Source organism: Engystomops pustulosus, chromosome 1 (assembly GCF_040894005.1).
Source record: "Engystomops pustulosus chromosome 1, aEngPut4.maternal, whole genome shotgun sequence".
NCBI lineage: Eukaryota > Metazoa > Chordata > Amphibia > Anura > Leptodactylidae > Engystomops > Engystomops pustulosus.
The window spans coordinates 107,848,221-107,920,309 of record NC_092411.1 but is presented as its reverse complement, the minus strand read 5'-3'; the positions used below and the strand labels follow the sequence as shown (position 1 = coordinate 107,920,309).

Sequence of the window (72,089 nt, the reverse complement as noted above, 5' to 3'; positions counted from 1 at the left end):
TTTAGAGGAGGAGCATGTGGGACATGAGGAGAACCTTTTTGTTTTTGCTTAGGGGCTTGCTTTCTCGATTGTCCCATGAACACGGGGGTGGGGTCTTCGGTTGACTTCTCACCCAGTACATTCCCAGCTCCAGGTCCCATCCGTGAGGCCACAGGGGCTGGACCCTGATAGTACTGACCGGAGGAGGTAATGAGAGGGTATAGGGGTTGAACTATGGGTGTACCAAGATGGCCACTAGGTGGGGCTAAAGGCGGGGCTTGGGCCAAAGGAGGTTGAACCAACTTATTGGTGGGTCTGGGGGCACCACATTGACAGCATGATTCCGCCCACTCAGGATTTTGTAAACCACAAACTGTACACGTCCACCCTTCCGAACAGTGTTGGCCACCATTATAGGGCGGTGGCTGGGCACATGGTGCTGTCGCCATCTTGGTTCCGCATTTCACATCTCTCTCTAAAAGCTTCACATATCCATATAGCACTTCCGCTTTTGCTGAACCACCATCTCCCTTCACTTCTGACCATCCTTCATCTTGCAATGCTCTGGCCACTCTGTAGTGAGCCTGAGCGGCTTCCAATATGTCCTTATCTTCTACCACACCTCTACTTGTGGTTAGAATTTGCTTCCACACTGAAGGCTGCAGCCTTCCCTTTGAGGGCATCTCAACATACTTGTACAACCTCGCACAATTATTAACATACTTTTTTCCTTCCCGTTTTTCAACAAGCTTGACTGCAGTCTCTGCCCCCTCAGGGAGTGTATGCGCTTTCTTAAACACACCTAACATCATGTTCTAAACAAGGTACACGGCGGTATAGCTACTCACTCGACGCAGGGGCCCTGGCTCACCGTTGTGTGTCAGCAAAATAACAAAATCCCTACGCTAACAACCCTGATCACACACCCGTTAGGGCCACTTAAAGCCCAAAAACCGTGCTTCCCTCGGTACCTTAGCCAGCCGGTCTCCTAATGAGCCAATGCTATTTTCCCGGTCTCTAACCTAGACCACCTTGATTCCCTTTCCCTTCCCTCGCCCCGTATAAAATAATAAAAACAATCCCGGACACGTAATTTGTAACTAGTGCCCAGTGTCCTCAGAACAGAGGATGTCAATCTGTACTATTCTCAGTCTGCAAACTTCCTCCCCAGCTTCTACAGAAGGGGGGCAGAGACTCTATATGTCACAATGAAGCCTTTTACTTTCACTTTCCACCCAGAGGTCTGACTCAGTGCCTGAGAGAATGAGGTGTGGTGAATTCCAGTGACACACAGTAAGGAAGTGTCACTATACTAAAAATACATCAGTTCTGAACCATCCCAGCGATCACCGTAAAGAAAATGAGTCTCACCACTCAGACAATTAGCCCTTAGACCCGAAGAGTATCAGAGGTTAATAACTTATTCCACACCAATGATCACAGGGAAGTCTAACACATATATAATATGCATTAACTTACCGTGACTCAGTGAGGCCGCGGTCCTCTATTGGTGTGGACAAGCATTCGTCCTCCGTCCTCTGGTTCGGGTCCTTGGGTGTACGGTATCCGCGGGGATGGTCCCTGTTCGGGCGCCAATTTTCGGGGCAGCGTAAGACCGCCCTACCCTCTTCTCTCAGACACCCCAAATTATTTGAGCATGCGTGCACGTTTTGGTAAGAAAAGACAGAAGACTGAAATTCTGTTTTATCCTAAGTTCATGCTCTTAACTTGCCATACAGAAAAGAGAACTGAACTGCCTTTATTTCCTGATACATAGCTACCCATACAAAAAGGTGTGGTTACATACATTAAAATCATCATAATTTGGTTATAGCTTAAGCATATATGTCTGGCCTCTGGCTCTTGCTGATTGGTCCTCAAAATTAGATCATGGTTGCCATGCTAGAGTAATCTCCTGTAGCCTGGAGGTTAGGAAATTGACCTTTGGTCCAGAAGCCGGTGCTATCTTTTGAGTAACATCTGCTTTCCATCATCTGCTTTCCATCACAAGACTTGAGTTTCGCTGACAGTTGCATGTCTGGTTAGGGCTGATGTAAGGGAAAAGCTCTGTATTTCACAGCAGACAGAGTACAAAATATAGGGCAAAGGGCACATGTATACAATCATAAAGCATATAATCATTAGAGACATATATAATCATTATCTTGACCCTCACAAGGCGACCTGGTCACGGCTACTCTTGTGGCTTTTCTGGCGGAGTTCCGGGCCGTTTTTGAGGAACCAGCACGGGCTTCTTCTGCTGAGACTGCGTTGTTGAACCTGCGCCAAGGCAACTCATCTGTGGGAGAGTATGCTGTTCAGTTCCGCACCCTGGCCTCTGAACTTGCCTGGAACGATGCAGCTCTCATCGCCACCTTTAAGAAAGGACTCTCGCCGCAGGTCAAAGATGCGCTGGCGGCTCGGGATCTACCGTCAACTCTGGGTGGTCTCATCACACTGGCCACTCGGGTAGATGTCTGGTTTAAGGAATGCGCCGAGGAACTTCGCTCTGAGCATCCTCAAGCTCAGGTAAGACGTTTTCCTCGCCTCGCACCTGCCTTCCAAAGACCGTTCCAGCCTCCGCCTGTATCGTCTGCTGAGGAACCCATGCAGGTGGACAGAATTCGGCTCTCTCTACAAGAGCGTTCCAGAAGACGACAGGAGAACCTTTGTCTGTATTGTGCCAGTCCAGGGCACTTCATCGGGACTTGTCCTGTTCGTCCCCAACGTCTGGGAAACGCCAGCACCTAGGGCTCTTAGGAGAAGCGTCCCTAGGTGTGTGCCAAGCTTCTCCACGTCTGATTATTCCTGTGCTCCTCAGCGTAGACACCGGCACCCAGATTCAAGTTTCTGCTTTCCTGGATTCAGGCTCTACAGCGAACTTTATGGACGCAGCCCTGGTCTCCCGGCATCACTTCCCAGTGGTTCGTCTTGAGAAACCATTGTCCATTGCCTCAGTCAGTGGCCAGATTCTTTCCGTGCCCATCCGGTTTCGCACAGAACCCCTGCCTCTGCAAGTTGGAGCCTTGCATAAAGAACGACTTTCTTTTTTTGTACTACCCCAAAGCACTTCCACCCTCCTGTTGGGTCTCCCCTGGTTGCAGCAACATGCCCCTGTGCTGGACTGGTCCTCTGGGGAGATTCTCCGTTGGGGCCCGGCTTGTTCTTCTCATTGTATGGATGTCCCTCGTCCGCTCCCTGTCTGGACTTCCACCTTGTCTCCCAAGCCCCTGGAGGGGCTCCCCGCTCCATACTTGGATTTCGCAAATGTGTTCTCCAAAAAACAGGCAGAGACTCTTCCTCCACATCGTCCCTATGATTGCCCCATCGACTTGCTGCCCGGCTCTTCTCCTCCACGGGGTCGGGTGTACCCGCTCTCGGTACCCGAAACAGCCGCCATGTCTGAATATATTAAGGAAAATCTGCAAAGAGGTTTCATACGTAAATCCTCCTCTCCAGCTGGCGCAGGTTTCTGTTTTGTCACCAAGAAAGATGGCTCTCTTCGCCCCTGTATAGACTATCGTTGTCTTAACAAAGTCACCATTAAGAATCGCTACCCCTTGCCGCTGATCACGGAGTTGTTTGATCGTCTACGGGGCGCGAGAGTCTTTACCAAGTTGGATCTTCGTGGTGCCTACAATCTTATTCGCATCAGGAGGGGTGACGAGTGGAAGACTGCCTTTAACACCCGTGATGGGCATTTTGAATATTTAGTTATGCCCTTCGGACTTTGCAATGCACCAGCCGTTTTCCAGGAATTTGTTAATAATATCTTCAGGGACTTATTGTACAGCTGTGTTGTGGTTTACCTGGATGACATCCTCGTGTTTTCTGCTGATCTCGAGTCCCATCAGTCCCATGTACGGCAAGTGCTCAGTCGCCTCAGGACTAACCATCTCTATGCCAAACTGGAAAAATGCCACTTTCATCAAAGGAGCCTTCCATTCCTTGGCTACATTATTTCCGACAGAGGCCTGCAGATGGATCCCGCTAAACTGTCTGCATTTCTTCAGTGGCCACGCCCAGTGGGACTGCGTGCTATCCAAAGATTCCTGGGCTTTGCCAATTATTATAGGCAATTCATTCCACATTTTTCATCCCTGGTAGCTCCACTGGTGGCGCTAACAAAGAAAGGTGTCAATTCTCGTCTCTGGCCCCCTGCGGCTGAGGAGGCCTTCACGAGATTAAAGATGGCGTTTTCCTCTGCATCTGTTCTTACCAGACCTGATACCGAGAAGCCATTCTTTCTGGAAGTCGATGCCTCTTCCGTAGGAGCTGGAGCGGTTCTTACCCAGAAGGGGCCTAGGGGCCGAACTCTCTCCTGTGGCTTCTTCTCCAAAACATTTTCCTCCGCAGAGAGGAACTATTCTATAGGGGATCGTGAGCTTCTGGCTATCAAGCTTGCCTTGGAGGAATGGCGTCATCTGCTGGAGGGAGCTCGATTTCCACTCAGTATTTTCACGGACCACAAGAACCTCCAGTACCTGCAGACAGCTCAACGGTTGAACCCACGTAAAGCCAGGTGGTCCTTATTCTTTTCCCATTTTGACTTCGAGATCCATTTTCGCCCAGCCGAGAAAAACATCAAGGCTGACGCCCTGTCACGTGCTTCCGATGTTATGGGGGAGGACTATGCTCCGAGACACATCATTCCTCCAGAGAGGCTTGTGCTGGCAGCGCCGGTGAACCTTCGGCAATTACCTCCCGGCAAGACTTATGTACGACCTGGACTTCGAAAGAGGATCCTGACCTGGGGACATTCTTCTCGAGTGGCTGGGCACCCTGGGGTGCAGCGCTCTGTGGCCCTGATTTCCCGTTTCTATTGGTGGCCTGATTTGGTCAAGGCCGTTCGGGATTTTGTGCGGTCTTGTGCCTCTTGTGCTCGGAATAAGCCCTCATGACAAAAACCAGCTGGTCTTCTGTTGCCGTTACCCGTGCCTACCTGCCCGTGGTCTCACGTGGCTATGGACTTCATTACTGATCTGCCTCCATCATCTGGCAATACCGTTATCTGGGTGGTAACAGACCGCTTCTCTAAGATGTCCCATTTTGTCCCTCTACCAGGTTTGCCTTCAGCCCCACACCTTGCCAGTCTCTTCTTCCAGCACATCTTCCGGCTTCATGGCCTTCCCCGGCACATTGTTTCTGATTGAGGTGTTCAGTTCGTGTCCAAGTTCTGGAGATCTCTGTGCAATCAGCTGCAAGTGAAATTGGACTTTTCCTCTGCCTATCATCCTCAGTCCAACGGCCAAGTAGAGAGGGTGAATCAGACTTTGGGATGCTATCTCCGCCACTATGTGTCCGCTCGTCAGGATGACTGGGCTTCTCTTTTACCATGGGCGGAGTTTTCCTACAATTCCCTGGACTCCACTTCTGCTGGTTATGCTTCCTTCTTTATTAATTACGGACTGCACCCACGGCCTCCTCTTCCGTTACCTGTGTCTGCAGATGTTCCTACTGTGGAGGACTTGGTACAGGATCTAAAAGCCATCTGGGAACAAGTCCGTACCTCATTGCTCTAAACCTCTGCCAAGACCAAGCATCAAGCGGACAAGAAACGTTGGCCTTTTCCTGTCTTAGCTCCTGGTGACAGGGTCTGGTTATCCTCAAGGTACATCCGACTGAAGATCCCTGGCTACAAATTGGGACCCCGGTTCTTGGGTCCATTTGAAATCCTCAGTCGCATCAACCCGGTGGCCTACAAATTGCGGCTGCCTCCTAGCATGCGCATATCCAACTCCTTCCACGTTTCCCTCCTCAAGCCAGTCATCTTAAACCGCTTCACCCGACAAGTTCCTCTCCCTCCGGCCCCACAAGCGGACTCTACTGATGTCTTCGAGGTGAAGGAGATCCTGGATACTAAGACAGTGAGAGGTAGGCGGTTGTTTCTGGTAGACTGGAAGGGATTTGGTCCTGAGGAGAGATCTTGGGAGCCAGAGGATAACATCTTGGACAAGAGCCTGCTCCAACGTTTTCTCAGGCCCAAGAAGAGAGGGAGGCCGAAGGGGGGGGGGGACTGTCACGGGTGCTCCAGCGATCCCTGTCTCGGATCGCTGGCGCATCCGTGCCCCCCCGTGTGCCCCCGCTGCAGGTGGGTCTCTGCACTCACCTCTCCTGGCTCCTGCTCTTCCCTGGACTGCCGTGCGCGTCCCCGCCTCCTAGGGTGTGCGTGCGACTCCTGCCGAAAATTTAAAGGGCCAGCGCACCGCTAATTGGTGCACTGGCTGAACCTCACCTTTAAGAATCCTGCCTCTTCCTGTGTCCCCTGCTGGATCTTTGTGCCTCATAGCCTTAGAGAAAGCTTCCAAGTGAGTATTCCTGCATTCCTGTGTATTCCTGTGTTCCTGTGTATTCCTGTGTGTTCCCGCTCCTGAGTCCTGTGTTGCCGTGTTACCTGAGTTCCTCCGTGTTGCTGTGTTCCGTGTGCCTGTGTTCCCATTCCCACCTGCCTGGACCTCCTGTTGCTGATCCCGGACTTGGACCTGACGTTGCATCTCTGCCGCCTGCCCTGACCCTGTGCCTGGACCTGTCTACGAGATTGTCATCCGCTAAGGTACCTCGACCTCGGCTGCCACCCTTGGCTAGTCACACCTGGGAACGACCTAGTGGTATCCTGCCGCAACAAGTCCAACCCGCTTTGCGGCGGGCTCTGGTCAATACCAGGTGCCGCTAGGCTCCGATTCCGGGTGTTGGCTAGTTACATCTCCCTCCAGAGGATCCACTGATCCTAACATACTGGCACTTGGTACTATAATGCATCCTGCAGATATTAAGCTTAAAAACGTTCCTTTATTTGATATTGGCAAGTATGTAATGTTTATTTGCATCTGCATCTACCAGTTCCAGCTTAATTTAGTAACTGATGATTAGTGGCTTGAAGACTATAAAATCAGGGACAGAAAAGGTCAAGCTATTCTTAGCCCTGATTTTGTTTTCTTGACTGAAAATAGAAACTATTGTAACTACTGACACAGAAACTCATGAAACATAAAGTCTTTGTTGGTTATTATAACAACAGGTAAAAACATCAAACTATCAGTTTTATGCACAATTTGTTCCTCCTGTCATATTTTCATTGGAAGACAAAATTTTTTAACCAAAGCCATACAAAGGAAGGACATTGGTTGTCACAGGTGCCGACTGGCCCACAGGTAAATGGGTAGATCCGATAGATAGATAGATAGATAGATAGATAGATAGATAGATAGATAGATAGATAGCTTTTCAGCATACCTATAGATCCAAAACAGCAAAAGGAATTTATAGCCCCCCATACTCAATCTTTATTTAAGATATAGAAAACATTTTAAATGACACATAGTCCAAGAATAAAAACACAACAGCCACCCAGGAACGCATACTACTAAAATACTAGCATATAGTCCAGCAGTAGACATGAGCGAACATACTCGTCCGAGCTTGATGCTCGATCGAGCATTAGCGTACTCGTAACTGCTCGTTGCTCGGACGAGTATTTCGCCCGCTCGAGAAAATGGCAGCTCCCGCCGTTTTGCTTTTTGGCGGCCAGAAACAGAGCCAATCACAAGCCAGGAGACTCTGCACTCCACCCAGCATGACGTGGTACCCTTACACGTCGATAGCAGTGGTTGGCTGGCCAGATCAGGTGACCCTGGGATAGACTAGCCGCTGCCCGCGCTGCTCGGATCATTCTGTGTCTGGATGCCGCTAGGGAGAGAGCTGCTGGTCAGGGAAAGCGTTAGGGTGTTCTATTAGCTTACTGTTAGGCAGGAGTGATTCTACAACAACCCAACAGCCCTTCTTAGGGCTACAATAACGTTATACTTTTTTTTTTTATTTGCTTGTGGCTGGGCTTGCTGGCACTAGTATTGCAGCTAGTACCATATTGTGAGGAATTAGCAGGGGGACTTGCTACCGTTGTGTTTAGCTCTTAGTGACACACATATCCACCTCAAACACCAAAGTGGGAAAATTTATTAGGGGTTTGATTTCAATTAGGCACAGTCTGCCAGTTTCTTTTTATTTTACGTTTATTTTTTTAATAACTCAGTGTCATCTCATCTTGCATAGTAGTGTGCTTTAATACTTGGCTAGAAAATAGCCATAGGAGAATCCAAACGGCTTACTTACGCCTACAGTAGCGTTATATATATTTGATTTCTGGTTGATCTGCTGGTGGCTGTAGTTGCTGCAGTGCATCTACTAGCAAATTGTGAGCAATTTGGAGTGAGACTTGCGACCACTGTGTTTTGCGCTTAGTGACGCACATATCCATCGCAAAGGCCGAAGTGGGAAAATTTATTAGGGCCCGGGGTTGGATTTCAATTAGGCACAGTCTGCCATTTCCTTTTTTATTTTACGTTTATTTTTTTCATAACTCAGCGTCATCTCATCTGGCATAGTAGTGTGATTTAATACTTGGCTAGAAAATAGCCATAGGAGAATCCAAACGGCTTACTTACGCCTACAGTAGCGTTATATATATTTGATTTCTGGTTGATCTGCTGGTGGCTGTAGTTGCTGCAGTGCATCTACTAGCAAATTGTGAGCAATTTGGAGTGAGACTTGCGACCACTGTGTTTTGCGCTTAGTGACGCACATATCCATCGCAAAGACCGAAGTGGGAAAATTTATTAGGGCCCGGGGTTGGATTTCAATTAGGCACAGTCTGCCATTTCCTTTTTTATTTTACGTTTATTTTTTTCATAACTCAGCGTCATCTCATCTGGCATAGTAGTGTGCTTTAATACTTGGCTAGAAAATAGCCATAGGAGAATCCAAACGGCTTACTTACGCCTATAGTAGCGTTATATATATTTGATTTCTGGTTGATCTGCTGGTGGCTGTAGTTGCTGCAGTGCATCTACTAGCAAATTGGGAGCAATTTGGAGTGAGACTTGCGACCACTGTGTTTTGCGCTTTGTGACGCACATATCCATCGCAAAGACCGAAGTGGGAAAATTTATTAGGGCCCGGGGTTGGATTTCAATTAGGCACAGTCTGCCATTTCCTTTTTTATTTTACGTTTATTTTTTTCATAACTAAGCGTCATCTCATCTGGCATAGTAGTGTGCTTTAATACTTGGCTAGAAAATAGCCATAGGAGAATCCAAACGGCTTACTTACGCCTACAGTAGCGTTATATATATTTGATTTCTGGTTGATCTGCTGGTGGCTGTAGTTGCTGCAGTGCATCTACTAGCAAATTGGGAGCAATTTGGAGTGAGACTTGCGACCACTGTGTTTTGCGCTTTGTGACGCACATATCCATCGCAAAGACCGAAGTGGGAAAATTTATTAGGGCCCGGGGTTGGATTTCAATTAGGCACAGTCTGCCATTTCCTTTTTTATTTTACGTTTATTTTTTTCATAACTCAGCGTCATCTCATCTGGCATAGTAGTGTGCTTTAATACTTGGCTAGAAAATAGCCATAGGAGAATCCAAACGGCTTACTTACGCCTACAGTAGCGCTATATATATTTGATTTCTGGTTGATCTGCTGGTGGCTGTCCTTGCTGCAGTGCATCTACTAGCAAATTGGGAGCAATTTGGAGTGAGACTTGCGACCACTGTGTTTTGCGCTTAGTGACGCACATATCCATCGCAAAGACCGAAGTGGGAAAATTTATTAGGGCCCGGGGTTGGATTTCAATTAGGCACAGTCTGCCATTTCCTTTTTTATTTTACGTTTATTTTTTTCATAACTCAGCGTCATCTCATCTGGCATAGTAGTGTGCTTTAATACTTGGCTAGAAAATAGCCATAGGAGAATCCAAACGGCTTACTTACGCCTATAGTAGCGTTATATATATTTGATTTCTGGTTGATCTGCTGGTGGCTGTAGTTGCTGCAGTGCATCTACTAGCAAATTGGGAGCAATTTGGAGTGAGACTTGCGACCACTGTGTTTTGCGCTTTGTGACGCACATATCCATCGCAAAGACCGAAGTGGGAAAATTTATTAGGGCCCGGGGTTGGATTTCAATTAGGCACAGTCTGCCATTTCCTTTTTTATTTTACGTTTATTTTTTTCATAACTAAGCGTCATCTCATCTGGCATAGTAGTGTGCTTTAATACTTGGCTAGAAAATAGCCATAGGAGAATCCAAACGGCTTACTTACGCCTACAGTAGCGTTATATATATTTGATTTCTGGTTGATCTGCTGGTGGCTGTAGTTGCTGCAGTGCATCTACTAGCAAATTGGGAGCAATTTGGAGTGAGACTTGCGACCACTGTGTTTTGCGCTTTGTGACGCACATATCCATCGCAAAGACCGAAGTGGGAAAATTTATTAGGGCCCGGGGTTGGATTTCAATTAGGCACAGTCTGCCATTTCCTTTTTTATTTTACGTTTATTTTTTTCATAACTCAGCGTCATCTCATCTGGCATAGTAGTGTGCTTTAATACTTGGCTAGAAAATAGCCATAGGAGAATCCAAACGGCTTACTTACGCCTACAGTAGCGCTATATATATTTGATTTCTGGTTGATCTGCTGGTGGCTGTCCTTGCTGCAGTGCATCTACTAGCAAATTGGGAGCAATTTGGAGTGAGACTTGCGACCACTGTGTTTTGCGCTTAGTGACGCACATATCCATCGCAAAGACCGAAGTGGGAAAATTTATTAGGGCCCGGGGTTGGATTTCAATTAGGCACAGTCTGCCATTTCCTTTTTTATTTTACGTTTATTTTTTTCATAACTCAGCGTCATCTCATCTGGCATAGCAGTGTGCTTTCATACTTGGCTAGAAAATAGCCATAGCAATAGGATAGCATCGTTTGGTTTTAAAAACTAAAAAACACACAAAAAAAAAAAACCACAAAAAAAAGTTAAAAAAAAAATTAAAGTTATAACTCTCATTTTCAAAATGTTTAACCCAAGGGCTAGGGGTAGAGGACGAGGGCGGGGACGTGGGCGTCCAACTACTGCAGTGGTCAGAGGCCGTGGTCCTGGGCGGGGTGAGACACCACCTGCTTATGAGGGAGCAGGGGAACGCCGCAGAGCTACACTCCCTAGGTTCATGTCTGAAGTTACTGGGACTCGTGGTAGAGCACTGTTGAGGCCAGAACAGTGCGAACAGGTGATGTCGTGGATTGCCGACAATGCTTCGAGCAATTTGTCCACCAGTCAGTCTTCCACGCAGTCCACCCATGTCACCGAAATCGGCACTCCTCCAGCTCCTGCACCTCAGCCTCCTCCCCCCCAGTCTGCCCCCTCCCAGCAAAATTTGCCATTTGAACCGGCATACTCTGAGGAACTGTTTTCTGGACCCTTCCCACAGTCACAAACCACTTGTCCGGTTGCTGATGAGCAATTTTCCGATGCCCAGGTTTTCCACCAGTCGCAGTCTGTGGGTGATGATGACCTTGTTGACGTACTGGAAGAAGTGTGTAAAGAGGTGTCCGACGATGAGGAGACACGGTTGTCAGACAGTGGGGAAGTTGTTGTCAGGGCAGGAAGTCCGAGGGGGGAGCAGACTGAGGGATCGGAGGATGATGAGGTGACAGACCCAAGCTGTGTTGAGAGAACGGGTGAACACAGTGCTTCTGAGACGGAGGAGAGTCCTCGACCAGAACAGGTTGGAAGAGGCAGTGGTGGGGCCAGACGGAGAGGCAGGGCCAGAGCTGGTGCATCAGCGCCAACTAGTGAAGCTCCCGTGGCGAGGGCTCCTGCGGCGAGGGCTAGATTTTCAGAAGTCTGGAGGTTCTTTAAGGAAACACCGGATGACCGACGGACTGTGGTGTGCCACATTTGCCAAACCAGGATCAGCAGGGGTTCCACCACTAATAGCTTAACTACCACCAGTATGCGCAGGCATATGAATGCTAAACACCCCACTCAGTGGCAACAAGCGCGTTCACCTCCGGCCGTGCACACCACTGCTCCTTCCCCTGTGTCAGCTGATAGTCAGCCCCCTGCCCAGGACCCTGCCACAAAAACCCCATCGTCGCCTCCACGATCCTCCACAGCATCCACCAGCGTTCAGCTCTCCATACCCCAGACGCTGGAGCAGAAACGCAAATATAGTGCAACCCACCCGCACGCCCAAGCCCTTAATGTGCACATCTCCAGATTACTAAGCCTGGAGATGCTGCCCTATAGGCTAGTAGAGACCGAGGCCTTTCGCAGCCTCATTGCGGCGGCCGCCCCTCGGTATTCGTTCCCCAGCCGCCACTACTTTTCCCGATGTGCCGTCCCAGCCCTGCACCAGCACGTGTCAGACAACATAATCCGTGCCCTGACCAACGCCGTTTCTGACAAGGTCCACCTGACCACGGACACGTGGACGAGTGCTGCCGGGCAGGGCCACTATATATCGCTGACGGCACATTGGGTTAACTTGGTGGAGGCTGGGACCGAGTCTGACCCTGCGGCTGGTCATATACTGCCGACGCCAAGGATTGCGGGGCCTACCTCGGTCCAGGTGTTTCAGGCCTACTATGCCTCCTCCTCCTCCCACCCCTCCTCCACCTCCTCCTCCAAACGACCATCCGTGGGCATGGCGCCATCAGTCGGTAGCTCTAGGCACAGCAGCAGTGCCGTCGCTAAGCGACAGCAGGCGGTGCTCAAACTGCTGAGCCTAGGCGATAAAAGGCACACCGCCCAAGAACTATTACAGGGCATCACGGCGCAGACTGATCTGTGGCTGGCACCGCTGAACCTGAAGCCAGGCATGGTTGTGTGTGACAACGGCCGTAACCTGGTGGCGGCTCTGCAACTCGGCAGACTGACACATGTGCCATGCCTGGCCCATGTGTTAAATCTGATAGTTCAGCGTTTCCTCAAGACATACCCCAATCTGTCTGATTTGCTCACGAAGGTGCGCCGCATCTGTGCGCATTTCAGGAAGTCCAGCACAGATGCTGCCACTCTCAGGGCAGCGCAGCGCCGCCTCCAACTGCCCGCTCACCGACTGTTGTGCGACGTGCCCACGAGGTGGAATTCAACACTGACCATGTTATCCAGAGTTTACCAGCAGCACCGAGCGATTGTAGACTGCCAGATGTCAACTTCCACCAGAACTGGTAGTCAGGTCAGTCAGCTTCCTCAAGTCTACAATGAGGAGTGGACGTGGATGTCTGATATCTGTCAGGTGCTGAGTAACTTTGAGGAGTCAACACAGATGGTCAGTGGCTATGCCGCCATCATCAGCCTCACCATCCCGCTGCTTGGCCTGTTGAAAAACTCTCTGGTCAGCATGAGGTCGGAAGCTTTGCGCTCCTCACAAGAGACGGGGGAAGAAGATTCCCTTGTTGATAGCCAAAGCACCCTTAGGTCTGTTTCTCAGCGCATATCGGAGAAGGTGGAGGTGGAGGAGGATGAGGAGGAAGAGGAGGAGAATGTTGGCGAGACACAAGAGGGGACCATTGTTGAGTCCTTCACTGTTGAGCGTGTATGGGCAGAAGAAGAGGAGAGGAGGAGGAGTTGGAGGAGGAGGAAATGGACAGTCAGGCCAGTGAGGGGAGTGAATTCTTACGCGTTGGTACTCTGGCGCATATGGCAGATTTCATGCTAGGCTGCCTATCCCGTGACCCTCGCGTTCAAAGAATTTATTCCAGCACCGATTACTGGGTGTTCACTCTCCTGGACCCACGGTACAAGCAAAATCTTTCCACTCTCATCCCTGGAGAGGAAAGGAGTGTGAGAATGCATGAATACCAGCAGGCCCTGGTGCACAAGCTGAAACAGTATTTCCCTTCTGACAGCGCTAGCGGCAGAGTGCGTAGTTCTGCGGGACAAGTAGCGAGGGAGAGTAGGCGAGCAGGCAGCTTGTCCAGCACTGGCAAGGGTACGCTTTACAAGGCTTTTGCCAGCTTTATGTCACCCCAGCAAGACACTGTCACCTGTCCCCAGTCTCGGCAGAGTAGGGCTGATCTTTACAGAAAGATGGTGAGGGAGTACGTAGCTGACCATACCATCGTCCTAAATGATCACACAGCTCCCTACAACTACTGGGTTTCAAAGCTGGACATGTGGCACGAACTGGCGCTGTACGCCTTGGAGGTTCTTGCCTGCCCTGCCGCTAGCGTCTTGTCCGAGCGGGTTTTCAGTGCAGCTGGTGGCATCATCACCGATAAGCGTACACGCCTGTCGACTGACAGCGCTGACAGGCTGACGCTTATCAAGATGAATAAAGCCTGGATTTCTCCTAATTTCCAATCTCCTCCAGGTGAAGGAAGCTCAACCTGAATAATTTATCCACTCCTCCTCCTCCTCATTTTCCTCCTTCTCCTCCTCTTTGTACAGTAAAGCAGAGGAAACTGGCTATTTTTTGACAGGGCCCACTGGCTCTAGCTATAGTACTTTATGCATTTAATTTTTATGGAGGGCCACCGACCCAGTCCTCTGTTTTAAACAATTTTTGGGAGTGCCACATACAGGCACTCAATCTATTCAATTTTTCTGGAGGGCCACCTACCTGCTCCTCTGGTTTGAAAACTTTTTGGGACTGCCACATACAGGCACTCAATCTATTCCATTTTTCTGGAGGGCCACCTACCTGCTCCTCTGGTTTGAAAACTTTTTTGGACTGCCACATACAGGCACTCAATCTATTCAATTTTTCTGGAGGGCCACCTACCTGCTCCTCTGGTTTGAAAACTTTTTTGGACTGCCACATACAGGCACTCAATCTATTCCATTTTTCTGGAGGGCCACCGACCCGGTCCTCTGTTTTAAACAATTTTTGGGAGTGCCACATACAGGCACTCAATCTATTCCATTTTTCTGGAGGGCCACCTACCTGCTCCTCTGGTTTGAAAACTTTTTTGGACTGCCACATACAGGCACTCAATCTATTCCATTTTTCTGGAGGGCCACCTACCTGCTCCTCTGGTTTGAAAACTTTTTTGGACTGCCACATACAGGCACTCAATCTATTCAATTTTTCTGGAGGGCCACCTACCTGCTCCTCTGGTTTGAAAACTTTTTTGGACTGCCACATACAGGCACTCAATCTATTCAATTTTTCTGGAGGGCCACCTACCTGCTCCTCTGGTTTGAAAACTTTTTTGGACTGCCACATACAGGCACTCAATCTATTCCATTTTTCTGGAGGGCCACCTACCTGCTCCTCTGGTTTGAAAACTTTTTTGGACTGCCACATACAGGCACTATCCAAATTGAATTGTCTCCATAGCAGCCTCCACACGTTGTCTCCATTGCTACCTCCAAAAGTCGTCCATATAGCTGCCTCCATACATCGTCCCTTTATCAAACGAGGTGTGTCAGGCTAAAATTTGGGTTGTTTTCATGGATTCCACATCAAAGTTTTTAACTTTGTCGCCACCCTGCTGTGTTATCCACAAAATACACTGGCAAACTTTTACCATTTACGGATATTATTTCAGCGCTTCTTGCGCATCTGTTTACATTCCCCTCACCCGCCATATCCTAAACTTATAAGAACGCTACTACACTTGATCTTATACAAAAGGTTCTTAGAAGTGCTGTTTGGGGAGTAGCCTAGAGACAGGGGCTTGGATTGGCGAAAGCTCGTCTGGCAGCGGAGCGCCAGTTCCATGCCAAGAACCAACTAACATAGTTTTAACTGCAGCACCTTTAATCTACTACTAGTTCACTGCCTCCATACATGGCCGCCTTATCAAACGTGCTGTGTCAGGCAGAATTTTGGGTTGTTTTCATGGCTTCCACAACAAACTTGTTAACTTTGTCGCCACCCTGCTGTGTAATCCTCAAAATATACTGGCAAACTTTTACCATTTACGGATATTATTTCAGCGCTTCTTGAGCATCTGTTTACATTCCCCTCACCCGCCATATTCCAAACTTATAAGAACGCTACTACACTTAACTTGGTGCAGGCTGGGACCGAGTCTGACCCTGGGGCTGGTCATATACTGCCGACGCAGAGGATTGCGGGGCCTACCTCGGTCCAGGTGTTTCAGGCCTACTATGCCTCCTCCTCCTCCCACCCCTCCTCCACCTCCTCCTCCTCCGAATTACCATCCGTGGGCATGGCGCCATCAGTCGGTAGCTCTAGGCACAGCAGCAGTGCCGTCGCTAAGCGACAGCAGGCGGTGCTCAAACTGCTGAGCCAAGGTGATAAAAGGCACACCGCCCAAGAGCTATTACAGGGCATTCCACATCAAACTTGTTAACTTTGTCGCCACCGTGCTGTGTAAGCCACAAAATATACTGGAAAACTTTTTTCATTTACGGATATTATTTCAGCGCTTCTTGCGCAGATGTTTACATTCACCTCACCCGCCATATCCCAAACTTATAAGAACGCTACTACACTTGATCTTATACAAAAGGTTCTTAGAAGTGCTGTTTGGGGAGTAGCCTAGAGACAGGGGCTTGGATTGGCGAAAGCTCGCCTGGCAGCGGAGCGCCAGCTCCATGCCAAGATTCAACTAACATAGTTTTAACTGCAGCACCTTTAATCTACTACTAGTTCACTGCCTCCATACATGGTCCCCTTATCAAACGAGCTGTGTCAGGCAGAATTTTGGATTGTTTTCATGGCTTCCATGTTAACTTTGTCGCCACCCTGCTGTGTAATCCACAAAATATACTGGCAAACTTTTATCATGTACCGATATTATTTGAGCGCTTCTTGCTCACCTCCTTTGGTTCCTCTCTGCCACCCATTGGTTTGAAGCCTGAGTCCATTTAGGGTATGTCGCCATGCCACTCTCTAGCCTGCCGCTGCTGCCGCTGCCTCTGCATGCCGTCCCCTATAGTGTCAGGGTCAATTATTGGATGTTTTAGATGCTATCTAGCTTCATTCTGTCACTCTGTCATGGCCATGCTGTTGCCCATAATTTTGGCATAATGGTGCGATTAAGCAGCCTCAGAGGCATCCATGCATGCTGCCCCTGCTGTTTCCTGTCCATTTCCGTGGTGTTTCCATCCTTTTCTGAGGTTCCCAGGTGTTTGGCCAAGCTTCCCTGTGCAGAGCCTTGGTCCCCTTGAAAAATGCTCGAGTCTCCCATTGACTTCAATGGGGCTCGTTACTCGAAACGAGCACTCGAGCATCGGGAAAAGTTTGTCTCGAATAACGAGTACCCGAGCATTTTAGTGCTCGCTCATCTCTATCCAGCAGTCATCAGGGGTAGACTGTGTGGTGCAACCATAACCACAACACACAGATACATATCTGAGAAAGCCTAGAGGAATATATACAATAAGCAGGGAGTATGGACTACAGCAATCACAGTGGTAGACACCTACAGGCCAGTTACAAACCATGTAGTGCAGCCCCTGAACTGCTGGACTAAATGCTACTGTTTAGTGGTAAGTATTTTTATCCTTGGACTTAGCGCCATTCAAAAATGTTATGATTTGATGCTTTCTATATATAGGCAGTCCCCGGGTTACATACAAGATAGGGTCTGTAGGTTTGTTCTTAAGTTGAATTTGTATATAAGTCGGAACTGAATGTTTTATCATTGTAATCCCAGACAGAACTTTTTTGGTCTCTGTGACAATTGGATTTTAAAAATGTTGGGTTGTCATAAGAATCAGGATTAACACTAAAGCTTCATTACAGACACATTTGATGTAACAGCTGATTATTGTAGCCTAGGACTAAAGTACAATAAATTACCAACATCCAGAGGTCTGTTTGTAACTAGGGGTCGTATGTAAGTTGAGTGTTCTTAAGTAGGGGACAGCCTGTATTGAATAAAGATGATCTGATATTTTTGTACATGTGGACTGATGAGTATTGACTGAATCTGTGTGGACTTTAAATTGTGACTTTTTGTGAATCTTTGTATACAGGCAGTCCCCAACTTACAAACACAAGATCTACAGACCACTGAGTTACAATCGGATCTCTCTGCACACTGTGAGCTCTCTGGATGGTGGTAATTTATGAACTTGAGCCCCAGGCTGCAGAGTCAACATTAGAGTTCTGAAAATCATCTGCAATGAAGATTTATTGTATCCTTGTTCAAATGACAGCCCTAAATTATGAAAATCCAAATTTCACAGAGGCAAAAAAAAAATACTTTGTCTGTAATTACACTTACAAAATATAAGTTCCAATATCCAAAAATGAACTTAAGAACAAACCTACATTACCTATCCTTTACGTGCCCTGAGGCTGCCTGTGTTGTAGAGGCAGTGGATGACTAAGATGAGTATGATTCCTCCACCCTCTTGTTCATGCTTCTGGCTCTGTCACTTTGCTGCATCTTGATGTTGATGAGTGGGTGTGCATTTTTTAATCACAAAGGGCCTAAGTTAAAGAGGACCTTATTCTACTGTCACCAACCCCAACTTTTTGAATCTTCAATAGGCACTGTTCTGTTCTACAGGAAAATTCCAACTGAGTTGGATTTCTCTTTAGTTCATTGCCTTTATATTTTGTTTATAAAAACAAACTATTAACAGGTCTATTTAAAGGGAACCTGTCAGCATAAATTGACCTAATAAACCACTACCAGTGTGTTGCCAAGCAGCTGAACACGTTTCTTTCATGAACCAGTGTGGATGCAGCATCCAGAAAATCAACTTTGAAGTGAAATGTAAATTGGATGTATAAAGTCAAGGAGGCAGAGATTTTAACATTGAAATCAGACTCTCTCTTCCTCATGAACCCCCCTTCACTGTAATTGATGGTCCTGCATCAGAGAAATCGCTAACCAGATCTAGTAAAGTGTGATGCATGATGTCCATGACAGAGGACCAGGCATTCAGAGTTGACTTGACTTTAAACAACCTCCTTGACTTTAAACAACAAATTTACATCTCACTTCAAAGTTGATTTTCTGGATGATACCATCACACTGGACCTTGAAAGAAACACAAACAAAAGTTGTTATGCTGTTTGAGAATATACTGGTAATGGTTTATTAGGCCACTTGCTGATGACAGGCTATGTAGCTTGTATGAACAGCCTTACTGGTATTACATAATGGCTCTCCCATCATCTGACTGACAGACTGCTTTAAAGAAAATGTGGGAACATGAACACATTACAACCTTTGGCAGCAGCTAATATTCTTTTCAGCAGGTATATTTTAGGTATATTTTTATCAGCATTATTAGGACTAAATCTGAAATACGTCCAAGACACAGAAGATATAAAGTACAAATCTTCTTCTTTTGATTTTGGCTTACAAATACTTTATTTATGGTGTTTGTCCACATATATTTTTGCATTACATTTAACGAGCCTTCCTGCGATGTGTTGAAATCCGGTGCTTACACATGGCTTTACAGAGATGACTGGATCAATATCTAGAATTACTGAGCTATTTCAGGCTAACAATGGCTGCATACTTTATTCTATTCCAAAGCATAGCATGCATACCACACTTACATTGTGAGGGCAGCATGAATCCTTTATTATACCCTGATCTGAGATCTAGAGTCCTAGCTGTCAATGTCCATCTTGTGGTCTGAGGTGTGAGAATCCTTAGATGGCTGCCGCCTCTGCTCTCTAAAGGGGTCATTCCACAGACTTGTCAGCCTGTTGCTTATTACAGCATTGCCATTACTCATGGAAAAATTGCCCGACTGTCATCACTGTAGCATAGGCATTTATATTTCATAAACAGCCAGTGAGAGGCTTTAGTTCTGGATTACATGCAGTTCATCACTAATGCTTTCAACTTGTTACTAAGTTTTATTCTTTCCCGTACCTACACAAATCCCATATGAATAAAAAACAGAAGAATCTGGGAAAAGCTGTCTTTCGGCCTACGCGAAAGATGGGAAATGTGTTTCCATCCTTAGAGGAATAACCCTGAATCATAAAAGGCTGTATGTAGCTTAGAACTTGGATCTCTCATAGTAACCATCTACATATGACATACACATATGGTTGTCCATGTAATTCAAACATGGCACCAGTCTGCAGGAACCAGTGTCATAGAGAAGCTCATCATAGATTGTTGGGAATTCCTCATAATGTTATATGTGTACCAAAATAGGGGTTAAGGAAGAAGATTGTCTTCATGATACTACACCTTTAAGCACAAGTCAGTAGTGTTCTAAGAAATTGGGTCATAATGAGCATTTTTTTCAGAATTAAGCTCAATTTAACAATATCTTGGTGGCATGAATATATTATGCTTTTGTAAGGAAATCAACCAATGGAAAAACCAAACATAAAACTTTTCAGTATTTGTGTTTTTATTTAATTAAATGCATTATATGTACATTTTTATATCAGTATACTTTAATGAAGCATCTTGTTCTTGTGTCTTGTGTTACTGCTTTATATTAATAATCATATGTTGATTTAATTCATTGAATACAAGCATGGTACCATTGGACAAAGATCTTTCCTTTACTCCAAAAATGGTGCATAATTATTGAGGAGTATAGCGCCACAAAATTCTGTTGTACCTCAAGTTATTTATACCCCCTTTTCTACATGACAAAATGCTGTATCACAATGATGGTGTTTTTGCATTAATAGATGGCATATTACTTGTGCACATTAACAGCAAGAACTTCCATTGTGATCAATTGGATTTCATGTTGTATATATTATTGAAACAAAAAATAAAACAATTGACTATTTTAGTGGATAAACCGCAATGTTTAGTTTTGGTCATCAAGTATAGATCTTAGAAAACGTCCTTGTACACTGTTTCATGATAACTGATGACAGTACAAGCTGTTACACCCAGGAGGCAGATGATACCAATGCCACACTAAGCTCCTTGCCAAGCCTTTTAGTTTTAGACTTTCTTGTCAGCACTTATTTATTGAGGTTTGAGGCTCAATGTTAAGTGTTTTTCTTCCCTGGTATTTTCATCAACACACTCAATGTCCTCATCATTTGTATCAGTATTAGGAGTTAGCTAGCAGTCTATTGCCCTAAACCCTGAACTTTTAAAATACAATCCTTTTGCTGAAAAATTCCTATGATTATCATTAATTGTGGCAAATAAAGTAACCAATCAACTATTTAGGACTCTGGTGATCAGGGCCCCCACACTAATATCCTCAGGAAACTAATACGGTTTAAATACAATTGGTCTGTTTTAACTCATTGGTGAATAGGTCTTTTCTAGTCATAACACCTTAACACCAATTGTGGATTATAATTTAGGCAATTTGGACAGTAGCCTGAGGCCCGAGCCTTCTCGGGGGCCCTCTGCCACTAAAACCACCAACCAAATTTTATACTCAAAAGGACCTTCACCAATGAAATCGGTTCTTGCTCTAAATACACATGTACACAACAGCCATTTCAGAACCTTTGAACGTCCTCCAAAGGTCCTGATACCACAGATTGAAAGCAGCAGAAGGGACACATTCTCCAAGAAGCTTGATTCATGTACTATATGTAGTACATGACTTCTGGACTTGTCGGGGCTATAATATTCATATAGCCCAGGGCCCATGGACGTGTTAATCGGCCCCTGCTCAAGACTACATTTATATAATGTTTTAGAGGATTCCTGGCATTTCCTAACAACAGAGAGCTACATCATATTGTACTGTATGTTTAAACAGTAAGATCAACAGTAAGTTAGGTCCATAAATATTTGGAGTGTGACACAATTTTTTTAACTTTACTGAGGCTATAGTAAAATAATGAATATGGACATGAAGCCCTGACTTTCAGCTTTCATGTGAGTGTATCCACATTAAAATTTGATTAATGGATTGTGAGTTTATGCTCCTTATCATGTGTCACACTGTTTTTAAAGGGACCAAAACAGGGGTAGGGGTGGGCAATTCCTCCATTATATCATTCTCAATTAAGCAGATTAAATGCCTGCAGCTAATTTAAGGAGTGGTACTTGCATTTGGCAGATTTTGTGACAAAGAAGACATGTGGTTAAAGAAGCTCTCCATTTGACGGCTGTATATAGATGTATTACTGAGGGGGAGGTGGCTGTATATAGTTGATTACTGGGGTGAGGCAGCTGTATATAGATGTATTACTGGGGTTGAATGGGCTGTATATAGATGTATAACTGTGGGTGGGGGAGGCTGTACATAGATGTATTATTGGGGGTGAGGCAGCTGTATATAGATGTATTACTGAGAGGGCATCAGCTATATATAGATGCATTACTCAGGGCTCACAGCTGTGTATAGATGTACTACTGGGGGTGAGGTGGCTGTGTATAGATGTTATACTGGGGTTGATGCGGCTGTATATAGATTTGTTACTAAGGGGTAGGCAACTGTATATTGATGTATTTCTGGGGATGAGACAGCTGTATATATGTATTACTAGGGGTGAGATGGCTGTATATAAATGCATTATTAAGGGGAGGTGGCTGTGTATAAATGTATTACTTAGTGTGAGGTTGCTTTATATAGATGTATTACTAAGGGGGAGGTGGTGTTATATAGATGTATTACTGAGGGGGAGGCAGCTATATATAGATGTAGAAAAATTACTCTGACCGGAGCTCCAACAATTTTTTATAAATTCTTTATGAATCCAACACGGTATATTGCTTGACGCATCGATCTTTTTCAATGAGTATTGCACGTCTCCACAGGTTTCTGACAAGAATAGGTCACCATTCAGACCAACTCCATCGTGTTTCCTAATCCTCCTTCATTGCCATCTTTCTTTAAGACAATTTCACTAGAAGAAATACGCGTACGGATAGTGTAGTATATTTTTTGTCGTTTAAAATTTTATTAAAAATAAACTCACAAAACGTTTGTAAAAATGCGCATATCTAGACATAAGCAGGACGCCAGTCACACATGTCCACCCGACCCTGGGTTTCGCCTACACAGCTTCTTCCGGGGCGTTGGACAAAGAATATACTACACTATCCGTACGCGTATTTCTTCTAGTGAAATTGTCTTAAAGAGAGGTGGCAATGAAGGAGGATTAGGAAACGCGATGGAGTTGGTCTGAATGGTGACCTATTCTTGTCAGAAACCTGTGGAGACGTGCAATACTCATTGAAAAAGATTGATGCGTCAAGCAATATACTGTGTTGGATTCATAAAGAATTTATAAAGGATTGTTGGAGCTCCGGTCAGAGTAATTTTTCTCTTTCTTTTGTTTTAATTGTGGGACTGTTTGTGGACCGGTCCTGAGCCGTTGTTAGCTCCTAGGAGCCAAGTGTGCAACACATTAAGATTGTTATATATAGATGTATTGGTAGGTGGTTGGCGGCTGTATATAGATATATTACTGGGGATGAAGCGCCTGTATAAGGATTCATTTCTGTGGGAGGCTGTATATAGATGTTTTACTGGGGTTGAGGCAGCTGTGTATAGATGCATTACTGAGGGTGAGGTGTATATAGATGTATTACTGAGGGGGAGGCAATTTTATATAGATGTATTACTGTGGGTGAGGCCGCTGTATAAAGATGTATTGCTGAGGGGAGGGTGGCTGTATATAGATGTGGATAGTGGGTAGTGAGCAGGCTGATGTGTATGTATTTTGCATTCAGTGGAAGCCTGCACCATATGTTATGCCCAGGAGCCACCACCAATCTTAATCCGGCCCTGATTTGGTTGATGATAAAAGCATTATACACTGCATTACACTGCACTTATTGGGCTGTATTATTTAAGCAGTCAGATTAAAATTAAACACCTAATACTAGAGAAGATTTTACAGGAGGAGCCTGTGGAGCAGTAGCATACAGTATGATGGTAATGTGAACAATGGGCATGTGCAATGGTATTTTTGTTTACAGTTAACCAATATGGACACTGGCCTCGTCTTCAGAAAGGGGGTTCAATGTTGTAGAACTTCCTTATCTGTTGAGGAGAGATCCATTTAAAGTCTGTTGAAAGTATATATTTCTTCTTAAATAATCTAACATATTTATTTTTGCTTAGTCAGACAGATGACTTTAATATCAATGTTATGGTAAACAAAATCATTTTAGATTTACAAAATCATTTTACACTCCCATTTTTTCAAACATTTAATAGAATATTACAGTAATATATAATATATAACAGTTTAGGTTTTACATGAGAACACATTTTTTTTATTAACATTTATTAGTTCTGTTATGAGATGACAAATGAATATCATGTTATAGATAAATAAATAAATGGTAATATTTTTGTATATGTGCGGAGATGCACATATTTTACCTATTTCACAACCACACTAAACCTTTATGTAACCCTTTGTAGTATATTACAGAAAGGTGCCTCTTTGTCTACTTGCGTTGGCTCTCTCATTCCTTCTTTATCCTTTTCTCACTTTGATATTTCTGCTGAATTCAATATTGTTTGTAAAATGGATACAAAGTCATTGAGGTGTAAGATTATATAGAATGCAAAATTACTGACTAGAGAGTGGAAAACTGGTAGTCATGTAATCACCATGAACAGAGTAATGAACGACTGAGTTAGGCAAAGTCTACTGAAAGTAAGGCCTCATTCATATGACCGTCTGGGGGATGCATATGTGGCTGCAAATTTAGACGGCAATGGTGGCCAGGGGAACGGTGCCAAACGTGTGGTATCGTTTGGAGCCGTACATCAGAAAAAGATAGAGCATGCTCTATCTTCTCCTGTGTGTGAGGCACTGTTTTCTATGAAGAGGGAAGGGGGGAAAGCAGCGCTCACCCCTCCTCCACTCCAGCGCCCCACCGTATGCTCCCCCGGCTACGGCCGGTCAGCCATACCTGTGTGTGAATGTTCCCTTTACCCTTTAAGGCCTTATATTAATTTGTATTGTGCAAACTACAACTTCTGTGAATAACTTGCTTTCATTTCTTAACCAAATGCATCCTTGCAAATACAATCACTTACTGATACATTTATTTGAAATATAAAAGACTGGTAATATGAACGGAGAACATTTTTTTTGTGTGTAGATCAATATTAATATTCAAAAGAAAAACATCATTTAAAATAAATAATTCCCTAGAAAAAACTCAGCACAAACATTATATCCTACACAGTTCACACGTGCACTTCGGTGTACACCCTGCTAGTATGCTAAACCTAATGCAAACTACAGTCTGCAGGAATAGTTGAAACATTAGAAGCAGATTGCTTTATAGTATATGGATTTTGAAATCCACTGTTCTTCCAGAGTGCTTAGTATTAGAATTATTGCATTGAATATGCACAACTATAAGAAAGGAAATACATTTGAATATAGATCCCATGGGATACTTATACAATCATCTTCAGATGTAAAGAGATTGCACTCCCTTGTGCCGATGCAGACCGAATAGTATGAATTCTATAGGCTGTAGTTATTTGCAAAGTACAAAGCAATAAGGATACTAGTCATCATACTAGTTTTAATTCCATTCTAGTGGCTTATTAATGTAGAAAGTATATCATTCACAGTGAACCCCCGATGTTTTCATAGAGATTACTGTTTTGATGTATTATTAAGAATATTTATGTAAAGCAGTTATAGAATGAAAGACACCTATTTTATGGCATGCTGTGCCTGTTTATACTTTTATATAGTAACACCCCCATCAGCTCTTCTGTGCCAGAGGCTCCTGTAGTACAAAACCAGACCAAAGAGTTGTAGGGTGCACTGGCAAAGCAAGGCCCAAGGCATATCTCTTCATTTTTCGCTATGTGCACCTAGAAGCAACTAGAATTCATGGCTAAAAGGTCATCAGCACACGTTAGAGTTGCTTAATTTGTTTGGTAATGACAAAAGGACATTGCACACCTTATAAATATGCATGTTGGAAGAGCTTTGGTTTATAATTTATTCAGTCCTATAAACTAAGCCTTCTGTATTTGCTAAAGTCTGCTGCATTAGATACCTGATTAATTCTGATAATAACAATGTCATAATAATTAGGAAAAAAAAATAGCTTTTCTATATTTAGGTATTATATCTAAAGTCAATTAACTCCATCAGCATTCTTGATATCAGCCATGCAAGACTCAGTTTAGCATATTAATAAACAGAGCTGAATGAGATTTGTCAGCACTGGTGAAATAGATATTTTAGAGCAGATCCGTAGGACTTATCAATGGATTTAAGCTGCTGTGTTTGCTTTAGGTTCAGGTTCTCCGCCATAAAGTTGTCTCTTTTGTTCCTCTTGTAGGGACTGCAACATATTAAGTCTGAATTCCAGCCTCTGCTTCCACTCTTCTCTTAATCTGGAATAATCCAAGATATACTGTTATATTATATATTTTAGTTTTTTCTTATGGTATACAACAATTCTAAATTTTGATAAAAATTGTTACAAGGTTAAATGGAAGTTCTATGGATAAAGAACTTTTAAATAAAGATGTATTTTAGAAAAAAAACTTGAATAGTTGAGAAATACAATGGTGCTTTCCAATACAGGCAGTCCCCTACTTAAGAACACCCGATTTACAGAAGACCCCTAGTTACAAACGGACCTCTGGATATTGGTAATTTACTGTACTTTATCCTCAGGCTACAATAAACATCTATAACAGTTATCACAGGTGTCTGCAATTAAGCTTTATTGTTACTACTGGTTCTTATGACAACCCAACATTTTTAAAATCCAATTGTCACAGAGACCAAATTTATCTGGGACTACAATTGTAAAATATACAGTTCCGACTTACATACAAATTCAACTTAAGAACAAACCTACAGAACCTATCTTGTATGTAACCCGGAGACCACTTGTACTTTAAGAATAGATACGAATGAGTCATTCAATATGTGCTTCAGTGAAGCTTTGACAATTTTTTGTAAGATTCGGACCTGGTCTGAATCAATTCAGTCATAATGATGTTGCTAATTGTCCCGCTAATGAGGCCAAAAAGGTCTAATTTCATAATTATTTTTACAAATTTTTTCATTTTCAGTTTTCTCTAAACGAATAATAATAGAGGCCTAACGGATGTGGTGAAAATGGACAATAACAAAAACCATTAGAAAACCCATTGATGTTTTAACTGCATTGTTAGACCTTTTTATACAAGATTTTATACTGTTTATACAAGCCATTCTTAAATTTTCAAATTCAATTATGTGCCTTAAACTCAGCAGATTTGTACCAAATCTTTGAATTGATGAATAAATTTGCTCATCTCTACTATGAAGCCAGCAATAATGGAGAGAGAGAGAAAGAAAGAGAGCAGCAAAAGAAGGATAGCTGAAATAAGAATAGATACTCACAGAATTTTATCTCCTACACCATGTCAATAGCCACTCACTAGGAAGTAGAATTACAGGTACTGAATAAAATACTGGGGCTCATTTACTAAGGGCTCCGCAGCCGCACTTTCGTCAGGTTTCCCGAATTTTTCTGCTTTGCGCCGTATTCCACCGGGATTTTGGTGCATGCAATCAGATTTCACCACAATCGTGCCGGCTTTCATGCGACATAAATCAGGGGGCGTGGCCGACGGAAAACCTGACGAATTCGGAAAAACTGCAGAATTTAAAAAACGAAGTGTGTTGCAAAATCAAGCACTCACATGCACCGAGAAGAACCCGGTGCAGTAGCGACACCTTGTGGACATCGGGTATGACCTTAGTGAATTGCCGAAAGACCCGAATCCTCGTCAGAGAACGCGCCGCTGGATCGCGACAGGACCGGGTAAGTAAATCTGCCCCACTGTATTGGATGCAAGCAAGTCAAAAGAGACTGATCTTCATGAAAGTTCCTTGTTTCTCCCTAAAACTCTTAAAGAGGGTTGTTGTAACTTTCCATGTTATCTCCCATGCAGAGAAAATCGAGTATGCACTCTAACGCTCTATGTCTATGTGTTACTCTATGTGTTGGAAATTGAGTAACACAGCACTTGGCTATGTATGACACTCCAATTCACTAAGAAAATCTTGGACTCCAGTCACACTGTATAGGTTGCAGGGAGTTTTTTATTGATACAGACAATTATACGTGACGTTTCGGTCAACAATAGACCTTTATCAAACTCAGTCTGTAAAGTGGAATCAGTAAAGGGAGGTATGCTTGTAGCAATGTAGCGCTGCCCAGAAGGAATAGCGGTCTGTGCCGCTTAGTGGAGTGTGGCGCTATTCTCATTTCTGAGAGTCATTTCTAAAAATAATCAGAACTGTGTGCTATAACGAATCGTGTACCTGTGTGACATCACATGACCATGAATAGGTTTTTATCCACAGGATGTAAAAACTTGAATGATGGAAAGCAGAGATCTAAATTCAGTATGCAAGATAAATACACAAATACATATTCTTTCCCAATGCAATCTACTGATATAATACTGTAAAGAGCAGCAGTCTACCAATATGTAAGCCTTTCTGGCTGCTATAAATAATAGCAGACATTTATTACTTATAAAAAAGTAAGAAAACAGATTTTTTACTTTATAGTATATTTTTCCTGATTTGCCATTTTTCTTAGAACTAATTGGTAAAAGAATGCCATAAATTGTGAGTAAAGTCCCTGTTTTTGTTAATTTTTCTACAATTTTCTAAAAGCCTGAAAGAATCCTTGCCTTTGAACATTTGGAATAATATGTTTCCATCCCGTCATCCGAGTGGATGATTTCGTATTTTGAGAATTTTACAGCCTCCATCCTGTACCAATGTCAGGACTGGGAGTCTGTGGACCCTGTGGACCACCGCGGGAGATGGTACTAGCCGACCTGGGACCAGAGTCTAAGTGGCACCCGGTTTTCACCATAGCCCGCCGCAAAGCGGGATGGACTTGCTGCGGCGGGATACCCCCAGGTCGTTCCACAGGTGCGACTAGCCCGCGGTGGCTGCAAAGACAGTAACACAGGAGACGGTCTGTACCCGGAGTGGCGGCAGGAGAAAAGCAGTGAAAGGCACACTGGGACTCACGTCAGGAATCGCAGGAGCTGGCACACAGGGACGGACTGGGACACAGGAACGTAGGATCACAGGAACGGACTGGCACACAGGAACGCAGGACCACAGGAACGGACTGGCACACAGGAATGCAGGACCACAGGAACGGACTGGCACACAGGAACGGACTGGCACACAGGAAACACAGGAAAGGAAACACAGGAACACAGGAATACAGGAATCACAGGAGAGCTTTCTCTTCATGGGAAGACTTGAAGATCTGGCAAGGGTCACAGGAAGAGGCATAAACTTATAGCAGGCCAGCGGCCCTTTAAATCTGAGCGAGCTGAGCGAGCCACAGGAGTAGGAGAGGACATCGCTGCAGCCAGGGGAGGTAAGATGAGCGGAGCTCCGAAGGTACACTGGGGAGCACCCGTGACAACCAATTTTGGTTGGTTTGTGTCTAGAAATGAGCGAACATACTCGTCCGAGCTTGATGCTCGTTCGAGCATTAGCGTGCTCGAAACTGCTCGTTGCTTGGACGAATACTTCGCCCGCTCGAGAAAATGGCATCTCCCGCCGTTTTGCTTTTTGGCGGCCAGAAACAGAGCCAATCACAAGCCAGGAGACTCTGCACTCCACCCAGCATGACGTGGTACCCTTACACGTCGATAGCATTGGTTGGCTGGCCAGATCAGGTGACCCTGGGATAGACTAGCCCCTGCCTGCGCTGCTCGGATCATTCTGTGTCTGGATGCCGCTAGGGAGAGAGCTGCTGCTGGTCAGGGAAAGCGTTAGGGTGTTCTATTAGAATAGTGTTAGGCAGGAGTGATTCTACGAGAACCCAACAGCCCTTCTTAGGGCTACAATAACGTTATACTTTTTTTTTTTTTATTTGCTTGTGGCTGGGCTTGCTGGCACTAGTAGTGCAGCTAGTACCATATTGTGAGGAATTTGCAGGGGGACTTGCTACCGTTGTGTTTAGCTCTTAGTGACACACATATCCACCTCAAACACCAAAGTGGGACAATTTATTAGGGCTTTGATTAGAATTAGGCAGAGTCTGCTGATTTATTTTTTTTTACCTTTATTTCATTTTATAGCTCAAACTCATCTTGCAAAGCAGTGTGCTTTCATTGTAGGCTACAAAATAGCCATAGGAGAACCCCAACGGCTTACTTAGGCCTACAATAGCGTTATATTTTCCTTTTTTTTGTTTGCTTGTGGCTGGGCTTGCTGGCACTAGTAGTGCAGCTAGTACCATACTGTGAGGAATTTGCTGGGAGACCTGCGACCGTTGTGTTTAGCTCTTAGTGACACGCATATCCACCTCAAACACCGTAGTGGGACAATTTATTAGGGGTTTGATTACAATTAGGCAGAGTCTGCTGATTTAATATTTTTTTTTTATCTTTATTTCATTTTAAACTCAAACTCATCTTGCAAAGCAGTGTGCTTTCATTGTAGGCTACAAAATAGCCATAGGAAAACCCCAACGGCTTACTTAGGCCTACAATAGCGTTATATTTTCCTTTTTTTTGTTTGCTTGTGGCTGGGCTTGCTGACACTAGTAGTGCAGCTAGAACCATACTGTGAGGAATTTGCTGGGAGACCTGCGACCGTTGTGTTTAGCTCTTAGTGACACGCATATCCACCTCAAACACTGAAGTGGGACAATTTATTAAGGGTTTGATTAGAATTAGGCAGAGTCTGCTGATTTTTTTTTTTTATAGCTCCAACTCATCTTGCAAAGCACAAAATCCAGTTGTGTGCTGTCAGTGTAGGTTAGAAACTAGCCAGAGCAATAGGATAGCATCGTTTTGTTAAAAAAAAGAAAAAAATAAAAAAAATAAACACAAAAATGTTTTTTTTTCAAGTTTACACTTTAATTTGGAAAATGTTTAACCCGAGGGCTAGGGGGAGAGGACGAGGGCTTGCACATGGGCGTCCAACTACTGCAGGGGTCAGAGGCTGTGGTCCTGGGCGGGGTGAGACACCACCTGCTGATGGGGGAGCAGTGGAACGCCGCAGAGGTACACTCCCTAGGTTCATCATGTCTCAAGTTACTGGGACTCGTGGTAGAGCACTGTTGAGGCCAGAACAGTGCGAAGAGGTGATGTCGTGGATTGCGGACAATGCTTCTAGCCATTTGTCCACCAGTCAGTCTTCCATGCAGTCCACCCATGTCACCGAAATCGGCACTCCTCCAGCTCCTCCACCTCAGCCTCCTTCCCCCCAGTCTGCCCCCTCCCACTACTCTGAGGAACTGTTTTCTGGACCCTTCCCACAGTCACAAACCACTTGTCCTGCTGCTGCTGAGCTATTTTCCGATGCCCAGGTTTTCCACCAGTCGCAGTCTGTGGGTGATGATGACATTATTCACGTAGTGGAAGAAGTGTGTAAAGAGGTGTCGGACGATGAGGAGACACAGTTGTCAGACAGTGGTGAAGTTGTTGTCAGGGCAGGAAGTCCGAGGGGGGAGCAGACTGAGGGATCGGAGGATGATGAGGTGACAGACCCAAGCTGGGTTGATAGGCCGGGTGACCACAGTGCTTCTGAGACGGAGGCGAGTCCTATAGCAGAACAGGTTGGAAGAGGCAGTGGTGGGGCCAGACGTAGAGGCAGGGCCAGAGCTGGTGCATCAGCGCCAAATGTTGCCCGTAGTCAAGCTCCCGTGGCGAGGGCTAGATTTTCAGAAGTCTGGAGGTTCTTCAAAGAAACACCGGATGACCGATGGACTGTGGGGTGCAACCTTTGCCAAACCAGGATCAGCAGGGGTTCCACCACTACTAGCTTAACTACCACCAGTATGCGCAGGCATCTGAATGCTAAACACCCCACTCAATGGCACCAAGCCCGTTCACCTCCGGCCGGGCACACCACTGCTCCTTCCCCTATGTCATCTGCTAGTCAGCCCCCTGCTCAGGACCCCGGCCCAAACACCTTCCGTGCGAAAACCCCATCTTCGCCTCCACGATCCTCCACAGCATCCACCAGCGTTCAGCTCTCCATACCCCAGACGCTGGAGCGCAAAAGGAGGTATAGCGCAACCCACCCACACACCCAAGCCCTCAACGTCCACATCTCCAAGTTGCTTAGCCTGGAGATGCTGCCCTATAGGCTGGTAGAGACCGAGGCCTTTCGAAACCTCATGGCGGCGGCCGCCCCTCGGTATTCGGTCTCCAGCCGCCACTACTTTTCTCGATGTGCCATCCCAGCCCTGCACAAGCACGTGTCAGATAACATCCTCCGTGCCCTGACCAACGCCGTTTCTGACAAGGTCCACCTGACCTCAGACACGTGGACGAGTGCTGCCGGGCAGGGCCACTATATATCGCTGACGGCACATTGGGTTAACTTGGTGGAGGCTGGGACCGAGTTTGACCCTGGGGCTGCTCATATACTGCCGACGCCGAGGATTGCGGGGCCTACCTCGGTCCAGGTCTCAAAGGCCTACTATTCCTCCTCCTCCTCCCACCCCTCCTCCACAACCTCCTCTGAATTACCATCCGTGGGCATGGCGCCATCAGTTGGTAGCTCTAGGCACAGCAGCAGTGCCATCGCTAAACGACAGCAGGCGGTGCTCAAACTGCTGAGCCTAGGCGATAAAAGGCACACCGCCCAAGAGTTATTACAGGGCATCACAGCACAGACTGATCTGTGGCTGGCACCGCTGAACCTGAAGCCAGGCATGGTTGTGTGTGACAACGGCCGTAACCTGGTCGCAGCTCTGCAACTCGGCAGACTGACACATGTGCCATGCCTGGCCCATGTGTTAAATCTCATAGTTCAGCGTTTCCTCAAGACATACCCCAATCTGTCTGATTTGCTCACGAAGGTGCGCCGCATCTGTGAGCATTTCAGGAAGTCCAGCACAGATGCTGCCACTCTCAGGGCAGCGCAGCGCCGCCTCCAACTGCCCGCTCACCGACTGTTGTGCGACGTGCCCACAAGGTGGAATTCAACACTAACCATGTTATCCAGAGTTTACCAGCAGCGCCGAGCGATTGTAGACTGCCAGATGTCAAATTCCACCAGAACTGGTAGTCAGGTCAGTCAGCTTCCTCAAGTCTACAATGAGGAGTGGACGTGGATGTCTGATATCTGTCAGGTGCTGAGTAACTTTGAGGAGTCAACACAGCCTCACCATCCCGCTGCTTGGCCTGTTGAAAAACTCTCTGGTCAGCATGAAGTCGGAAGCTTTGCGTTCGTCACAAGAGACGGGGGAAGAAGATTCCCTTGTTGGTATCCAAAGCACCCTTAGGTCTGTTTCTCAGCGCATATCGGAGGAGGTGGAGGAGGATGAGGAGGAAGAGGAGGAGAATGTTGGCGAGACAGAAGAGGGGACCATTGTTCAGTCCTTCACTGTTCAGCGTGTATGGGCAGAAGAAGAGGAGTTGGAGGAGTTGGAGGAGGAGGAAATGGACAGTCAGGCCATTGAGGGGAGTGAATTCTTGCGTGTTGGGACTCTGGCGCATATGGCAGATTTCATGCTAAGCTGCCTATCCCGTGACCCTCGCATTCAAAGAATTTATTCCAGCACCGATTACTGGGTATTCACTCTCCTGGACCCACGGTACAAGCAAAATCTTTCCACTCTCATCCCTGGAGAGGAAAGGAGTGTGAGAATGCATGAATACCAACAGGCCCTGTTGCACAAGCTGAAACAGTATTTCCCTTCTGACAGCGCTAGCGGCAGAGGGCGTACTTCTGCGGGACAAGTAGCGAGGGAGAGTAGGCGACCAGGCAGCTTGTCCAGCACTGGCAGGGGTACGCTTTACAAGGCCTTTGCCAGTTTTATGTCACCCCAGCAAGACACTGTCACCTGTCCCCAGTCTCGGCAGAGTAGGGCTGATCTTTACAGAAAGATGGTGAGGGAGTACGTAGCTGACCATACCATCGTCCTAAATGATCACACAGCTCCCTACAACTACTGGGTTTCAAAGCTGGACATGTGGCACTAACTGGCGCTGTACGCCTTGGAGGTTCTTGCCTGCCCTGCCGCTAGCGTGTGGTCCGAGCGGGTTTTCAGTGCAGCTGGTGGCATCATCACCGATAAGCGTACACGCTTGTCGACTGACAGCGCTGACAGGCTGACGCTTATCAAGATGAATAAAGCCTGGATCTCTCCGCATTTCCATTCTCCACCAGGTGAAAGAAGCTGATAATGTATGCACTCCTCCTCCTCATTGTCCTCCTTCTCCTCCTCTTTGTACACTAAAGCAGAGGAAACTGGCTATTTTTTGCCAGGGCCAACTGGCTATAGTACTCTATGTATTTAATTTTTCTGGAGGGCCAACTACCCTGTCCTCTGTTTTAAACAATTTTTGGGAGTGCCACATACAGGCACTCAATCTATGTAATTTTTCTGGAGGACCAGCTACCTGCTCCTCTGGTTTGAAAACTTTTTTGGACTGCCACATACAGGCACTCAATTTATTTAATCTTTTTGGAGGACCAGCTACCTGCTCCTCTGGTTTGAAAACTTTTTTGGACTGCCACATACAGGCACTCAATCTATGTAATTTTTCTGGAGGACCAGCTACCTGCTCCTCTGGTTTGAAAACTTTTTTGGACTGCCACATATAGGCACTATCCAAATTAAATTGTCTCCATAGCAGCCTCCACACGTCGTCTTTTTAGCTGCCTCCACACGTTGTCTCCATTGCTACCTCCACACGTCATCGCCATAGCTGCCTCCAAAAGTACTCCATATAGCTGCCTCCATACATGGTCCCCTTATCAAACGAGCTGTGTCAGGCAGAATTTTGGATTGTTTTCATGGCTTCCATGTTAACTTTGTCGCCACCCTGCTGTGTAATCCACAAAATATACTGGCAAACTTTTATCATTTACCAATATTATTTCAGCGCTTCTTGCGCATCTGTTTACATTCCCCTCACCCGCCAGAACCCAAACTTATAAGAACGCTACTACACTTGATCTTATACAAAAGGTTCTTAGAAGTGCTTTTTGGGGAGTAGCCTAGAGACAGCGGCTTGGATTGGCGAAAGCTCAGGCAGAATTTTGGGTTGTTTTCATGGCTTCCTCATCAAACTTGTTAACTTTGTCGCCACCCTGCTGTGTAATCCACAAAATATACTGGCAAACTTTTATCATTTACCGATATTATTTGAGCGCTTCTTGCTCACCTCCTTTGGTTCCTCTCTGCCACCCATTGGTTTTAAGCCTGAGTCCATTTGGGGTATGTTGCCAAGACACTCTCTAGCCTGCCGCTGCTGCCGCTGCCTCTGCATAGTCCCCTATAGTGTCAGGGTCAATTATTGGATGTTTTAGATGCTATCTAGCCTCATTCGGTCACTCTGTCATTGCCATGCTGTTGCCCATAGTTTTGGCATAATGGTGCGATTAAGCAGCCTCAGAGGCATCCATGCATGCTGCCCCTGCTGTTTCCTGTCCATTTCCGTGGTGTTTCCATCCTTTTCTGAGGTTCCCAGGTGCTTGGCCAAGCTTCACTGTGCAGATCCTTGGTCCCCTTGAAAAATGCTCGAGTCTTCCATTGACTTCAATGGGGCTCGTTATTCGAGACGAGCACTCGAGCATCTGGAAAAGTTTGTCTCGAATAATGAGTACCCGAGCATTTTAGTGCTCACTCATCTCTATTTGTGTCCTATGGTCAATAACTTTGCATCAATCAGTGATACATTGGGGCAGATTTATCAAGCTGTCTAAAAGTTAAAATTTTCTTAGTTGCCCATGGCAACTAATTACTAATTTCATTTTACCAGTGCTCATAAATATTTTAAAGGGGAATTGTAATTGGTTGCAATGGGCAATTAAGAACATTCTTACTTTTAGACAGCTTGATAAATCTGCCCCATTGTATATCACTTTATGCCTCCTCCTTTTAGTTTCCCCTTTGAAATACTATCATTTAGATAAATTGACAGAAAGCAGAGATCTAGAAAACAGTGTGGAATTGATTGTTTGATTTTTCAATACACAAACAATATACATTTTACTGAAAGGGGACAACCCATATGCAGCTTATAGAAATATTCCAGTTGTTCTACGGCTAAATTCGTCCTGTAACTTTCTGAAAGTTTTTTATTACTTGTAATATTTTTTTGTTTTATGATAAACTGCAGAATTCACTCCGCTACATCTAAGTGCAGAAATGAACAGATCCACACAATTTGTAATATGTTACTATTTACTAGGGTTGCTAGTGTAAAATGTGAACACCACTTGTTGCTTTAGTATATCTTCATGATTTGGGATTTTCTCTTCGGAATGCTGGGTATCAAGTATACACTGTGTATACATGATACCAGTAGCAGCTCCTGGGACTACAGTGAAAACATGTCTGAACTTTTTAACATCGGACAGCTGGGGATGCATGGATGTAGCGACCTGCTTTAATTGGTATGGAATTCCTATGTAGACAGTTTGTTAGTCACTTGCCTGCCTGGTTGTACCTTGCTTTTTACTTTCTTATACCCATCAAAGTGTCATCTCCACATGGGGTCATCCGACCTTGATACAGTGTTTGTTGCGTCAACTTTGAGGTCAGGGTACCACTTTTTAGGGTAGGTGATTTACCTCTTAGAGATGATAAGAGGACATTTAATTATGTTTTTTTTGTTTACAATTATTTTCATAGCTGTAAAAAAATCGCCATTCTTTTGGACTTGTTTTACAAAAGCACAAGCCAATAGAAATTAAAATTGCTAATTGTCCTTAAGTTTAGAAATTGTTTAGCTTTTTGCTTAAGGCAATATTGGTCAAAACTACATTAAATGAATTAATTAAAATAATTGATCATTTACTCAAAAATGATTCGGCCTTAAGCCAGCAAATGACCATCTATTGAAAACATCCAACATTAAAAATGGTCCCCGACTTAAGGACACCCAACTTACAGACGACCCCTAGTTACAAACGGACCTCTGGTAATTGATCATTTACTTTTGTTAATCCTGGTTCTTATGACAACCCAAAATTTTCCAATTGTCACAGAGACCAAAAAAATTTTGGCTGGGTTTACAATTATAAACTATACAATTCCGACATACATACAAACTGAACTTAAGAACACTGCCTCTACTATTATTAGTGATGGACTTTTTCTACTCCCCACTTTCAAAAGATATTTTACTGTGTAACAAATTGTACTTCATAGTGGATGCATTTTATATTCTATGCCATGCATTGCAGTGATATTGACAAAAAACACATTTGCACAATTTTCTAGTGGGTTTTTATAGGTTTAAATAGCTTATAAAAAATTAAAACCTTTTGTAATGAAAATAAAATCTTCTTTTCTCCCTATTATGAAGGCAATAACTTTTTTGTATTTCAGTGAGTTGTTATTTTTTGGCATGACAATCAGTTGTATAAAGTCAAGAAGGCGGATATTTTAACACTGAAGTCAAGCTCTCTCTTCCTTAGAAAACTGCCTTCACTGTAATTGATGATCCTGCATTAAAAAACATCACTAACCAGATCTCCTGAAATCCGATGCATGATTTCAATCACAGAGGAGGAGGCGTTCAGCGCTCCCCATCTTAAACTTCCCCTCTTATTTTCACCAGAAGCTTTCCAAAATACACTTATTTGCCCTGTGTCATTTTAGGAGGTCATAACTTTGTAATGCTTTAAAATATCCAGGGGATTTTGAAATTGTTTTCTCGTCACACATTGTACTTTAAAGTACTGCTGGGATCCCGCGGTGATCGCACGCTTCAGCTTTTGAGCCTAAGTGATCGCCATGATGTAATTCTACATCAAGGTGCGGGAACTACCAGCATCCTATACTGAGAATCATGCCAGAGTGTGGGAAGGGGTTAATATTAGCCCTAAGCTGTGCTTAGTTACTATAGGCAATGAGTATAAGACAGCTTATGTGTGAGGTAGGCATAGAGACAGAGAGACAGGCAGAGAGAGTGAGAGACAGGCGGGCAGGGAGAGTGAGAAATGAGCAGAAAGAGTAAGAGACAGGCAGGGGGAGTGAGTGAGACAGAGAGACAGGCAGAGAGAGAGAATGAGAGACAGTCAGGAAGAATGAGAGACAGTCAAGGAGTGTGAGTGACAGAGATAGTCAGGTAGAGTGAGTGACAGAGAGAGCCAGGGAGAGAGAGTGAGTGAGTGACAGGCAGGGAGAGATTGGTACATAGATAGATATCTAACAATTTTTTGTCAACTGAACCTATTTTTTTATAGCTAAGAGCAGTTATTAAAAATCCCGGGTAATGCCAGGATCTACAGCTAGTATGTATATGTATATATTGTTTACAACCATCCTGTCTAGCAATTTCAAGTTGACGGCATGACATTGAATCACAGCATTTTCCCCTTTATCAAAGGAAGCATTAAGAGAGTGGATGAAATGACAAAGCTTCGGGAGTCTAGTTGATTGGAAAGAATTTCTTGTCATCATGCACAGCATTTAAATAAATATGGTAATCTGATATTATGTGAGAAAAGAGGCAACAGCTTTAAGGGTATCATAACACCAATACATTGTACATATTACAAGACTAGCTGTCAGCAGAGTCCTCTATATGTGAAGCTTGCAGGAAGGCTCTTGTAAATGGATATTATGCATCATCAGCTTACGAGCTTTCTCTGTTTTGTTAATGATGATGATATGGTCCCATTATTATGAAAAATGTACAAACATGGCATATAAATTCTGTATGCAAGCTAAATACACACATACATATCCCTTTCCTAATATAATCTACTTATATTATACAGAATTAAACATAAACAGTCTACCAATAGGTAAGTCACCCGGCCTGCTATAAATAATAGCAGCCATTTATTACTTAAAAAAAAAGAAGACAGATTTTTTGCTTTATAGTATATTTGTCCTGATTTGCTTTTTTCCTGAAATAAAATTGGTAAAAGAATGGCATCAGAGAGCAAAGGGGTAAATTGTGAGTAAAGTCCCTGGACAAGTATGTTTGTTAATTTTTCATAAGCTACAATTTTCTAAAAGCCTGAAAGAATCCTTGCCTTTGAACATTTGGAATAATAAGGTTCCATCCCATCATACTTTGACTTAGGAGGTGAGCGGATTCTAGTCAAGTTTTTTACAGCCTCCACCTTGTACCAGTTTGGCTTAGTTGTGTCCCATAGTGAGAATAACTTTGCATGGAGTCAGTGACATGTTGTCTATCACTACATGCCGCCTCCTCCTCCTAGTCTCTCCTTTGAAATACTCCCATTTAGGACATAGACAGAGAAAGTATGTGGTATTATGTACCAGCATAAAGGTCAGGAAGCAGTTTATGAGGAGCAAATGAAACCCAATGCAGACACATTTAGATGTTGTAAATTTTCCCTTTAAATTTATATAGGGGATTACAAGCCATAATACAGCTCTGTACATGGAAAAATAAGACAGTAATGGATTTTTAAAGGAGGAGAGCAAAAAAATGTAAACCTGAAAAAGAAAAAAGTAATTGGCGGGAAAGTTGTAATAAAAGGCAACCTCCCCCATTGGGTGGTGCCTGTGCATCAATGTTTCTATGTGTTGCCATTGAAGGTGTGCTTTGTGTGTCTCTGCTCCAGATTTCCTGTGTTTTGCCCCAGATCGGCTCACTGACCATGATCCTGATCTGTCATCCTCCGCCAAAAAGGTATGTGAACACAAAAGGAAAAAATTACTAGAACACACGTGGGCACATGTATCATAAGTCTGGCTTTGTCCGTCACTTTTCTGCTGGTAAGATGTATCTTTATTGATACATGTTGCGTTTGGTCTTTAGTAAATTTGTGACTTTTTAAAACAAAAGTCACAAATAGTCTCCAAAAGTCGCAATAAGTTCCACGCTGATTTCTACACCTAGTCAGGGGCAGCCTTAGATTTTCACCAAAGTGTGCTACTTTTCTGCAACTTTATTTTTTAAAAAGTCACAACTTTAAAGGGGTTGTCCATTTTCAGCAAATAATTGATATTGTTTGTGCAAGGAAAAGTTATACAATTTTCCAGTATACTTCTGTATAAATTCCTCACTGTTTTCTAGATCTCTGCTTGCTTTGCTTCTATAGAAAGCTTCTAAGTTTACTTCATGTGAATGTAATCTGTCCATGGTCATGTGACGGACACACAGGTGCAGGAGCCGTTAGTATCACTCAATTCCTATTACTCTCAGTGATACTAACGGCCCGTGCACCTGCATGTCTATCATGTCATATCATTGACAGATTTCTATACAGTAGAAGTGAATAGAGAAGCTTTCTATAGAAGGACAGCAAGCAGATTTATAGAAAACCAAAGAAAATTGATATAATGTAAGTATATTGAAACATTGTTTAACTTTTCTTTACACAAATAATATAAATTATTTATTGTAAGTCTCCAACCCCTTTAACATCTGAATTAAGGTGACAACTCAGGAACACCTCAGAAAACGACACAATGGTGTACTTTGAAGGGAAACTGTTTTAGGCGCAAAAAAAATGTAGCAAATGAGCGACAAGCACCATGAAAAGTCTCAAAAATTTTAAAAAAAGTCAATCCGAAAGAAAGATACATTTACCCCACTGTCACCTAAGGCTTCAGTAAGTTATCTAAAATGGTGTCCCAAACTATATTTTAATAAACACCTTTAGATTTAATAAAAGATAGTTTACACCACTACCTTGTACTTACTGAAGCCTTAGATGACAATGTTGTTTCAGTAATTTTCCTTTGGTTTTTACACACCCTTCTTTCAATTTCCTACTGGCTTGTGACCCATTGGTGGAGTTTGAGGTCAACAAAGGGCTGGCTTCTTACAGCTTCATATTACATTATAAGCTTTGCATGAAAGCCTACCTAAGAAGAGTATCTTGTTTTAGAGGAATACCTTTCTTGTACCTTCCATTATAAAAGTCTGATTGGACTACACAAGGTGCTGCTTGTTACCTGATTTTGCTACTTTGCCGCTTCTTCTGACTAGTGATCCTGGCTATTCATTTGCCCGATCCCTTGGTGTCATGTGTCAGTGTCTTTGTTCCCACTTGGCCAGCCGCTGTCCACCCCTCGATCATGCAGTACATAGTGACCTTTCAATATCTAAGCAGCAATGTCCAAATGCCTGTGTAGGTATGAATGGGTGAAACCCAGAGAGATCTAGAGATAGCTTCCTTTGTATGTGGCCCAAATGCAAACTGGTTCAATAGCACAGTGGGACCGCAACCTGCTTTTCATTATAGTATCTCAAGATGATCACCTCTCATTGCTCTCACACTGCACCTTAAATGCTTCTAAATATTTCAGGCAAATTTTATAATATATGTGGGAAAGGATTTAAAGTCAAGACTCCGAATGAAGGCAGTGAGTTAAACCTTGGGCTTTTGTTTTATGTTACATTTTCTTAGAAGCCTCAATAAAAAAAAGTTAATCTATACAGGAAAACAAGTACTGGTTTGTGCAAATTAATTTAAACCCCATTACCTTAGAAGCAAGAAGAAAAGCAATATGAAAGTGTTATTTTCCTTTTTCTATTGCACTTCTAAGTTACTGGAATATCAATTTACTAGTACAATACTAGTGAGTTTGACTCTTCCCTCTAAGAGAAGAAATGGTGACTATTTCCCTCTTAAGCCAGCTCTGTGTCAAGTGGGCTGAGCTGCCGAGTGGGCCTATCCATGGTGTTGCCGCCTTAAACCGACACACGATCTGTAACCCGCAACAGTTCTCAGGTCAGGTTTTTAGTACAGGACACCGGATATACTAAGAGGCCAAAGCCTCTTGATATATCTGGTGTGAGCAAAAGGTTTGGGGTTGACATGATACGCCAGCGTTTGATATGCCATTGTCTATATTTCTGGAAAACAAAAAATTGACATTTATAGACATTTACAGGCAAGAGTGTGTCACTCCCATTTCTTTAGAAAATATTTTGATTTAAAAAATGAAGACCAAGTTGAAAGTATTTCAACAAAAATCTACCATCAAGATCAAGATAAACCAGGAACATCTATTCATACATCCAGGCACCATGACTGTGTTAATCTTCTTATATTTGTTATACATGGCCACCCTCCTTCAAACATCAACTGTTAAAATTATACTCAGGAGCCAGAAGGGCTATGAGGACGTTACCAAAGCCCCTCTGTTCTGCAGATTCACAGTCTGTTACAATGTGCAAAGAGCACTTCCCTCAACACGGTGTGCTGAAACTTCTGCAGCTGCAGTGAGATTAAATCAGGCAAAGGGGAGAGAGAAGTACTGAGGGTCCAGGAGGGAGCAATAGTCTGTGAAGCCAGAACTTAGAGGGGCTCTGGCAATGCAACTCAGAGCCTTTGTGACTCATAAGTATAATTTTAAAAGTTGATTGTAGAAGGAAGGAGGCCATGGATAACAAATATAAGAAGAATGCCTGGATCTATGAGCAAGTGTCCCTGGTTTATCATAATGGATTTTGATGGTAGATTTCCTTTAAAGTGGATTAAAATGTATAAGTTGCTATTTCTTGCCTAAGTATATTTGTAAAATACAAGAACATCTGATATACCCTGCTGATTTTATGGGCTCACTAATTTGTAGCTTGCCTTATACAAATATGAATCATTTCTGAGATTGAAAATGTTCCTGAGCAGAGAAGTCATTTTTACTTCCATTTCTCATAAATGTATCTTAATAATTGCAGTTTGTCAGATGGAGCAGATTTAATTGCCATCATCAATATGTATATAGGAGGAAATGTCTTTCAGCCTTTTGAGATGGGGCAGAAAGTTCATTAATCAATCAAGGAAATCCATTTTCTATATGAATGAGAAGTTATTTTATTACATAAATCTGTCATGTGAACAATTTCTGTTTGGCTGATGTGTATGGAGAACATATAAGTCAAATTTTAAGATGTTTGGAAACCCATCTTCTTTTGCGACATCCCCAGTAATGATATAATAGTAATAATAATTTTCTGTTAGGTCTGCTGAAACAAATATTTCCATTAAAAGGAGATAAATACAGCAATGCCCCATGGCACACATGTGGCAGTCAGCATGGGTTTACTAAGGATAGAAGACTAACCTGATCTGCTGATATAAGAGGTGAGCAGATGCCTGGATGGAGGAGCTGCTGTGGATATTGTGTTTCTGGACTTTGCAAAGGCATTGGACATTGTCTCAAATAGACGCTTGATTGGTAAAATAAGGTGTAGTGGTTTGGCAGGAAACATTTGCAATTGGACTGAAAACTGGCTGAGGGATCGTATCCAGAGAGTTGTGGTCAATCCTACTCGGAATGGTCACCAGTTATAAGTGGTGTACCCCAGGGTTCTGTGCTTGGCCCACTACTTTTTAATATATTTAGTAATGATATAGAGGTAAGAATTAAAGAGGTTTTCCATTTTGGGCATTTACATTTAATTGAATTCATTTCCCATATATAAACATTTCTTCAATTGGATGTTATTTAAAAAAATGTTCCAGTGTGAAGATAATTTCTCATAAATTTTGCCATGTTGTCCATTAGAAACGAGATAGCTGTCAATCTGTTGAATAGCCTGCCTCAGGCGCTGGTCATAGTAGGGTTAGCAGAGAGCTTCGAGAAGGAACAAGCTACCTCGGTTGTTTTAAATAATGTGTGATTTAAAGTCTGTTTTAGGACCACGAGTAAGGACTTTTGAAGCCAAAACATGTAGGTCATGAGCCTCTATGTCTGGTGAATACTACACTACCTTCTTTGTGGAATTGCAATAAAGGACTATTTTTAATCCTGGAACTCTGTGTGCTGCAGCACAGGATTTCCTCTGTGCACCAAGAAAGTCTGGATACCTCGCCCTGTAATGAGCTGAATGTTTCTGTTTTGTTTCTAAACATTAATGGTTATGGTATAATATAGTGGTTTCCCTTACATCCTTCCTTTTCCATTCCTACTCCTTCCTTGGTTAAACTTGATGGACATATGTCTTTTTTCAACCATATTAATTATGTTATTATTTAAGATTAAAGGGATTTTCCACTATATAAATATTTATGGCCTATTCATGGGAAAGATCATCAAAATAAAATGTTTGCAGGACTGCCAGGAGTATCAGCTACATTAAAGCAGATTGTTCCATCCCCTGTGTAGTGACCATGAAAGTTCAGTAGCTTACTGCATCGGCTCTAACTTACTTCTGGTGGCTTGATAGCTGCAGATTGGTAGGTAACATCCCCAGATCACTTCTAGCTTATGAGAATTATCATAAAAGTTGATTTTAGAAGTAAGAAGGACATGGACAGAGCTTTTGTTTATTGATAGCACTGATCAGTGCAGTTTGAATATTTACCTTCATGGAGGATTTAGACTCTCGGACACCATGAGGTAGAAGCTTGGTACATTTTTTTATATTTTAGGTGTTTGATGGGGTTTTGGACGTACCCATAAGCCAAAGCTCCCCTTATGTCTTCTCTCATATCAAATTGTATCTTTTGGTTGTATAATCTTTTCAATTATATAGTGTAAAGTATTAGGAAAAGCATACCCTACCTTAAAGGACATCTACCATCAAAATCAAGCATGGTAAACCAGGGACACTTATAGATCCAGGCACTGTGGCTGTGGTAATCCTTACATTTGTTATTCATGGCCTTCTTCCTTCTAAAATCAACTTTTAAAATTATGCTCTTACCAGTGCCCCTCCATGCTGTAGCTTCACAGGTTGTTACAATGTCTTCCCCTCCCCGTCTGCTCCCACAGCCCTTTGTCTCCTCCCTATGCCTGATGTTACTCAAAGCAGCAGAGGAATTTTCACAGTGGGAGGGGGAAGGGCTCCTGCACAGTGTAACAGCTTATGATTAATTAATGATTAAGTGTTCCTGGTTTCTCATGGTTGATTTTCATGGTAGATTTGCTTTAAATATCTAAGGTCTTTAGCAAAAGTTGAATGCTATCAAAGCTTTACTCTGTCTTTTAATAACAAAAAAGCACCTTCTTTAAGATTTCTTTATTCACCTTTATTAAGAAGGACATGCGATTATTAATAGTGTGGAGATAACACTTACTTGGATAGGGCACTATTATTTCTTCTATTATCTTCAATCTGATGCTCCATGGTTTGTTTTTCAATTTTCTTCTCCCAAAAGTTTTTTAAACCATCAGCATCATGGGACAAAATTGTCTTTCGGCCTGAAATAGCTTTTGCATCCATTTTCTGAAGTGAAATAATAAAAAATTATAATCACTTTTACTATAGTTAGGTATCATAGTTAGAGAAAATTTACCATCAAGTATGGATAAACCAGTGGCAAGCATAGATCCAGGCACCGTGACTGTAGTAATCTTCTTATATTTGTTATCCATGGCCCATCCTTCTAAAATGAACTTTTAAAATTAGGCTGAATGGCTACTAGGGCAGTTGCTTCCTGTGTTGTAGTGAGATTAAGGCCTGTTCCACACTTGCCAGTGTGATGCGCTGAACTCGCAGAGAGTGCTGCCTGCATCTCCCGGCCCGAACGCTGCAAACCGGAACTGAACTCAGCTTACACTCGCAAGTGTGGAACAGGCCTAAAACAGGCTGAGGTGAGAGGGTTAAGTACTGGGGGAGCAGAGGGGGGAGGGCAAGACAGTCTAACAGCCAGTGAATCTGCTGCACAGAGGGGCTCCGGGAAGTACCCCAGTAGCCTTTCAGGCTCAGAAGCATAATTTTAAAGTTGATTTTAGTAGGAAGGAGGCCATGGATAACGAATATAAAAAGATTGCCACAGTCACAGAGGCTGGATCTATAAGTAAGTGTCCCTGGTTTATCATGCTGGATTTTGATGGTAGATTTCCTTTCAATAAAACTGTGCAAGCCCAGTTCACATCTCTGCTAGTTATTTCCTTCAGTTTTTTGGGGGCCATAAATCGGTTGAACAGAGAGAACAAGTCCCAGTCTTTCCTTTATACATTTCTTCAGTATAGCTGCTGGAAAGATTTGCACATGTTCTGTGTGCAGGACCACAACTGCTTTTGGCTTAAAATAATTGAAGGAAATAACTGAAAATATACAGGCGATCCCCTAATTAAGAACACCCGATTTACAGACGGCACCCTAGTTACAAAAGGACCTCTGGGTGTTGCTAGGTCACTGTACTTTAGCCTCAGGCTACAATAAATAGCTATAATAGTTATCATTGATGTCTGCAATTAAGCTTTATTGTTAATCTTGGTTCTTATGACAACCCAAAATTTTTAAAATCCAATGTCACAGAGACAAAAAAAAATTGTTTGGGATTACAATTATAAAATATACAGTTCCGACTTACATACAAATTCAACTTAAGAACAAACCTACAGAGCCTATCCTGTACGTAACCCTCCTGTAACGACAATGTGGTGCTCAGCCAGGCCTAGATCACGCAGAAGCTCAGATAATACCAACACCACCCCTTTCCATTGTTATGTTTCCATTACTTTACTGTCCGTATTCCAAAAGGCAATATAAAATTTTCATTGCTTTCACCTTTCAGCCTAAATGATGCATTATTTATTCTCATTTATTCCGATTCTATTTTTTTTATAAAATTAAATTTTTTTGTCAATAAAAAATAAAACAATTGAAAAAAAGATTCCATGCCCAATATGAAGAGGTAACAACTTTTACAGGACTGATGGTGATGCACAATTATTTCTTTCATACATGTGTATGGGGTTTATAAAATACATGTGCATGTGACAAGCAGAAAGAAATGTTTAGGAAAAATTGATCCGGCAAGAGGTGTTCCATGTGGATGGCTATTGCTTTTATGCTTTTAACTCTATTTCCTTGTAAGTATGATCATACGTGTATAGAAGTGGCTGCTCCTGGGTCTCTCTTGTGCTGCACCATGAAGCTTTGATTCATTTCCAGTTCCAGAGATCCATGTCCCTCTCAATTTTGAACTTCTGGTGAAGATTGCTATCAGTTTCTCTCCCGCAGTATTTGGCAGGTATAGATAGGAGCTTGAATCAAATTAATTGTGGTCGATTGGGGATTTTTATTGGAACTGAATGTGAGTTTGCCGTGAGAATAATATGAGGCAATATTTATAGAGTAGTTTGCTGTTTCAGAATTTTAGCTATGTATAACAGGAGCATGTGAAATAGTAACAAGGTATGCATAAAGTTTTACAGAAGACCCTTTTAAAACTTTTACTAGCTGATGGGGCTAAATTTACAAGCTAGAAATAGTAAAATAAAACGCAGCATTTTTTAACTCGTCTAGAGAAGATGTATTTCAAGGGTGTCAAATTAAGGTCAGGGTGTCTTGTAACTGTCAAACAAGGCTTGTAAAATTACAGCATTTTCTATTGCTAATGCTTGAAAAGTGCATGTTTACTTTCCGGGACTGACCTTTAAAAAATGCAGAAGGGTCTAATTAAAAAGAGTCGTTGTAGCTGTACATAAGGTAATTGGACTAACTGGATGATTAATCTATTTTATGTGATGAGGCTCATGGTGACCTGCCGGAAAATGTCATTGTTAATAATTGTGATAGTTTACAGTTAATTATTAGCTGCTGTAATTCTATACATATTATGGGTAGACATAAACTTATTCTAATACAGCAGAAATAATGAGAACCTAGTCTATTTAACCTATTCACAGCAGTTCATAGGGGAAAAACAAATATATGAAAGTCAATTGTTTTCAGCATAAATAAGGGAATACTTTACAAAAGTGCGCAGAAGATATATTAGAATTCAGCATTTCTTTTAAATCCCTGTTTCATGGATGATCAATCCAAACCCCTCTTAAATAGAAATGTTTTCCAATTTAACTTCTTTATCCATTCCTCACAGTTTTCTAGATTTCATCTTGCTATTATTCTATAGAAAGCTTCTATTTTTACTACCTGTGGGCAAAAAATGGTACAACAATCCTGCCGATGCATAGGGTGTGTAGTTGTTGCAAATAGTGCCCTCTAGTTACTACCAGGATAAGAGCAACCCTTTCTGCAGACCAGCTATCTCCCACCAGCTTTTCAGCCTGCTGAATCTCCTGTTGTTGTTTGTCCCTTGCCTGCCACTGAAGTTACAATAAAGAACTTGATTTGCACAACGTGCCTCCATGTGATCCCTGGATCAGGTTGCTTCACCATCATTAGCTCCCCATCCTCCATCACCCAGGGATCCCTACATACACCTCAGGGGTTGCCCCAGAAAGAAACCTCTTTCATCGGCCTCTCCCTCCACTTTTCTTGCACACACCATCTGCTGGAAACCTGCCAGATTGTTGGCCCGTCCTCCGGTCCCATAACAAGCACCGTGACCATAGGCCTCATAAGCCAGCTACTCCAGTATTCTGGGCCACCGCTGTCTACAGCCACCGAAGAAAGGCTAGGCCCCGGTGGGGGATGTTGAAATGGTAAATGGCCATGTGATGTCACACAGGTGTGATAGTAATGAGCTGTGCATCTGTGTGCAATTACATCTAAAATAAACAATGAATTCCAGGGAGGAATTGATACAGAAAGGATATTGATAAATTGGATAACTTTTCATTACACAAACAATATCAATTATTTGCTGAAACTCCTTCAAAGAACTGCTATCCAGTGTCAACTTCAAATATAGTATTGATGACACAGTACCTGACAGAGTCCCAGCAGAGTAGCCTGGGAATATACAATATGAATGTATTTTTGTGATGAAAATCTTTCCATATGTGTTTAAATATCATGATGAATCACATTTAGCGGTTAACTGTAGCAACACAACTATTGTATTTCTAATTAAAGTTTTGGTGTGACATGGCTGCTAATGAATATACATTTCTATAGTGTAATCGATAGAATCATCTACTGTCCAAAATAATACAACCGCTACTTGGGAAAATGTATATCGATATGTTGCATAATTTTATCAGTGATTTGTCATCTAGTAACTATGAGAACTGTGTGACAATCTGACAAACTGTGAGGCATGGATTGGAGTTAATTCAATGTAAAGGATATTAGCACCACATCTAATTTGTAAGTGTATAGGACATTAGGTTATCCATCATAATAGTTTATTACATATTCTCGATTATCAGACATGTAATGTCATACATACTTGCGGTTAATTGCTTTTTTAATGCCAATTTACCTCTGCTCAGTCTTCTAGTCCTGATTTTATCAGATTTCAGCTATCTTGGAGTTCTGTAAAAAACATGCCAGAATAATATTTTAGTGCATTATCCTTATTTTTGGAACTATATTGTAACTGTACAATAAAAGTTTAGTGGAAAGTGGAGGGGTTCAGAGCATTTCTCCAGATGAATGTATGCTACGCCTGGGTCCTGGCCAAGGCATTGCATCTGTTTGTGTGAAAGGTCATGTGATAATGATGCAACAGCAATAGTTATTTGAGAGTAGCATGATAATGATAAAAATGTAGAGATCCTTGAAATTTTCTGTGGAAAAGTGTTACAAATAACTTATCAGGTCTCAAGGTGGTGGCAATCAAAGAAGAACAAAGGATAAAGAAGAAGAATAGGGAGACAAACCATTCCAAAGCAATGTCCAGTGGCGTTTGTATGGCTGATGATTCCTCTTAGCTAGAAGTCACTGTGTTGCCTTTATATAAGTATGCCTAAGTATACCTAAGTATGGTATGGTGTTCTAGGTATGGCTCTTATTGAAAGACATTTTGTAATGCAATCAGTTATTTCAGTGACATTTGCCAAGATGCAGCTCAGAAGGGGGCATTTATCATTTTGGGAGCAGGAAACATGCTATATTTTTCAGTGTAAGTATGTGGGCAAGGTATTGATGATTTGTTGCACAAACTAAAATAAAACAAGCTTTTAGCTGCTGTAATTGTGCACCAAAAACTGCACCACAAAATGAGTCGGAAAAATAGAAGCGCCAGAAAAGTGTTGGATCCACAAGCGACACCACTATTTTGCGCCAAAAAACAGAACAAGTCATGAGTGACGAAAAAAAACACCTAAATTGTTGGGCAGACACCTCATAAACAAGGCGCAGGAGGCGCAGCAAGGGGAAAAAAATTCTGCCAGTTTTCCATTTGAAAGTCGATAATAAATGGAAATATTACATGAGTTTCTCATATTATTTGTTTAAAGGAAAAATACCCTGAGGAATCTACCATCAGAATTGTATCTGATTGTTGATTCCTCCGTCCTAACTCCCTAAATTAACTAAAGAGGCTACTGGGGCGTGGAGTAGCCTTATCTCCCGGTGCCCGGCAAGGCTAGTACATGCCCCAGTAGCTTCTGCAGTTAATTTACATATTAATAAAATAAATTTTTAACAAGTTAGGTTTGGTTCCGGATTATTAAATTAAAGCTTATGGCAGAGGCAGGCAGGATGAAGCTACCATCAGATCTACTTTTGATGGTAGATTCCTCAGGGTAGGTTTCCCTTAACGGAGATACCAGTGACATTGAGAGTTACCAACAAAAGCCTTCCTATAATCTATGTATACATTCAATTTCATATTACTAGGTATAGGAAATACAGTAAACTTTTTTATTGCTTCAATGTGATATTACAGAATCCAGGGAAAGTATTTGTATAAGTTAACGAAGAAAGATAGTTTATTCAATGTTCCATAAGTTGTATTGAAGACACTGGGGCACATTTACTTACCTGTCCGCGGAGTTCCCTGAAAGTGCATTGTCCACCGATAATGCACTCTGCAGCGATTCACTAAGATTGTGTGCCAGATATCCTGCATGTGTCGCTTCCCCGCTGAGGTCCACTGGGGCTTCTTCTTCCCGGTGTATGTTAGTGCATTGTCTTGCGACACAAAATGAAAGTTAAATCCCGCGCTCAGTCCGAATCAGTCGTATCGCCCAGCAGCAGGCTCCTGATTTCTGTCGCAAGAAAGCCAGCGCAGCTGCGACACAATCCAATTGCGTACGACACAATCCCAGCGCAAACCTCTGTCTGACGAAAGTGCGATCCAAGACCCTTAGTAAATAAGCCCTACTCTTCTTATTGGAGGCTTTATTTGTGAATTATCTGCTCTCTTCTCACCCTCAGTTGTGTCATGTAACAATCAAGAATACTGTTAAATTAGCACAGTGTCTAATGTGTGGGCAGGAAGGCACTTCATTGCCAATATATTCCTGCCCATGGGCAGCATGAATGTGCTGGTCTGTTTATTAGATGATTAAGGTGGTTTCTCTTTTCGGGACCTCCTCTGTAAGCCACTATGAACCAAACCTGCTTGTAATGCTGTAGACGCTTAAAAACAAGCTGAATTCAGAGCTTTCCCTGACATTGGCAAATGCTTGCTTGTAGCTTTGGAAACCAGACCTGTGTTGATCAGGTGATTTTTTTTTAATGAAATTTAAGCTTAAAGTGATATCTGATATGTCTCAATATCTTTTATACCTCCTAAGTGCACAGCACATGCCTAAAAAACCTTCCTGTGCACCTCAATGAATCAGCACCGGTCTACTCCTGCCTGAACAAACTATATGGTAGCACCCATAATCATGTACATAAAAATCTACAAAAAAACACAAAAAGGTGACGTGATTTATCTGGTTTTAAATGATTTTAAAATGAAAATTAATGAAACACCCCATTTAAGGTCCCTTTAAATTATTAGCAACCATCAATACGTTTTCAACTAAACAAGTTTTGTAAATGTTACTTATACAAGCTGCTGAATACACTGATCATCTTTCAAGTTTTGATCATGTCAGCAATTATGCATCATGGCTACATGCCGCTTATTCAGATGTTCTTTGGCTATATGTATACTATGCAGCTAAGGAAACAGTAAATCAGTGAGTAACAGATGCTTATCAAGCATTGTCTATCTGTATACTTCTTCCAAGTTTGATTAAGAGTTCACTTAATGCTCTGAAATCAGAAATATAATAGCAGAGTATAAAGATTATGTTGTGTGATTTAATTTGCTTTCCTGACTCCACGATATAAAAGGCTGTGTACTGCAAAACAAAAGGGCTGTGAAATTGATTGGTTATCCGTCAGAGCTGTGAATATAAAGCAATATGCCCTTTCTCCTAACAGCCTCAACTGCAACATTACCCAGTACTAATAGGGCCGCAAGTGCTTTTAATGACCTGGCAAGCAAACGCTGAGCCAAGGTTGTTGAAAATGTTACCATAAAAGATTACATCCTAAAACCTGACTGTATGCAATGTACAATGTACAGAGTAAAATGTCTGGAAATGTGGCGTCTGTGACACGGCAGCTGGGGAGTCGTGCCTCCTGAGCTCATTATATGGCACCATGTAAATCATCTTTATGCTTGACGCCAGTTGTCTGGTCAGTTGACAGTAAATATACCAGACGCTTTTACAGACAACAACTTTAGAAAATCAAAGACATTTATGGTTTTTACTCCTACTTTCTTTTTCTTCTCAAGTAATGGTTGTTGTTTTGTACTAAAGATCAAATCTTAGGCCTGTTACACTTATTCAATGGGGAGGATTTATCATGCCTTTTACGCCACTTTTCTGGAAAAGTCACAAATATTGGTGCATGACTAGGGTGCACGACTTTGAGGGTTTTATACCCCGCATTCTGCTTTTTTAAATAGTGGCTCAGCATGATTGGAAGCGATGAACACCAAACCATCTATTACTTGCTACACAAGTTGTAGTTGAAATCTACTCCAAGTCTGACTTTGTGCATAGATTACTTTCCGGCACATGAGTGCTGAGCTGGAGTTACCAAGAGGCCGAAACCTCATAGTAAATCCAGTAAATCCATTTACTTAGCCATCCTGTGCAATCCCCGAAAGTGCATTGTCCGACCGGAATGCACATCTGCCACGAGTCACTAAAACCATGCGCCCGATATCCCTGCATGTGTCGCTTACCCACTCAGGTCCACCAGAGTTCATCTTCTTCTTCCTGGTGTAGAAAAGTACATTGTCTTGCGACACAAATTGAAAGTTAAATCCCACGCTCTGTCTGAATCTGTTGGTTTGTCCGACGGCCTGCCACCCGATTTCTTTTGCATAAAAGCCACATCCAATCGACACACTGTCCTTTACTAAATACCTGTCCGAGTGGCAAAAATCCCAAAAAACCAAACAAGTCCGATGAAAGTGATAACCGTGACCCTTAGTAAATAAGCCCCAGTGTGTCAAACGCTAGTGTGAAACACTATACTATAGACTTAAAAAATTACCCCTTAATTATTTTAGTTTATTTTACTTTTGTTTCCACCTTTTTGGGCTCATTTGCAGAGATGCACAAAATTTTGCAACTCTTTCACTCTTTCTTAAAAAGATCCAAAATGTTACCCAAAAAACTTCACTATTCTGCTGGCATAGGAAAAAATCTAGAAGGGGTTGCTTCTAGTCATAAAGCTACAAAAAGCAAGCAGACTCATATGCCATATTTATCACCCTCTTGCGGCTCTATTCTCTATGGAGAGAGGAGAGCACCGCTTGAGTCTCCTCCTCTCCAGCGTACTCGACATGTGCACGTACGGCTACGGCCAGGCAGGTACTTGTTAGTGTGCATGAGCCCTTAGATACATCAAACCAGCCCATACCCTCTCCCTTCCCCAAAAATAAACAGGTTTGAATTTCCATAGGTAAATGACCCCGTTTATGTTTTAAATGTGTGTGTAAAAATGTATTTGTTAATTTATTTCTCTACGGTGCATATTGGTTTTCAATAAGAGACTTATAGGGATTGACCCCGTTTAGCAAATAATTGATATGGTTTGTGTAAGGAAAAGTTATATCATTTTTCAGTATTTTTTGTATAAATTCTTCATGGCTCTGTAGATCTCTGCTTGCTGTCCTTCTATAGAAAGCTTCTGTGTTTACTTCCACTGGGTAGAAATCTGTCCTGGGTCATGTGATGGATAGGCAGGTTCACAAGCAGTTATTATCATGGAGGGTAATCAAAGTCATGTGGTACTAACAGCTACTGCACCTGCCTGTCTATCACATGACCATGGATAGATTTCTAGCCACTGGAAGTAAACATAGAAGCTTTCCATAGAAGGACATCAAACGGAGATCGAGAGAACCCTGAGGAATTGTATAACTTTTCCTTACACAAACCATATCAATTATTCAATGAAAGTAGACAACCGCTTTAACAGTATACAGTAGCTCCTTTACAGACAATTCTGTATAGGGAAACATAAGTATATGTTGGCTTAAAGAGTAACTGAAAAGGTTTTTTTTTCACAAATCATGAGCTCTTGTGATGTAAAACAACTTTGCCTATTATCTTTGTTACCTATATACAGCAGTTTCCTTGCTATACCCCTCAGATTATCTCATTGCTGCAATAGCTGCTTCCTCTTCATGTGCTGACAATCCCTGTGTATCCATACTTTGTTTACACTATGTTTCTGAGTCAGTTTCATGGGAAGGGAGGAGCTGCTGCTCCCTGCTCACAGGGGAGGATGAGGTCATGTGACAGTGAATGCAGCATAGCTGGATGTGTCCAAGACTGTGGATACAGATGTCTCCTGTACAGTATAGTGAGGTACAAGATCTCCCTGTTCCCTATCAGTCCATCCATCCCAGTCTGTGATTCGACAGAACCTTCTCTGTCTGTCTCTGCTCTTCATGCTGCTCACTTCCCCTCATGCTGCTCAGCTCTGTGTAGATAAGCTATTGACCCTTAGTCTTTACACAGAACAGGCATGGACTTCATGTACTAATGATTTTTCTACCATTTATTACATGTTCCCTGCTCCTCCATGTGATTGAAGCTGCCAGGCTGTCACCATATACATCCCGTATGTGCACTGTGCAGTGTTCACTGGATTCACTTGTGGGAAACAAAATGGATTTAATGCTATATTACTTTGAGAGAGAACACAAGGTATCATGGGATCTGTGGGTAAGCTAACTTGCCCTTAGCTTGAGGGCATAGACAGACAGACATTAGTCTCCGCCCACTTCACCTCTGGGGAAAAAGATTTCAGAACACTTTCAGAACAGAAAATGCCAGAACTTTAGAAAGAAAAGGGTGAGCAGCACAAAGTAGGCATCATTCTGTTTATTTTCAAAGGGGGAATCACATATAATAATTTTGTAAAATCACTGTCGCTTTACAGTCACCCTTGAAGCAGAAATCTATCTGTATACAGCATTGTACCAGATTTTTGTGCTTCAGTACAAAAGCAGTGACTGAGATTTCGCTAATGAAAATTGCCTGAAAGAAAGTCACTTTACATTGTAGGGTCTCTTTAGTGAGATCCTACTTGCCCCGATCCTCCTACCCTGCTCCATACTGATAAATAGCAAGAACCTTGAAACTGTACTGTCTACAAATGAGTATGGGGTATGGATAATGTGAGGCAATTTGCATACATAAATTGTTTCTATATTTAATATTTACTAGTTAACAGGGTATTCCCAGGAAGACAAGATTCTTAAATGTACTCAAGCTAACAAAATAACACATTCTCTAATTCAATGTTGTTAACAAAATACAGCATTTCACAGAAATAATTCCAACCTGTCTCTATCAGTAGAAATAATAATAATTCCTTTATTTATATAGTGCATATAGATTCCTCAGCAATGTACAGAGCTTGCTAAATTAGTCCCTGTCCCCATGGGCTCAAAATCTAATCAACCTACCAGTATGTTTTGGAGCGTGGGAGGAAACCAGAGAACCCAGAGGAAACCCAAGCAAACATGGAGAGAACATAAAACTCTTTGCAGATGTTGTCCAATCCTGATGTCCAAAATTTTAGTTGCCCCTAGACCCGACCCTGGATCTTATGAGTTTAGGGTCGACAGACACATCGTTCTCCTTTCAGACTCTGCACTGAGTTGCTCTCTGGTCTCTCTCCCTAGCCCCCACCCATGCATTCCACGATGAGCTCACACACTAACTGACATCCTCTCGGCAAACAGCAGCATTGGGAGGAGAGTAAAGCTACAAGCTACAGACAGATAAAATCTTTATCCAGGGGAGAGGGAGGTATGTAAAAGAGCTTATTGTATGTAATGGCTGTGATAGCTGAGGGGAGAAAGTCGTGTGTAATAGGCATCTCATGGATCTCATCATCTCTCATATTGATCTGTCTCATCTCTCTTTCCAATTGTCAGATTGGAAAATTTGTAAATTTTCAGAAGCTAAATGAAAGTGTATATGAACCCGTAATCTGATAATCTAAGCACATTGTCAGCACATAGAACTAGAAGAATCTTAAAGTGTCTGCTTAGAGAGGCCCTGCCCACACAGTTAAAACAGCAATCAAACTGTAAAATAAGGGGTTAAAATTATCTTTATTCTATAAACATCAATAAGGGATTGAAATTTGAGAATTTTCTTTCATGGACAAATCCCTTCAATGGTAATCTAAAGGGTTTCTTTTTTTGATAAAATAAACACACTTGCTTAAATTTCTGCAAATAGGAGTAGGGACATTATATGGGATATATTCCACTACAACAACGCTTACAGTATTTAAACTTCCACATTTGAGCAAGAAAACAATGCAATACTCAAATACTGCACCAGTTTTTGTCTGATCTTGCACATTCTTTTCAGTGCAAACTGCTTGCACATGTTTTTACAAATTTACAAATGTGTCCCGGCTGCACTATACCCGACTTGACACAAACTTCTGCACTGAAAGGGGCATTCCAGTACACATTCGGACCATTTATCAAAACAATGCAGTCTGTACTATGTGTAGTTTCCTGTGAAGTGTGCAGGGTGCACCAGATTTAGGAATTGTAGTGCACATTCTTCACGAACTTGGTGCACATCGTTCATGCTGCAGAATTGTGGCTCACAGTCCGACAAAGTACTAACTCTCCCTTTTTGGTGCACATTTTTTCTGTTTTGCCGGACAAAGTGCAGCTGTGACACAAAACTGGCTCTGTTTTTGATAAATGTGGGCCATTGGGCTAGTTCACACTTCAGGTACTTCATCAGTTTTCTGCATCAGTTACTGTGAACTAAAACCAGGACTTTAGAGAGATAATCTATGATGGGATTATATGCACCTGTTCTTTGTTGTACTCGTGGAGTTGGCTCACAAATGAGATGTAAACTGGCCATGATCTGATTCTGTTTTCTATCGCTGCAGACAGTAAAGGGTTACATAATTATTGTCCATATAGTCTCTTATGTAATATTAGCATACGTTGTCTCTAGGGTGGTAATGAGCATGAATTCCAGACTCCGGTCCTTGGTGGTTTGAATTATGTGATACTCTTACTGAAGTCCAAAGTGTTAATTACCAGCTCAGGGATATTTCCAGACTCACAGAGGAAGATTTAACATCTGATCCATTTGCATTTGCCACTGAGAAACCATAATTCTTATAAAACTAGCAAGCACTAATGAACACAATACATATTTTACCATGATTTATCACTCCCCAATTCTGCACAGAGCAAATCTTTTTTATGGGATCATTTATATAAACACGCATGTCCTGACCTCTCATTTTTGTATTTGAAGCATTTAGAATCTTCGTATACTAATGAATTTGCAGAGTTCCATTCACAAATGGACTTAAAACTTTAGTGTTTAGTAGCACAAAGTTAAAAGTAACGGCTCTTTTACATTGGCATTTTTTTAGCATCAGTGATTTTTCACTGAACCCATTTTGGCTTATGGACACATACAGATTGGTTTCTCTTCCTGGCTTCAGTGATTTGTCACAGATGTCTTACTGATCCATTCTTTTCAATGGGCTTTTTCACACTTCAGTTTTTTCACTGATCAGTGATCAGTTTCCTAATTAAGTTTAATAGAATTCAACAGGGCACATGTATCATTACTCTGGTGTTGTCTGTTTTTTGGGACCTTTCTTGTCTTTTGTTGGTCAGATGTATCTTAGGGGTTTTCCTTATTGATAGATGTGGTGTTTGTTCTTAAGTGAATTTGTGACTTTTTAAAACAAAAGTTGCAAAAAGTCTCCAAAATTTGCAATCAGTTTTAAGCTAATTTCTATGGCTGGTAAGGGGCAGTTGTAAATTTGTGCCAAAATTTCTGACCTTTTTTGAGACTTTTTTAAAAACTGACAACTTTTACATCTGGATTCAGGTGGTAACTCAGGGAACACTGCAGAAAACTAGACAATGGTGACCTTTAAAGGGAGACTGTTTAAGGCACAAAAAAACTTGAAAATGAGTGCAAGCTCTATGAAAAGTCTAAACAATTAAGGATAAAGGCAAGCCAAAAGTTTGATACATGTGCCCCAATGGAACACAAAACTAAGCTCGACACTGTGGTACTTGTGTGTAACTTCTTTAGCACTTCCGGGACAGCATACAAATGAAGGAATTGTGGTCTACCATTATATGTGGTGTTTTATCCTCCATCCTTATTAAATGTCCTCATGTGTGTAGCATTTATACTAGAATTATCAGTCCCAATGTAAATCTGTTCAGTGTAACATCCCGGATGAAAAAGTAACTTCCCTTATTTCACAATTTCCCAAACTACAACCAAGATCTATGCACCAGTTTTCTATCTAGTTAGGCACTAAAAAGAATGTCTTTGGAGCAAGCATATGTATTTATAAAGTGTTTGTGGCACTTTGGTGTCGTGGCTGCACTTTGACCCTTTAGAAAATTGTGCACATAAATGGCTGTGGTAGTTCTTAGATGATCTACCATCCTTATTTGTGGAAGTGGCAGCCAACTGGCCGCTATGCAGCTGATAAGCATTGCTGGGCTGACAGGACAACACTTTCCCAGCACAGCTAATATTTTCTAGTGACTGGCAGGTGTCACCATGGCAAGACCCTACAAACATTAATAGGTCCATGCCACGGATGTCTATCCTAAGATAAAGCCTTAAAGACAATCTTGTCTTAATTTGTTTATGCTAGACTTACTAGCAATAATTCAACAAATACCCTGAAAAGGGTATCTCAAACGTTCATCGTTATCTCAAACTTGTGTTTGAAGAGATCCGAAGTTTATTGACCTCAGTTCATGCATCACACAGTTTCCGAATAAGTAAGGTAGTGCTAAAATCTTCATGCTAAAATTTTCACTGGTGTGTTGGATTGTGGCACAAGCAGTTAATGAATTGGCGCACAATTGAATTATAGAAATAGCATAGCATAGACCATCATTGTCATCAGCGATATTTGTTATTTTGTTTTTAAAATATTTTTATTGTGTTTTTGGAGATTTTTTTTGAGACATATAAATATATACATATGTATAACAATGATAATAATACTACTAATTTGTTCACATACATTCATTGCATGTAATAAACAGCATATAGTAGGAATTTGATCAGGAGATCAGGAATGTACACACAATGTATCTTAATGGTAACAACAATCAAAAAAATGCCTTATCATAAACCTGAGAAAGAAAAAACTAAAGGGGGTAGTAATAAATATACTATAAAAAAAACTATAGGTGATCAAAAAGGCTATTCGAGCATTTTATTGAGGGTCTTGGTTAGAAGAAGGTAAAGGAGACCAGGAGTAAATTCAGTTGATGAGTGAAGTTAATGGTCATAAGCTATATTTTTGGTTGTGGTGCCTAATATTACAAATTACTGCTTCATGCTCCCATTCAAGTCAATGGGAATTAATGATAGTCCCAGACACAGCTCCTTCTAAAAGTCTAAAAATGTGCCAACTAGAGAATGTCCACTTGTATCTATCCTTGTGTGTCTTTTCATCTTTACAGAGACAGCACAGTTTATGATAAAAATTATGAAGGAATAACATATAACCATAAATCCTGATAAAATGCTAATCGTCTGATCAAATTATATAGCTATATTAGTAATATATGACTGATCCGAAATGACCTATATTGTCTGTCTAATCCAACTATCGGTATGTTTCTGAACAGAAGGTCTTGTCCATTTTCTGCACACAATCACATTAATCATCATCTATGGTATATGCAATAATTTCTCATAAATCACATATGTCACATTTAGGATTTGTTTTCATTGTTTTGTTAAAACCATCACTACTTTCGTAAAAGTGTGCGAACGTTGATTGCATGAGAATGAACTAAGCCTTCATGTAAGGGAATGCTGTAATATAGCCGCACGTACACGTTTAATTGTCACTTCATTTGTCATCATTGATTGTAACAACATGTAAACATAAAGATCATTGAATGCACCAGGATTGGTGTCGGTTGAGAAGGTGATTTATAACTTAAGTTATTATAGGTTTATTGCTTTTAAAGCAAAATGTGGTATAGTAAGAAAAAACATTTATTACAATAAAAGACATTGTCAATGCACATAGACGTGGTATATAACATATGCTTCAACTTATCAATATTTACATACATTAGTTACAGAGGTATAATAAATCCTAATGGTAGGAATATAGTAATATATAATAATAATCATACTAGTAATATGATGTAAGGAATTGAATTGTTCTTACAGTTGTGCTGTACGCCTTGATGAAATAGATGTGGATGGAAGGATGTGAGTCTGCTCTTGTGTCCCTACTATATGTCTTAGCAGGGATCATGTGGGAGTGACCCTATGTGTCACCTCTGTCTGCACAGTATGAGTGACAGGCTCTATTTTAAAGGCACAGACAAGTACAGTATTATGTAAGGTCTTTAGTAGCCAAGACTTCCTCTGCTTACTCCAGGATGACAGCTGACAAAGACGGTACATCATTTTCTCACCACTGAAACGTTATGATGACTGCGTACAAGACAATCTGCACTGTCACTTACTCTTGTATGAAGGACATAGATTACCCCGTGCACAAGCTGCTATTGAAAGCAAATTAGATATATAGTGAAGATACATTTACATGCACATCTATTCTTTGACATATTTATATGAGAGGGTTAGAGAGGGTTTAGATAATTCAATATGTTCAGAGGATTCCATTTCTAAAATTCCCAAGACGTCCAAGACAAGCCACTGATTGACTAGTCGTCTACATTGTCAACTGTAGAATGGGAAGGTCACAGAGCATGAAGTCCATTTTATTCATAAATATACTGCTTGGTGACACTGATTAGGGAACACCTTTTTGGACCTTTAAGAGCCGCAGCTCAGTCTAATGCTTTGCTGCAGTGGTTACAGGAACAATTTATATGACATCATTGCTGCAAGACTAAGCACCGGAGCATTACAGCAGGAAGGGTCCTACATATTTTTTTCTGTACTTTGTAATTTTTGTCTTTTTTAACAGAGGTAAAAGCTGGGTCATAGAATATATTGGTGTTTGCTTTGACATTTCATCACTTAAAAATATAAATTTTCATTGAAGGGGTATTATGTCACCTTATCCTATAACAGTATTGATGACCTATCACTAGGACAGGGATCACCGAGTCCCAAAAACAACAACCCAAAACCCCCTTATTAAAGCAAACCTGTCACCAGGAATTTCATTTTTAGCTTGTGAAGGTTCCAATAGCCTATGCTATGCTGATTCCAATAGCCTATGCTATACATTTTAGTAGTTTATATAAATTTCATTCACATTACCTGGTTCCCTGGCAGCAGTGTGTGGTAAGTCCCTGGGGAGAGGGGCAGCTGCAGCTGGTAAACTATCCTATATATATGAAAAACCTCACCTCGGCTTATACACAAGTCAATTAAAAAGAATACAAAGAGTACATACTTACCCTCTGATGCCCCGGTGCTCGTCGTGGCTCCTGGCGGCTCCTCTTCTGTCTTACTTCAGCTGTATTAGCTGGCAGAGATCCTTCCATGCGATCTGCCGACTGCTGCACACTATGATGCAATTGATGACCTAATAGTGTGCACTGGCCGGCAGATCACGTGGACACGTCTCTGCCAGCTAGTATAGCAGAAGGAAGACCGAAGAGGAGCCGCCAGGAGCTGCACTGAGGATCGGGAGCCACAATGAGCATTGGGGCCCCCGGAGGGTGAGTATGTAAGTTCGTTTTTTTGTATGTGCTTGGCATGGGGCTGACTGTATACTACTTGGGGCTGGCTGTATACTACTTGGGGCTGGCTGGCTTGCTCTATACTGCTTGGGGATAAAATTAAAATTAGGGGTCTCGGCTTATACTTGGGTTGGCTTATACTCGAGTGACAGCCCACATGCCCACATATCTGAATCTCATCTCTTGCAACCGTGCCATAGGTTCACCATGTATTCTTTAATATACAGCACCTTCCAAATTATATATACTGTTTCTATTTAATTAATTTACAGCGCCCAACATTTACTTTAATCTGCACCGTTATTGATATTTAGAGCACCCTCTAAATTATACAAAGCAGCCCCTATTTAACTATTATACAGAACCCATTACTTATTTTTTTTTTGCTCTTTTTTAAATCCATTACCACCCACGCCCAATTTTTTAATAAAATGCAAACCCTTCCCGAACAACACAAACAAAAAAAAAAAAAGAAAAAAAAAGGGGGAGGGGGGCTCTCTATCCCCGTACCCATATCTCGCCTACACTAATTCAGCTCGGTACCCCAACACCCTCTTCTCCTCTATTGAGAGAAAAGAGTCCAACCATTTAGACCATAACTTGAAGAGGGTTACTTTAGATTTTAAACTTCTTCCATGACCCTCAGCCAAAATTGTCGTATTGGTTATGCGTTTCCAAAGAGCGATTGAGGGCGGATCTTCTGAGGACCATTTTTTTACAATACAGAATCTAGCAGAAAAACAACAACTTTTTTGCTACGGACTTCCCCCTAAAAGGACCATCAACTCCCTGCCAGATGCCCAACACACAAACTTTAAAATTTTGAGGTATTTGAGTGTCCCAACACCACTTGGTTACCCTAATAACTTCTTTCCAGTAACTTTCAATAGATGGGCAGAACCAGAGGGTATGCACATCATCAGATTTTTCTTTGCCACATCTTTTACAACAAACAGTTTCTCCAGAAAATTTTGAAATTTTTTTGGTGTATAGTATGTTCTTTGGAGAATGGAGAGTTGGGCCAGTCGATGAGATGGGATTTTAAGTATTTTACAGATGTCTCTACACGTTTTTGACCACGCCTGATCCTCCAGAATCCCCACTTCCTCCACCCATTTTTCCGCCACTCTATTAGCGTAAATGTAATGTTTTTGTAATACCAACATGTTATAAAGTTTTTTGTTATTATTTTTTTTATTGATTGAGGCCCATATTACATTTATCACTGGGGGCAAACTGTCACAGTCCATCACTGTCTTATTAGAAGTGGACCACCAGTGAGCCAATTACTTATTTAAATACAGCACCTTAATTAATTAATGAATATCAATCCAGTAACCCAATGTCAGCCAATTTCTTTAAATGCAGTCCCCATATAAAGTATGAGATTTAACTGCAGACCTCTTTTTTTCTGTCCAGTTCAGTTTTCATGTGTAATGGCCGCTACCAGAAACTGTAGTTCAGGTCAGAACAGGGAGAGAGCTGTAGTTCTAAAGGCTGGTCACTATACAGAAAGCAGAGCTGGATGTGCAGCTCCAATATCTGTTATTATTCTGGCACCAACAGGCTACCAGAAATAGCTAAGTGTCTGAATACCAATGAATCAGTGTCATCATCAGTGTCAAAATACTGTATTGTGTACACTGACAAAAGAGTGTTATCCCAACGTTCAGGGAGGATGCTGTAACACTTCCAGTAACATGTGACAATCTTTATTTTTAATGCCTTAAAAAGCTGTGAGCATATAGGCACAAACCTACGCATATTAAACAAAATTCTTCTAACAAAGAGAATGGGTCTAGAGAATAAGGTGCAGACCCTAAACTCACTCAACATGGATTGCAAACCCCTTATGGTCAGAGACATCTAGTCAATAATCCCTACACTGAATGAGTGCACAGGAAAGATGACAAGATACAAAGGGACAAATATCAGAGAAAAGAGTCAAGTGAAGTCAAACAGAATTGGGTCAAATCCTAGATGTCGTTGAGGTAAAAAGTCAAGTGGCAAGAGATAGATGAGTAAACATAGCAGGGGTTGGATACACATAATAGCAAAAGCAATAGCAACGGATGAAGACAAGAAGTGTCAGAGGACTGAAATCAACCAGCAACCTTTAAAGAAACTGGGCAGATATACAGTATAAGGCTACATTCACACTAACGTATGGAGGACATATACATATACGGCCGATGTATATACGGGCGTTATACGTCCTCCATAGACGGCAATGGGCGCACGGCGCCCTACTGGAGCAGTACGGTGCGGCACCGTACCGCTCCGTGCCAGGGAAAAAGATAGGACCTGTCCTATCTTTACCCGTAGTACGGTGCCGTGGGCCATTACTTCCTATGGAGAGGGGCGGGGGTGAGCTGCGCTCACCTCCTCCTCTCCCCATGCACTGCCGTTGCCCGCTACAGTACGGTACGGGCGTGCAACGGCAGTGTGAATATAGCCTAAGGGTGAAATGGACACCGCCCCCAGGAGCTGACTAGCACGGCTGTCCATTACTCATTCGAAAGATGAAAACAAACTGAACTAAAATGACAACCCAGCTTTCCCCAAGAAACTGATCCTGAAAGACTGCTGTTGATCAAAATTAGCCCTTTGGTTGATTTTCAAGCACAAAAGCCTGCAACCAGATCTAATACAGAGGGTTCTGACAGTTCTTAATAGTAACAAGGGACATATGTCTAAAGACTGCACGAGGTATTACAAAAAACTGATGCCAATCACAAGTCTATGATACACTGAAAAATAATAATAATAATAACAAAATTGCTTGTATACTTGTTACTTGTATTATACTAACTGAAAAACATTTAGACAAAATACAGTACACTGCTTGGTCTCCCAACCTTGTTAGTTTGTAATTAAGATGAGCTCTTAATCATTAGCTTTATAGGTTTAATGTGCTTAAAATGGGAAATGTTGTAAAATGTACTTTGACCAATTTGTCTGAGGAGCACAACTCTTTGGTCAAGCTATCTCCCGTAACTGTAGTCAGTATTATATAATATATGTGCTGGTTCAGAGTAGACTCCATGATTTGTTGTTTAGCCAGTGTCCCTGCTTACTATTCTACTGGTGAGTCGTAGAAGTGAACTGATGAAAATATCATTTCATTTTATCCAGCATTTGCAGTGGCAGAACATAGTGAAATGCTGAAAGAACTGATGAAGCCGGCCAGGTGAAAATGCTTTCCCAAGTTGTTTTCCGAATGCAGCCTATTACATGAAATTTTTTCCTCACCTTCAATGTCAAAGTTGGCAGAGAAATCAAAATTTCATTTCAAACTTCTTTTTTGTGCATTTCTATGATTTTCTGACAAAACAACATAGTCTGTAATGTTATTGCTAAAGACAAAAAATAACTTTACAAGAGGTAAAGTAGGCTAAAGGATTAACTGTTTTATTGGTAGGAAATAGCAATGGCTTTTATGATTACAAATGAGTAGTAATTATGGCAAAGCTTTTGGGAATACAAAGATAATATCTGGACTCCAGTGCTTGACTGGGGCTATTGCCACAAAGAAAAACTAGGTGATCATCATAGTATTGTAGCATATAAGGCCGTAAAAAGATGCAAGTCCATCAAGTCCAAACTTTAAGAATGAAACAAATGTTTTATCCCCATAACCTGTGAAATTTTTTCTCTCCAGAAAGGCATCCAGGCCTCTCTTGAACATGTACATAGAGTCCGCCATAACAACCTCCTGCGGCAGAGACTTCCATAGTCTCACTGCTCTTACAGTAAAGAACCTTTGTGATGGTAAATAGGACCTAGTAGGTGGCTGGTGAAGGGCTTTAATTCTAGTGGGTAATTCAGTGAGTAAAATCATAGAGAAAGGAACAGCACAGCACATTAATAAATATGTATCTAGAGGTCAAATGCCTCCAAAAACATATTCAAGAAATACACAAGGAAAAAGTGATGCAAATATATGGCCCAAGACAATAAGTATTAAGTTAAACAATTTTATTCATAAATGCAAAGACACATACAAAATAAAATCACTAAAAAATTCCCACAATGAGGCACACAGTCCCCCAAAAGGGGAGGGGAACCAAGTCCCTATCCCAGGTAAAAACGTAAAAGAGTAGAATACCTCAAATGAACACTGAAAAAAATAGAGTAATCCAGCAGCAGTCCACGAATGAGATAGCACAGATCAGACGAGGGGGAGGGAAGGAGGGCTGGAGTCTGGGGGAATACCCCACACTCCAGCCCTCCTTCCCTTCCCCCGTCTGATGATTCACTTCACTGAAAACTGCATGAAAAATGTTATCAAAAAGTAACATTTACCCCGAAATGATACCAAGAAAAAAAACTGTTTGTCACATAAAAAATAAGCTCTAAAACATCCCTGTAAACAAAAAAAAATATGCCCATTACTAAATGGTGATGCAAAAACATGACAATTTCTAACAAAATACATGCTATATTAACAAGTTAACCATAGAAAAGCCATATAAATGGGATATCACCATAATTGTGGTGACCCATAGAATAAAGATAACACATTATTTTTATGGTACAGTGAATTTCCGGGGGAAAAAAAAGCTAAAAACCATAAACAAGAATCAATGATTTTTTTTAACTACCACCAAGAAAGAGTTAATAAAATCTGATTGTTAGCTATTACCCCCATGTAAATGATGTACCTCAAGAGTGGATCGCATCCACCAAAAAAATAATCTCCCATATGTCCAAATTGCAAAAAAAATAAACATTTTATAGCCTGTAAAATGTGACAATGCAGATCTGCTCTGAATGGCGCTACTTCTGTTCTATGCCCGGCTGTGCGCCCATACAGCAGTCACCACCACATATGGGGCATCCTCATACTCGGGAGAAATTGGTTTATAAACCATTTAATAGTTTTTTATCATTTAATACTTTGTGACGGTTTAATTTTTGGCCAAAATTCATATAAAATTACATTTGGTTTTAACCACTGTGAAACATCTAAAGGGTTAACACACTTCTTAAAGTTGATTTTTCACACATTGAAGGGTGTAGATTCTAAAATGGCATGATATATGGGGTTTTACTGCTATTTTGGCCTCTGAAAGTCACTTAAAGCTAAGCAGGTGCCTCATAATAAGGGTTTTGGAGATTTTTATAAAAATAAAAATTGCACCCAAAATTCTGAACCTCCTAACAATCTAGAAAAGAAAGAGTATGCTTAAATAAAGCCATTTCAATATAAAGCAGACATTCCGGAAATGTTAGTTATAAAGTTACCTGGGTGCTCCAACTATCTACTTGAAATGCAGAAAATTTTTTAACTTTAAAAACAAATCATTTTTAAAATTTTTGCCAAATTTTGTTTTTTTCAAAATTAAGTACAAAAGAAATAAAAATGTACAAATAAAAATGTTTCTATTACTTTGAAGTACAATATGTGACGAGAAAACAATCTTAAAATCCCCTGGATATGTTAAAGCGTTACAAAGGTATAACCTCCTATAATGACACAGGGCAAATTTAAAAAGTCAAGACTGGTCCTTAAGTCCTAAAATGGCTTAGACCAGAAGGGGTTAATGTTTATTTATCATTCTTTATTCTTTACACCATTACCCCAGGTAGATTGTTCTTTATGCTTTTCTATCGTACTCTGAGTACTGTCCTGATCTCTATAAACATCTCTTTCCACTTTTACGTTGGCCTTTTTCATCATCAAATAAGAACTTATTCTATTTAGTTGTATTATGGAATAAAAGTATATAAAATAAATTGCCAGTGTACTAGTTTATTCACAGGAGACCATCACAACATTTTTGCTTCTCGGTGTCTTACCTTTCTATTTGCTTGAGAATTGCTCCAGACAGGATAGAGAAAACGGGGTACATTTATCATATGCTGGCGCTCGTGATTTATCAGGCCTGGCATAGACCTGGCATAGAAATAAACTCAATCAGCGACATTTCACATGTGAAAGTGAATATTTTGTTTTCATAGCCAATCATAAGCATATATGTATGGATAGAATAACATTTTAGAATACTAATAGAGCTATCCTAAAGGTGTACTGAATTGCCATTTCAGAAAATTAATGTTATTGTTTGTGTGATGAAAAATTATACAGTTTGGTCACACAGGTGCACGGGAAGTTAGTATCATAGAGAGCAATCAGAGCTGTGTGTGACCATGAACAGATTTCAATCCAGTGAAAGTAACCATAGAAGCTTTCTATAGAAGGACATCAATATTGAGGAATTAATACAGAAAGTATATTGGAAACTTGTATATAAGTTTTTGATACACAAACAGTATCATTTATTTACTAAAATGGGACTACTCCTTTAAGAGACTTCTTAAGAAGGCTCTTATATCTAGCACTTATAAGGTTCAGCCAAAAGTAATTACAAAAGGATTAGTAGTGTCAGGACAAAGTAGTCAAGACTAGGAACAAGCTGTGTGCTAATAAAAAATGTAATAAGTGCAGTTGAATGTCCTGTTAGTGCTATAAATAATAGCTTCCACAGACATGATACATTTATTCAGAAATGTAATGTGTACTCAAAGTGTGTTTTTATAATTAGTATTACTTATATTTGTGTTACTTTTACAGAGCATCAGGTATATTGGTTTTCTTAATATTGTAATATGCTTTAATATTAGATACAATTAAGATCATAGCACTAATGTGTTGTTGTGCTACACTGACCCCTGCTGGTTCACTAATAAAGTATAGATATGCACAGATACTTTTCCTCTTTTCCTTTAAGATTAGCAACTTGGTATTTTAATAAATTGTGGAGAAATTTGGCAAGAAATTAAAGATATATATATATATATATATATATATATATATATATGTGAAGGATGTACTTTAAAACATTTTGCTAATATGGTTTATTAGGAAATTTTGTGAGCATTTTTTAAAAATCTACCTTGCAAGCTTCCTTGCTCTGGTATGCAAAAGGAGTCTTCCTCCTGTACTATGAAGAATGAAGACAGCTCACTGGTACAATCCATGTATAATGTATTCACTCAACCTCCTGCTGCTACATGTATATTTACTGCTAAATATTTCTCTGAATTTAGTAAACTATTTATTATATATTTGTTTATTTAGACTGTAGGTCTGAAAACTGACAATGTCCCTTCACACACTAGTGATCTGACGGGATCTGGCCAAATAGTCATAAAAGGCACTGGGTGTCACAGGCAAACTTAAGATTTACTTTAAAATGTCATTGTAAATCTGAAGTGAACTCTGATGAAGTGAACTCTCCCAGCCCTCTCTCCCAGCAGATCGCTAGTGTGTGAAGGGACAATGTCAGGTCTCAGTTCTCAGCTCTCTAAATAAACAAAGAATAAAGAGTACACTAAGTGTAGAAAAAGATTTAGCTGTAGGCAGCTTCAGGAAGAGTGCAAAAATTATCATAGACTGTACCAGCGAGCCATCTCCATTACATATAGCTCAGGAAACAGATAGCTTTTCCATAGCAATGGGGATATACTTAACAGCAGGAGCTTTTAAGGTAAGTTTTAAGTGAAATGACGATTATGCTGTAACTGTTGGATGGATGGCCTCATACTTTACTCTATAGTACTTTAGTATAGGAGATTCCATGATCCCCAGGTCTCCACCACTCCACCCCTCCACCACTGTGCGTGAAGGCCACTCTAAAATGTGCCATATTACTGTACTTGGCAGAGTGGGGTTGCTCTAGGGTAGAGACATAAAACTAGTTACTATCTGGAGAGACCATGGTTTGTCTCACACAGTGCAACACATCTCCTTCATATAGAATTTACTACAGTCATGGCCAAAAGTTTTGAGAATGATACAAATGTTAAATTTTACAAAGTCTACAGCATCAGGTTTTATAATGGCAATTTGCATATACTCCAGAATGTTATAAATAGTGATCAGCTTAACAGAAATAAATTGCAAAGTCAATATTTGCCTAGAAAATGAACTTTTTTCCCCAAAACACATTTCAACTTCATTGTTCATTTTCTGGGGCTAGAAACTATGCTTTTTTTTTTTTTTTTTTTAGCTAAAAACAGTTCAGGCAAGATTTAGTATAGTGCTATAGGAACCTGTCATTTGGCTTCTTAGTGAAGATCTGGTGAAAGGTTCCTCTTCATATAATCATGGATGCAGATCCCCTGGCATGACATTCATTATGCTGAATGTCTTACCCAATTTGATTGCTGCTGTTTTTTGATGACTTTGCTGTATTTTTTTCTCTCAATTTGTCTACTTGCTCAAAAGTAATATCTGCTTGAAGTTTACAAATGAAATGACTTATACTGGCTATAGTAGTTGTTACCATTCATTTTTGGCGAACAATTTAAACATTGCTATTGTAAAATATAAGAGAAAGTGGAGAATAATTAATAATTAATTGTGTCACAATCCCTTTCCTTAAAAAATGTATTATGCAGGCGGTCCCCTACTTCAGGACACCCGACTTACAGACAACCCATAGTTACAGACGGACCCTCTGACCTTTGGTGAAGCTTTCTGAATGCTTTACTATAGTCCCAGATTGCAATGATCAGCTGTATGGTATCTGTAATGAAGCTTTATTGATAATCCTTGGTCCCATTACAGCAAAAAATGTTTAAACTCCAATAGTCACTGGGGCCAAATTTTTTTTTTGTCTGGATCTACAATTATAAAATATACAGTTTTGACTTGCATACAAATTCAACTTAAGAACAAACCTCCGGACCCTATCTTGTATGTAACCCGGGGACTGCCTGTATTTGTTTAAACACTGAATCTCAGATTTAAATCAGTACAGTGTCCTATATGATCCAGTGATGTAATATCAAGTGGAAACATATAACACAAAATTAAATGTATAGGAATAATGCAAAAAGGTTACTCCCAAGGGAATATACTGTACATCCTTGGGTAGTATGAGCTACATAAACTATATATAGGTGCCATATACAAACGTCTAGGCACCATATGAACTGATATAAACAGATGGACAGACTAAAAAAATAAAAAGCAACACCAAATTGACCAGAGGAAATGCAGCGATGGAATCAGGTATGTCCTTTAGAATTTTGTATTAGAAAAGGTCCTCTTTAAGGTCATATAAAACTAAAGATTACTTCTGGCTTGAAGGTCCATAGAATCTATTTGTGTTCATTCCATTCTTTCACTATAGTGTATGTCATATCTCAAATCTCTTTGTTTGTCATAGAAGCATTGATCTTGCTTCCATAATTGGTCAATGAGTAAATCATGTCTATTCTTTCCTTTTATTGTTCAATAATAGGCTAAAAAGTCTGCATTGACTGGCGATAACTCAGTATCAAAGAAAAGGCTGCTACAAACAGAAGAATCATTCCATATTTTATTCAGCAACCCAGTGTCTAAAGTGAGTAGTTACAAACTGCATTGGCGAGTCATGTCAAGGTCAATGCCAATCCTCTAAATGTCTTAGATCATTATCTGGGCTGGATGAATTTCAAGATTCCCTGTCATATGAACCTATGCCAGAGTTCAGGGAACACTTTCAAGGTGATTTATATGTACAATATTATCAAAAAGAGAAGCTAATATAAGGACATAGATGAAGAAAATCAACCACAAAATATAAAAACATGAAAAAAACCCTACAATTACTAACCCCCACTCCTTTTCATCTTGATCCTAGATCACCTAGAAAACAAACATATAATTAGCAGCACTGAGCGTGGGGACAAGATGTCCGGCACCGGGCTGCTAATTATGCATGCAGTTGCCACCTCCCTCTCCCATGTTAAGAGCATGGGAGAGCTAGGTGACGCCACATGAAAGGCGTTTGTTTTCTTGGTATCAAGATTAGCGACAGACAGATCAAGATAAAGAAGAGCGGAGGTTAGTATTTTTTGGTACCTTAATGTTTTTTTAATTGATTTCCTTTAAGAAATTATGTTAACATTATTATTAAAACTGTCTTCTCTATGGGTGTTTTCACAGTGGCTTGTATTTTTACTGTTTTACTGTTTCGTTGTCCATGGAAAAATTTATGAAGCATGTCCTATTCTTTTCACTGATGCGGATCACAGAAGGCAATAGAAGTCTATGGGTCCACAAGAAAAAAAACGGATGAAACAGAGGTTTTTTTTACTGATTAGGCTGGAAAACCAGGTGTGATGTTTTCAAAGCAGTTTTAAACTTTTCAGTTTTTTATGCGGTCACGGAAACAAAACAGAAGAAAAACTGAGACACACTGGTCAATATTTTAAATTAACAGAAAATGGTAACTTTTTATTGATAGCTCTTTGGACCATTGCATTGTTTTAAAGGGCTTGTCCACTTTAATCACATTCCATCGAACAATTGATATTGTCTGTTTAATGAAAAGTTATACATTTTTACAGTATATTTTCTGTATCAATTCTTCAAGGTTTCCAAGATCTCTTCTTGTCTTCTTGCTGTCATACAACAGCAAGATGGTCCTATGGAATTCCAATGGAGTCACTCACTTTTCAGAAGTAACCCTTTCACCTGGGTCACATAGTCAGCTTTGTGGCCCAGGATATTTATTCCTGAGTGTGGAGCTAGCCCAGCCTCTTTGCCATTATTAAGGGTGTGTGTTACACCTGAAACACGTAGGATGGTTTCCCACTATACGGTGGTGTTTTATCGAGGATGGATTGTGTTTTATGAATCTTGGATTGAAAATTAAAGAATTTTGAAACCGAAGACTTCTCAGTGCCGGAGTCAATCAATCTTCAAGTGCAGCTGTGTGGACACGGGGTCCGGGTGTGCTCCTTGGCACGAGTTTGGATTGAGGTGAGCCGTGGAA

General features: G+C 41.6%; 1 protein-coding gene across 1 annotated transcript; it reads right to left on the bottom strand.

Moving 5' to 3' along the window:
* Positions 1-23,783: 23,783 nt before the first annotated feature.
* On the bottom strand, positions 23,784-59,919 carry LOC140130414 (protein FAM240A-like). Its single transcript, XM_072150810.1, has 3 exons — positions 59,823-59,919; positions 44,557-44,705; positions 23,784-25,982 (listed from the first exon to the last, which is right to left on the bottom strand). Exons 1-3 carry the CDS (start codon positions 59,910-59,912, stop codon positions 25,859-25,861), a joined length of 363 nt encoding a protein of 120 aa, XP_072006911.1. The 5' UTR covers positions 59,913-59,919; the 3' UTR covers positions 23,784-25,858.
* Positions 59,920-72,089: the final 12,170 nt, after the last annotated feature.

Excerpts from the sequence above, each read along its gene's own strand:
- LOC140130414 (XM_072150810.1), bottom strand. The coding sequence starts at position 59,912 with ATGATCCCTGCTAAGACATATAGTAGGGACACAAGAGCAGACTCACAT. Across the intron at positions 44,706-59,822 it reads TCAAGGCGTACAGCACAACT|AAAATGGATGCAAAAGCTAT; the intron begins GTAAGAACAATT and ends ATTTCACTTCAG. Across the intron at positions 25,983-44,556 it reads AATAATAGTGCCCTATCCAA|ATTAAGAGAAGAGTGGAAGC; the intron begins GTAAGTGTTATC and ends GGATTATTCCAG.